The sequence below is a fragment of the Urtica dioica genome, chromosome 11, assembly GCF_054948205.1.
Source record: "Urtica dioica subsp. dioica isolate 48M chromosome 11, U.dioica_male_clone48M_v1_H2, whole genome shotgun sequence".
NCBI classification, from domain to species: Eukaryota; Viridiplantae; Streptophyta; class Magnoliopsida; order Rosales; family Urticaceae; genus Urtica; species Urtica dioica.
The window spans coordinates 14,701,935-14,762,882 of NC_142766.1; the positions used below are offsets into that span (position 1 = coordinate 14,701,935).

The 60,948-nt window shown below is 37.6% G+C and overlaps 6 protein-coding genes across 7 annotated transcripts; 3 read left to right on the forward strand and 3 right to left on the reverse strand.

The window, feature by feature from the left end:
- Positions 1-22,623: 22,623 nt before the first annotated feature.
- LOC149381517 (uncharacterized) lies at positions 22,624-23,517 on the reverse strand. The gene has a single exon (XM_089601374.1). It carries the CDS (start codon positions 23,515-23,517, stop codon positions 22,624-22,626), a length of 894 nt encoding a protein of 297 aa, XP_089457500.1.
- A 7,462-nt stretch (positions 23,518-30,979) lies between these two features.
- On the forward strand, positions 30,980-34,809 carry LOC149381518 (uncharacterized). Its single transcript, XM_089602040.1, has 7 exons — positions 30,980-31,500; positions 31,675-31,872; positions 32,035-32,160; positions 33,191-33,352; positions 33,754-33,918; positions 34,233-34,412; positions 34,495-34,809. The coding sequence occupies exons 1-7, from the start codon at positions 31,150-31,152 to the stop codon at positions 34,513-34,515; spliced, it is 1,203 nt and encodes a 400-aa protein (XP_089458166.1). The 5' UTR covers positions 30,980-31,149; the 3' UTR covers positions 34,516-34,809.
- A 1,817-nt stretch (positions 34,810-36,626) lies between these two features.
- On the forward strand, positions 36,627-39,287 carry COS1 (6,7-dimethyl-8-ribityllumazine synthase / DMRL synthase / lumazine synthase / riboflavin synthase). Of its 2 annotated transcripts, none has more exons than XM_089602043.1 (7): positions 36,627-36,751; positions 36,842-37,098; positions 37,190-37,285; positions 37,840-37,935; positions 38,023-38,101; positions 38,196-38,302; positions 38,885-39,287. In XM_089602043.1, the coding sequence occupies exons 2-7, from the start codon at positions 36,847-36,849 to the stop codon at positions 38,921-38,923; spliced, it is 669 nt and encodes a 222-aa protein (XP_089458169.1). In that variant the 5' UTR covers positions 36,627-36,751; positions 36,842-36,846; the 3' UTR covers positions 38,924-39,287. The 2 variants fall into 2 exon arrangements, with proteins under 2 accessions (XP_089458169.1, XP_089458170.1); XM_089602044.1 differs by having other exon boundaries at positions 36,845-37,098.
- Positions 39,288-39,573: 286 nt separating this feature from the next.
- LOC149381520 (uncharacterized) lies at positions 39,574-43,353 on the reverse strand. Its single transcript, XM_089602042.1, has 8 exons — positions 42,108-43,353; positions 41,950-42,026; positions 41,652-41,820; positions 41,185-41,273; positions 40,934-41,098; positions 40,745-40,822; positions 40,241-40,344; positions 39,574-40,162 (listed from the first exon to the last, which is right to left on the reverse strand). The coding sequence occupies exons 1-8, from the start codon at positions 42,628-42,630 to the stop codon at positions 40,057-40,059; spliced, it is 1,311 nt and encodes a 436-aa protein (XP_089458168.1). The 5' UTR covers positions 42,631-43,353; the 3' UTR covers positions 39,574-40,056.
- Positions 43,354-44,996: 1,643 nt separating this feature from the next.
- LOC149381521 (uncharacterized) lies at positions 44,997-50,060 on the reverse strand. Its single transcript, XM_089601375.1, has 16 exons — positions 50,028-50,060; positions 49,670-49,946; positions 49,305-49,589; positions 49,056-49,078; positions 48,341-48,410; positions 47,669-47,691; positions 47,486-47,575; positions 47,316-47,385; positions 47,033-47,176; positions 46,754-46,910; positions 46,605-46,679; positions 46,394-46,535; positions 46,240-46,309; positions 46,101-46,166; positions 45,510-45,599; positions 44,997-45,426 (listed from the first exon to the last, which is right to left on the reverse strand). The coding sequence occupies exons 1-16, from the start codon at positions 50,058-50,060 to the stop codon at positions 45,263-45,265; spliced, it is 1,779 nt and encodes a 592-aa protein (XP_089457501.1). The 3' UTR covers positions 44,997-45,262.
- Positions 50,061-56,023: 5,963 nt separating this feature from the next.
- Positions 56,024-57,239, forward strand: LOC149381522 (uncharacterized). Its single transcript, XM_089629812.1, has one exon. It carries the CDS (start codon positions 56,055-56,057, stop codon positions 56,985-56,987), a length of 933 nt encoding a protein of 310 aa, XP_089485938.1. The 5' UTR covers positions 56,024-56,054; the 3' UTR covers positions 56,988-57,239.
- Positions 57,240-60,948: the final 3,709 nt, after the last annotated feature.

Genomic DNA, 60,948 nt, shown 5'->3' on the forward strand with positions numbered 1-60,948 from the left:
CTTTATCTCTCTCTCTCTCCTCTCTCCTCTCTCTTTCTTACTTTTCTCCAATTTACTTCACTGTCTTTATTCCTCTTTCTCTCTCTCCCTGAAGTCTGTACTCATTTTTATTTTCTTTGGTATTTCGGGTTATGTAAAAGGTATGACCGTATGAGAATACAGGGCCTGAGGAGAGAGAGAGAGAGAGAGAGAGAGAAGATAAGGCCATTTTAACATCATGTCAAATCAAATAATAACCCATCTTAAACCACCAAAGTCTATTATTATTACGTCAAATATTACATTTTCATATACTTTTAATCTTAATTACTATAATCTTTATTTATGAATTATGATTATGTTTTCATCTATAAATAAATAATTTATATCCTAAAAAAAATAACTCGATACATTAATTTGAACTATAAATACAGTATTTCTTGAATAAATTATACAACAGACATATTATAATTTTGGAAAATATTTTAATTCAGCTAAACACATCAAATCAATTAAATGGGCAGATAAAAAATGATCTGTGATAATTGATAAACATCAGCTGCAGCTGATGTTTATCATTTTTGTAAAAAAAAAAAAAGATAGTTTTGGAGAAATAATGGATGATTTAAAATATATATGGACATTCTATATAAAAATCAGATTTCGTCGAAATGTTACATTTGGTTGTCTTTTTTGCGTGATAATTTGCAAAAATGTGTAGATACTATCATATTACACTCTATATTAGGAATGAGAATATAGTGTTAAAAGATTGATAAATATTGAATCGGTCACGCGATGGCTCCAATGGAATCTGGACTTTGGATACTAAACCACTTATAACTCACTCGACAAATCCAACGAAACTAATACCAATCAGCGGGGTTTGGATTCAAATTCATGCTGATCTTATTTATTTCCTAGTGGCTCTTTCTTTCAGCGCTGCTATACTTTCATTTGATTTTATTTATTTGCATTTGTATTTGTGTTGTTGCTTTATTTATTTGTGTAGTATGTTTCCAACTTTGATTAATATATGAGAAATTGTCTCGTTTGTTATCAATTTCATAACATTTTCTTATTTTCCACCAAAAGACTAATTTAGCTCAAAATATCACCATCTATGTCAACAATGTTGACATCTATTTTTGTCTTTCACTATTAGATGTCAATATTGTTCATAAATGATGACATTTTAGGCCAAATTAGTCTTTTGGTGGGAAGTGAGAAAATGTTATGAAATCGGTGACAAATGAGGCAATTTATCTTAATATATTGCAGAGATCTTTTCCCGAATTTCAGATAGACATAGGTTTGAAAGTTGGTCATATGGAACTCATGAAATGGGATACCCTGATCCCGTCCTATATTTTACGGAAAATGAGACTCTCGAAATCGTAAAAGATGATATCGAGAAATCTCATAACCATTTTCCACGGTATCGAAAATTCTCGGTATCATATTTCGCGGTTTCAGGATTCTCATATTTCCCATATTTATTTTTTTCATTTTATTTTAATCATGAATGCATTTAAAAAAATTCCTATATTTTCAATTAAAAAATACAATTTTAAAAATATGGTACTAAATGGTGCTATACGGGGATTCTAGTTCCGTCCCAATTTTCGGATGATTCTGGGACAAAAGTCTCGATAGCATATTTCATAATACGGTTTTTCTCATTTTTCTTATGGTACCGATAATACGAGAAATTGAGTCCCGTGAGATCTCATATGGCCAATTTTACGGTTTGATGCTATCTTTTGATGTATTTTTGTCTTAATTGATGGGGTTCGCTCGTCAACTTTAGATTTTTTTTTTCCTTTAAAAAATATGGTGGTGTGCTATATATTGACTGCATTGTGGCACTTTAGTATCGAAATCAAGCACACGTACACAATTAGAGCCCTTATATTTGACCATAAAAAAAAAATCAATTTCACGTGACAAAAATATTAAAATTAAGACATTCAAAGTATTTGTTATGGTTTCTTTTTAAAAAAAAAAAAGTATTAGCTATGGTTGAGTATTCTTGCATTTCTATTATTTAAAAAAAATCAATATCTCAATTTGCATATAGGGATGTAATCTAGGCATTCGGCCCAAAAAACGTTCATTTAGTTATGGTTGATCGCCGCTTTGGGTCCTAGATGGAAAGCTTATTCAAAACTAGATATTTTTTATTATCGGGAAAACAATAATTATGACTTGTACCTTTCCCAGCATCATCACCAGTGTTTCACCACCTATTGGCTGTTAGAAAAATAAATCTTGTCCGTTGGAGATAACTCCAATGACCGGTGGTCCATCATTCAACCGATTTCGGATTCACTACTATAAAAACAGGTTTTAAAAGCGATTTTTTCCGCTTCTAAAGGTCAAAAATGCGCTTATAAATAACTTTTAAGCACAAAGCCCGCTTCAAAAAGTAAGTCACTTCTAAAGTCGCTTTTAAACATTAGAAGCGACATTTTTAGAAATTACTTTCCGCTTTTAATGTCACTTTTAAGTAAAAAAACGTTGCACCAAATGAAATGACAAGAAACATTTAGAAGTGACATTAGAAGCAGAAAGTCGTTTTTAATAGTGCTTTTTTTTATTTTTTTTAACTTAAACATATTTTAAGATTCAATTAAAACTGAAAATGAATAATAAAACTATAAACTACAAAAATCACAAACTGAAAAAAGAAATATAACCTTATAAAAATTTTAATAATTAAAACTTTGAGATAAATACATAATACTTGTAATACTATGTGGGTAATACTACACTGTCAGTAACATGCAGAGTAAACATAATTAAACACACAAAGAGTCACAATGTGAGTAACATCCAGAGTAAACAAAGACTATGTCACAGGTCATTACTTCCTCCTTGTAATATTTTGTACAACTTGGACTCGTAGAGCAACTGAAGATGTTTTATTTTGACATTTTCCTGAGAAAAAGAACAATGCCGTTTATGTCAAAGATAACGATATCAATAAGATCAACATCAAATGGGGGCTTGATGAAAGACACAAAAAATGAAATGAAGGAAATTAGACTTTTAAGAATTAACCCCACACTAAAGCACATCCAGTATATTTATCTATAAGACAACAAAAGCATGAAATCAACTGTTCTAGCTGAAGCAGAGATTTGAATCCATTTACTAGATCGAAGCTCTTGCACAACACCAACCAACGCCTAAGCAATAAGCCAAAGGAATACTCGCGAGCTTAATCGCAACCTCCTCATTCGACTGAATGTTAGTACCTAAAATCAAACAAAAATAATCAATAAGGCAAAATCAAAACCAAAATAAAAAATATAAAAAGTAGTGATACGGAGAATTTGAGAACGAACCAAGGTAGATCTCCCTGAACGATCTGCTCGGAGTGTTGGTGTTCAGAGAGAGAGGACGATGTGGTTGTGTTGGTGGTGGTGGTCGGAGAGAAGAAAGGAGAGGAGGCTCGGTGGTGTAATGGTTGTGGTGGTGGCATGGACGAGCGTGGCGGAACTTCACCGGAGGCATGGTGGTCGGAGCTTCAAAGAAGAGAGAGAAATAGAGAAGGAAAGAGTCTCACCGGAGGCGTAGATGATGGGATGGAGCGAAATCGGTCGGAGATGGAGAGAAGAGACGAATTTGGTGTTTTTGGGCGAATTTGGTTATTCTGGGCGAAGAAGACCGAGTCACGTATTTAAAGTCAGAACTAGTCGCTTCTAATTTTTATGTCACTCTGAACAACGTCGTTTTAGTTTAAAAGTTAAATTTTTTTGCGGAGAAAACAAGGCGCCAAAAAATTTAGGGGCAATTAGAAGCGACAATTGATTGAACTAGTCATTTCTAATCTTACAATTTGGACTTTTTCAACACATAATGCTTATATTTTCGTTGACTAAGCTACAAGCGACTTGTCGCTTCTAATTGCAAAATATCGCTACTAAAAGCGAGCGTTGCTTCTAAAAGTCATTTTTGTAATAGTGATTGCACTGTCGCTTCAAGTCTTTGTATCAAACCAAAAATATTACTTTAAATTGACCTATCGGTTCAAAGTCAAACCCACCGATACATTAGTTTTGGTGGGGTCATTTATTGATTAGAAATAGAATCTCCGATCTTTTTCGATTATGACGTCTATGGTTGTTTATCCGCTATATGGTTTCAATTTATTATACGAGAGAATTAAGTGTTTATTACACTTTTTTTTTTATTTTTTCATTCGATCATATATTTCATATATTTGATTACATGAAACATTTAAGTTGACATTACATCGAAATTTTATAAAGATCAAATAATGTAGATAAATCGCTATTTAAGTGAATTAAACTCATATCTTCACGTAAGAGAATACTTCATAGGTACAAGCTAGAAACCTTGCATATTTTTACTTGATGATACATTACATTTAATATATGATGTCCTAATAATGTTTAAGAATTAATGTTTATTTTTTATTCTTGTCTAGAATTATTATTATTATTATTTATTTTATTTTTTTTCTTTTTGCGGTGGCTGTGCTCTACATCATTTTACTAATAGGAAAGAGCTGTAGGCTAGTATAAAAATGTAGTCTATCTCGTCATGTACATGAAACGTGTAAGTTTACAATCCACGACTGTTTCATATTATATTTTTGTGTACATGCTATGTAATATTCACTGGCCGACAATTTGGGATAACATTAATAACTCTAGTGCCAAAGCTAACATCATCCTCATGAAAACCTAATCGATAGCAAATATAATTCTCACGAGCCAATGTTTTAGGCCTATGTTATTAGTTTATTGATTGCCGGTCAATTTAATTATAAGCTACATAATATTCATAAATACATAACAAAAATATATTATATTCTATATTTTTAAATTCAGCCTTGTGTTTCTACATAATTCTTTAACTATAAGCATGTAGCCATCAATTTTTACCCCCCCCCCCCCCCCCCCCCCCCCCCTAAAATGAGGTTAGGTGCTAACTAAAGAAGAAAATTACATTTTCCACCTTATAGCCATCAAAAAGCTATATATATATACACAACATATATATATATATATATATATATATATATATATATATATATCCACCATCTTTCTTTTCCTAAGGTCGCTCCTGAGGCGATAATAGAGATATGTTTCTACCTAAAGAAATTTGATTATTTAAATATAAAAATGCAAGGTGTTGATTATCTACTAACGGAAACATCATATCAATATAGCAAACAAATAAATGTTTTGATGGGAACAAATAAAGACAATGACCAAGGAGAAATAGAGAAGCTTGACTAAGAAAAGGAGTTCGGTGATGCCTTTGAATGCGATTAAATTTTGGATGCGACATGTCGCATCCAAAATCTATCCACATCTAAAAGTCTATTTTGTAGTAGTAAGGGAGAATGAAAATAAAGGTTTAAGCTCGAATAAATTAATGTCATATTTGGTATTAAACGAAAGAGAGTTTGTTGTATTATCCCAATAAATAAAAGGCTCATCCTCAAAAATATTTATTATTTGTAAATATGAAAATTACTATTATGTAAATCAAAGAATAAAAATTAAGACGTATTAATTAATCATTCAAAACCAAATAGGTCGAATTAAAAATGCGAATGAGAATCGATAGTAAGTTTATAAGCACTTTATATTATTAGTGCTTAATATTTTTTTTGCAATGGTACCTTCCAATATTATATATATATATATATATATATATATATATATATATATATATATAGTCATATGAAACTTTAAATTTTGCCAAATGGTACCTTTGTAAGCTTTAAATAAATAGCCACGAGATGTTATTTACAAAGTCAAATTAAAGTAAATACCTTATAAACCTTCCTGCCTAATGTTTTCACAATTTTTAATTAAAAAATGTATTGACTTGCGCATCAAATGAGAATCACGTAAAATAAAAAGAGAAAATTATTATAAGCAATAACCGTCACTCCCATCTCTCTTGTCAAGCATTCGGAAAAAAAAAAACCAGAGAGAACCGAGAAAAAAAAAAAGCATTAGGAAACCTGATTTACAATGTCGACAAACATGTTAGTTTTTTAATCTTGACTATTGTTATTTGTTCTCCATGCATTAATACCGGGTGAATCTGATTTACAATGTCCCTATTTTTTCATTTCGCGAATTAGAAAACCTCCCAACACTTGTGTTTCGTAAGCGTCGGAGTCCACGGTGAGTCCACCAGAGCTTCCATTTCCTCCTCATCCATCGCTTTCTTCCCATTGTTCTTAGACGACACCAGCGAATCTTCCTCCTCCTCCGGCGCCAGGATTGGGGCATCAATAACGATCTTAAAAAGCTTTCTTGGAAGAAGAACGTTGTTGATCGTGAACACGCATTTGGTATATTAATATTGTAAATTTGTTTATTTGAAAAAATGTTTATAAGTGTAAATTATTGTAAAAATCTGTTAATGTTTATAATGTCAACTACGAAAACACAAAATAAGAAAAGTAACCGCTGCGTATATTTTGAGCACTGATATGATTTCAGCAATTCACGTAATTATGTAAAAATAACGGTTTGCTGTGTTTTTTGAAATAATATGGTACATTACACGATTGAGTAAACTTAATAGCTGATTTCAAAATTTAAACGCATAGCACGATTCAAATTGAAACGAATAACTGCCCAAAATATTTAAATAAAACATAAAAATAAATGGTCTATTAGGTATATAGCAATCTTTATAGTTTGACATTGCTAAATAGCCAATATTTCGTAAATCTTAGGTAAATTGTCACGTCCATGTATTTACACGTGTAAAATGACTTTAATACCCTATTAAAATTTCTACTGGAAAATTCTACAAATTTAAATATGTTGACTATTTACAATTATTAACGAATCGCGATGACTCATCCCAACGACCCCCAGGTCCCATCCCTAGGAATCTTCGCGTATATGGCGAGCTTAATCAAGCGAGGCTTGGACATTTTTATTTACAAACATCTATTTTGTTAATATTTGAATATGTTGACTATTTACTATATATTGATTTTTTTATTGCAATATGAACAAATATTTACACAATTATGTACAAATATTTACAACTTATTACAACTATTTACATAAATTTATAACTATTTACAGACGACACCAAACTCACGAATGGACGGGAAAATGAAATCTCATCAACGGCGACGATGAGATGAACCCACCAAAATTTACAACTATTTACAGACGATGCAAACTCACGAGCGGACGGGAAAATGAAATCTCACGAACAACAGCGAGGAGCACGTACCCACCAGATCTGGAAGATGCGAAGACTTGAAGCGCGTAGCACAGATCGGAGAAGAAGGCTGTCTCGTCGGGAAAATGGCTACCACGGGGCTGGTTCTTCACTCGAAAAAAGTGGCCGCCGAGTCCATCCTTCGCGTCGAGGAAGCCTCGTGCAAGAGAAGCAGCACTGGAGATCGTCACGACGGAACACCCACTCCGAAGAAAGAGACGCAGATCTGGAAGACTTGTTACGCATATCGGAGACAAAGGTTGGCTCGTCGGAAAAAATGGCTGCCACCGGACTGGTTCGTCGCTCGAAAAATCTGGCCGTTGAGTCTATCATTTGCGTCGAAGAAGCCTCGTGCAAGAGAGGGGGCGCTGGAGATCGTCATGATGGAGCACCTAGGTCCGAAGGAAGAGACGTGGATCTAGAAGACACGAAGACTTGCTGCGTAGATCGGAGAAATCTCGTCAGGAAAATGGTTGCCTTGAATCACGTAATTCCCTTGCGCTTGAAATTTAAAATGAATCAACGAGAAGCACCCTTATTATGCGATTGCAATTTAAAATGAATCAAACGCTTAAAATTTGGAATTGAACGAAATAAATATTCAAAAATTAAATGACAATTCCGAATATAAAAATATGGGCAAATCAGGAATGTATAATAAAAAAACCCCTGATTAGTCCATGTCATCTTTATGGCTATCTAAGATTTACGAAACGTTGGCTATATAACAATGTCAAACGTTTAAGTTAGCTATTTACCTAATTTTCTGTAAAGTAAATGTGTCAGTATCTATTAATATGTGCCAACATTTGCAAATATGTGTAAAAAATTGTAAATTGTTGTAAATATTTGTTAATATGTATAAATGTAAACTACGATCTTATGAGCACAAAATAAGAGAATTAATTGTTGTGCATATTTTGGGTACTGATATGATTTCAGCAATCCACGAAATATGTAGAAATAATTGATTGCTATATTTTTGTAAATAATATGACACTTAAAGATTGTCAACTGAATACTTGATTTCAAAATTTACATGCATAACAAAATTCAAATTCAAACGAAGAACTGCCTAATATATTAAAATAAAAATGAAAATATACAAAGGGAACTGCCTAATATATCAAAATAAAATAACAAGATTTTGACAAATTACAAAATAAACTATAAATATAAGTCATTTATATCAACATAATTCGAGAAAATAGAGCGAATGCGAAAAAGTAAAATAGCACGGGTATAGTTTTAAGGATAAATATAATTGAGTAAAAAAAAATTACAAGAAACAGAGAAAACGAATGCAAATTGCTAGCATGGATGCAATTTTGTCTCAATTAAGAAAATGTGTTAAGATTATAATGAGTGATAGGTGTGTTTTGTATATGTCCGAACTCAATTTGTGACGAGTTCTCGAGTGTTTTTTATAATCTTTTTGGTGGTTTATGTAAAATTACAGGTTTATGGAGTATTTTAGTGTCAAGGACGTTATTACCCTAGTTATTAGATCATCGGCGACGTTCCAGAGCAAACGGGTGTAAAAATAGGTCAAAATGGATTGTTCGGCAAGGAGAAACGGAATTTTTGAAGTCCGCGAGCAGTGCAAAATGACCGTGCTTCGCGCACCGTATAGTTAGCTCTAGATAACTTCCACGCTACGGTCTAGATCAGCTTATTATATCTTGCGATATTAGTTTATTTTGATCCCTCGGATCCCATATAAGGGCCCATATAGCTCCAAAAACACATTGGAAACCTACATATATGAAGTAGTCCCCAAAAAAACACATGTTTAGTTTAATTTAGGTTTTAGTTTTCTTGTTTTGCTATTTGGAAGAAAAGGAGAATCGGAGAATAAGACCTCATTCACCAACGTCATCGCCACCATCGATTAAACGTTTCTTCTTCTACTCTATTCTTTGGTACTCATGTTTATTATACTTTGTTATTTTGGTTTGCTTTTCATCAGACTTGTGCTTCATAAGAAAGATCCAAGTGAAACGAGAACATTCATCAACTAAAGTTAATAAAAACACCTATAGCCAAAATGTGATTCAATATGAAACAGAACAATATGTCACAATGAAAATGTTATCTACGCTGTTTTGCTAGAGGACAAATACATTAAGGAGTAGATTTATGACTAGACACAAAATGTAAAAGAGGTTTGAGGGGTTCTAATTGCTTGTAAGACAAATGCCCCAAGCGATCAAGCCAAACCTGAATAGAGACATTATTTACAACACTATGGATTGTCGTTTCTTGACTTGGACCGAACACGTAGAGATCATCTTGACGGCTACCCTTGCTAAACATCCTCATATTCATATTCTGAGTGTCCTCTACAATAAACTAGAATCGGTGAATGTAACTTTGACATTGGAATAGTTTGTCAAAGCACTAATTGATTAGAGTGAACTTGAAATCGGAGACAAACATAACATTTATGAGAGTGAGCAAAGAATTGATTCTAACATCACCATATTGATAAACACGAATAACATAGTGATTTGGCAAGGTTACAGTTGAATTTGCGAGAGGTTTTAAACTGCTAAACATAAATTTGTGAATGCAAATATGCTGTCAATGGTGCCCACAAGAAGATTTGTGATCCTTATATTGTACATTTGATGTAATAAAGTCTCATGAAGACTCTTGCTTGTAATTGCTTATTCATTAATAAAAAGTTGAAACGTTCATTCATTCTTCCTTGTCTGTTTGAAGCTTTATAATAAAACATTAGTCTTTAGTCCATAAAGAAACTTAACAACTTACGAAGAGACAAATGTAGATTTGCATGAACAAACTCTTCGTAGTTTGCTTAAAACGATATATTCGCAATCTAAGGGTCAAAGGACTATTGACCTCAGTACGATTGTTAGGAGAATCTAAGGGGCATTGAGAGTTGGAGACTCTATAGTTCTTCTAGGTATCTTCCGAAGGTACTGAATTGACCAGTGCACTTCTAGAGACAAGATAAGAACAAACCATTTAACCTCTTATGTCTCGAAGTCACTACGTATGAATTGCATCGTGCTTACCTTAATCCTGAAATGAGACATGCCATTTCACACCTTACGTATTCTCATTTGAGAAATTTAGAGTTCGGACTCACTATGTGATTCCGAACAAGGCCTATTGGTGAAGTACTAAGTTGTGAGAATGTCATGAGTAAGTTTGTGAAGTTCTCATAGATATGGAATTCATGTACAAGATTGCTGAAATGCAATGTATATCACTTCATGCTTTGTTCCTTATAGTGTGAATAAATGAACTGGCCAGTGTCCAAATTGAGTCCTGACTCTTTTGGATGAAACAATATGACTTGTTAGCTCCTCGTCAATACATTGTTTCTAACTTATTCACAAGCGACAAAGGAGTTGAGGAAATAACAGCTAGAAGGGTAAAATGGTAATTTTGTAATTCCCGACTAGCTGATGATATTCATGAAGGGTAAACATCGATAATATTATGTGGATCCACTCATTACAATTAGGTTGAATTCTTGAGTAGAAAATAAATTCATTTGAACCGAGAGATTTTCAGTGTCAACTCTTTAGTGGAGTTAGTTGACATTAAGCTAAACTTGGAAAAGGTTTTGTGAACTTTTGAGTCCAAGTGTTTAGCTCAAGCTTTGTTCATTTGGATCCATGAGGTCACTATCACGAATCACATCGAGTAGGAATAGTTAAACTGGAAGCTAAGTCAAAACAAGAACGAAAATTGTCAAAAGGGTATTTTTGTCTTTTAAGACATAGGATGAAATAAATGTCAATAAATTTTTTGACAAGGTCATTCGATGACTTAATGTCACTCGGCCAAATTAGATTAAATTGGGCCTTGTGGATTAATTTCATTTCATAAGAATTTTATTGAAAATTCTTAATGGGCCTTTCTCATGTTGTCATGAACAAATGAAGAAGCTTCTCGAAGCTCCTTCTAGAGAGCATGTTGGGCGCCTACTACCCAAGAGAAAGAGATAATATTTTGTGCATAAATGTATCAAGATACTTGCCAAAAGAAAAAGAGAAAACAAATTTGCATATGGATGCACTAAGGGAATCGGCCAAGTGAGAAAAAGGCAAGGCAAGGAACAAAAAAGGAAACAAATCCAAGCCTTCTAGAAGGCTGCCTTGGCCGCCCAAATGAAAGAGGTAATAAGGCTATATTGCTCATGAATATGTGATATTCTATAGAAGAGGAAATTACCTTATTGAAGGCAAAGCCTCTCCTATAAATAGGAGCCTCATTCTTCACATTTCATTCATCCAAGTTTAAGAGATTTGAGAGACTCTCACTCTAGAACTTGGCCGATCCCCTCTCTCTCTCTATTCAATTTCGTTTTTATTGTTTTGGCACCTAGGTCCTCATATTATCTAGTGTTTAGCTCTGCGACTTCAAGACTCGTTCTTAAGTCGTAGTGTTTAAAAGTGCCCACACACTAATTCCTTTTCTCTCGAGTGATTTAGTGATAGAAACTTTCGTGGTTGCTCGAGTTGCCGAGGTAGGAAGAGAGACTTGCTGCGAGGGGAGACGGACGTTGCAACCTTTTCCAAAAGCTTCTCAACGTTCAAGCTTCTAAAAAGGTTAGTGAAATTCTGATTAGTCGCAAAGACAAGATGTCGCACACAATGTGTTGACAATGTGTCCGACAACTTGCTTGAACACAGATTATGGATAAACAACAAAACAGTGCAGTAAACAAAGTACATACGATATTATTACCTAGTTCGGTGAAACACACCTACGTCTGGCCAGTGGAAAGGTTTTCACTATCTTGTAGTCAATAGTACACACAAGGTTTATATCTGATTACAATAAACAAATCAATAAAAACCTAGAGACTATTACCACCAGTGATCACCTAGTCAGGGACTCCCCCTGAATTTGAGCTCCGTCTCAATTCCACCCTTCGAGCAACCTCCTGGCTCGGATGACCTTTAGTCTTCAGCAGTACGTGAACCTTCAATCACGAGAACACAAAACCCAACTCTCGCAGACACTCAATATTTGTGGAATAGTGTTTGAGAGAATACACCGCTATCAACAAAACACACAGCCTCCCAGTCCGCCAGTCTTGCACGTCTAAGAGCTCTGAGTGTTTTATCAAAAGCGTCGAGGCTGCTAAGGGGGAACGCATGGCTTTTATAGCAGCTGAACAATCCTGGAAGGTATCTCGGGTTTCCTTACCCGGTCTCAAGCGAATATCACATAGTAAAGTCTCCAGCAAGGCGAATATCGTGCAATGAAGACAACAGCGAGAGATATCTTGCAATGAAGTCACCAGCGAGGCAGATATCTCGTAATGAAGACAGCAGCGAGGCAATAACTCAGCAATAAGTCACCAACGAAGCAATCTGTCAAAACTGGAAACTTGCCTGAAAAAGAGTCTGCACGCAGGAGGAAAGATGTCATACCAGAAGAGGAAACATAACGACCGACATCTTTCCACACATCTTGCACTAAAAAATAAAGCCAATAAATAACGTATCAACAATCTCCCCCTTTGGCTATTTTTTAGGCAAGCACTTCCAGGACCAGTTCTCATACAAGCGTCATGACCAGAGAAGAGAGTCAAAATAAATGACCTCATGACGCCTCTCCCCCTGATTGCCTCAAAATAATACCAAAGGCAAGGATCTACCAACACAGAGGGAGGAACAACAGACTGCAAAGGAATGAGAACTAGAACAACAGCATATCATTAAATAGCAAAAGTACGAGAAAGCTGTCTTACAAACCATCCGGAAAGAACACTCAGTCTGAAACACAAGAAACAGTAGCGAAAAACCAACAAAAAGATGTCTAAAAGGAAGTTAGATGTTACAGACCAGAACAAATTAACATCAACTAGATGGATTAGAAACATCGTTGGCAAGACCTTCAGGGCCCTGGGAATCGCTACTGATATTATCCTCTGTATCTTCATCATCAGGACATGCAGAATGACTCGGCTGAGAGGTAGATGCGCCTTCAGTGGTAGGGGGAGTCATGACAGAGATAAGGCGCTCACAAGCGGTCTTTCTTCGAGAAGAGATGTCGATGATTTCTTTGAGCGCAACAACTTCTTCCAACAGGCCTTTGAGGATATCGCTCTTGGAATTTTCCGAAAGGGGAGCAACTTTGATGGTACGACCAAGGGAGACAGAAGTTGGGACAGAAGGCATAATAAGATCTCTGGCATGTTTCCCTTCAAACAACTTAGGACTGAAGCAGAGTTCACTAGGAGGTTTACCAGCAATGTCATCAGCCCTTAGTAGATCTCTCTTCTGAGCCACCAACATACCAGACAAGAGAGAGGGGAAGCCAATAGGAAGCTTCACGGCATAAGACTTAGCATGCTTGGCCAGGTGGTTGAACACAAACTCCCCAAAATCGAAAGACGCCCGAGTACCAACCTGATAAATGAGGCATGCCAGGTCTGACTTGATGCTCGAACCGTGAGAGGAAGGAGCCCAATTTGCAATCCCAATTCTGTACAGAACAGAGTATTTCGCCGAGAGATCTGAGGAAGGCAGAGAACCCTTAGTAGGCCAAGTCTTCTTCTCATCGTTAGTGAGCTCTTTGGCAATCACATCCAAGGAAGGAAGCCGATCGGCAGTGACAATTATTCCTCTTCCTAGAAACTCGTTGATTGCAGTGGAGGTCTTCAAAGCAGTGGCTACAAACGTAGACTTTCCCAAACTCAGGGTGATGAGGCTGGTCAATTTCAGAGGATAAATTCACTACACACTCTTTCACCAGTTTTGGATAATAAGGCCCGACCCCAGAGACAGTTTTGACGAGTTGAGCATCGTACAGAAGTTCCATGATCACATCAATCTTCAGGGCTTCCTTAGACAGTTCCTTTTCCGGAAAAATAGTTCTGTGATAGACATACCTCCATTTTCTGATGCGATCTTCCTCATGAAAGGAGACATTATCCAGAGGAGCGGCGGGAACATCCTTAGGAAGCTTTTGGCCTCCAACAGATTTCCTGGAGATGTGGGACACGAACTCAGGACGGACATCTTCCTCTTCCTCCTCTATATCCTTCATAACATCCGGAATAGTCTCCTTATCAGATTTTCCCTTTAGCTTCTTCTTGTTCAAACTCATCTTCACCGGTTTCTTCATCTTCTTCTTAGCAAGGATGAGAGTGGCAGCATCACTTTCTTCCACCACCTTTCTTTTCTTCTTTCTCTTCAAAAGTGTGGCTATGCAGACGTCATCATCTTTCTGAACCTTCTCCTTCAGAGAAGCAAGAATGTCATCTCCAACATCCTGGACTTGATTAGTCGTTCTTTCTTGCCCCAGAGAAGATGTTGGCACATCTTTCGCGACTTCTTTACTCAAACCCAGAATGCCACCAATGGCATCAACATGAGTAGGCTCTTGAACATGGGGGAGCGAATCCTTATCCCTAGGATTATCAATAGGGGTGACAGAGGCTACAGGATTACCTTGTACAACCTTGTGAGGGCTTTCGATGGGAGATCCACCGGTGAGGGTTTCTTCTTCTGGAGCATCGTCATCTTTTCTTCCTTCCTCAGACGAACTGCTGGAGCTTACATCTCATGTAATGTCGGCGATCGAGAGAGCGGCTTTCTTGAGCATGGCGCTTCTGACGGCGGAGAGGGATGGATTCTCAGGAGGAACTGATGACCCAACAATTGCACCTCCGGCCTGACCATCGGCGCGTTCACTGGATCGCAGTCCCCGTACCCTAACACCGTGCATGTTGCTTTCAGGACCAGGTTTCTTTGTCGCGACATTTTTTCTTTTCATTGTGGCTTTCTCTTTCTCTGGGGGAATGGTTGTGTGATCAAATAACATCGGGATTCCAGTAGTAAAACCAAAAGAAGAAATTGCTATTGTTCTATCACACACAATCCTAAAGATGATCTGAGATTTTCAAACCGGTTAGCATCCAAAGCCTTAGTGAAAATATCTGCAAGCTGTTTTTCAATGTGAATATACTCGAGTTTGATCTTTTTATCTTCCACAAGATCCCGAATGAAATGATGTCTGATCTCAATATGCTTGGTCTTACTGTGTTGAACTGGATTCTTAGAGATGTTGATGGCGCTGATATTGTCGCAGAATAATGTCATGACATCTTGTCCAACATCGTATTCAGCAAACATATGTTTCATCCAGAGGAGTTGAGTGCAACTACTCCCCGCAACGATGTATTCAGCCTCAGCTGTGGACAAGGAGATGCAATTCTGCTTCTTGCTAAACCAGGAGATGAGATTGTTTCCAAGGTAGAAACATCCACCAGAGGTACTCTTTCTATCAACCGTGCTACCTGCCCAGTCAGCATCACAGTATCCCACAAGCGTAGAGGAAGTATCATAAGTATATAAGAGGCCAAAATTGGCAGTTCCTGAGATGTACCTTATGATTCGCTTGGCTTGAGCCAAATGACTAGCTTTGGGATTGGCTTGATATCGCGCACACACACCTACAGAGTAGGCTATGTCTGGTCGGCTGGCAGTGAGATAAAGAAGACTACCAATGATACTCATGTAGAGGCTTTGATCAACAGATTCTCCATGCTCATCCTTAGTGAGTTTGATGTGAGTAGCGGCAGAGGTCCGCTTGTGAGAGGATTTTTCCAGGCCAAACTTCTTCACTAAGTTTTTTGCATACTTAATTTGGGAGATAAAGATGCCATCTTCCATTTGCTTGATCTGGAAGCCCAGAAAATAGTTTAGCTCACCAACCATACTCATCTCAAACTCTGACTGCATTTGTCGAACAAAAATGTCCACCATCTTGTTTGACATATTCCTCCAAAGACGATGTCGTCAACATAGATCTGGGCTATCATGAGATTGCCATTCTCCTTTTTCACGAACAAGGTCTTGTCAACTCCACATCGGGTATAACCATTCTGCACAAGGAACTGGGTCAGTCTCTCATACCATGCACGAGGAGCCTGCTTAAGGCCGTAGAGAGCTTTTCTGAGTTTGTAGACATGCTGTGATGAGCTGGGATCTATAAACCCTTTTTGTTGTGCTACATAAACTTCTTCATTCAGGTACCCATTGAGAAAAGCACTCTTAACATCCATCTGGTAAAGCTTGAAGTCCAGGTGACATGAGATACCAAGCAAGAGTCTGATGGCTTCAAGTCTCGCCACAGGTGCAAAGGTTTCATCAAAGTCTATGCCATCTACCTGTGTATAACCCTGTGCCACAAGTCTAGCTTTGTTTCGAGTTATATTACCATGTTCATCAGATTTATTCTTAAAAATCCACTTAGTTCCAATGACATTCACATTGTCAGGTTTAGGAACTAGCTCCCAGACTTCATTTCTTTCAAACTGAACAATTTCCTCAATCATCTCTCGATAGTTTACAGGAGGTTTTGGACGAGTCCTTATTCCTTCACTGATTTCGCCAATCACCTCATGAGCAGGGTGATTTTTCTGGATTCTTCTGGAAGGAATTCTTTGTTTAGTCTCAGGAGGAGATCCTTTATCTGGAACAATGTCGCTCACTTTGTCATCAACATCAGTCCTGATATTTGGGTTTCCAGAAGAGATGTCGTCCAAAGAGTTTTCAGCATCTGTCCTGACATCTGTGTTACTAGGAAAAACTTCATCCTCATCATTAGTATTGTTAGTAACATCATGATCATCGTTTACCACCACATTTATGGATTCCATCATAGTCTTAGTGCGTTTGTTAAAAACACGATAGGCCCGACTATTTCTAGAATATCCAAGAAATATACCTTCATCACTTTAGGGTCAAATTTACGTCGAGGATCTCTGTCAGCAAGTATATAACAAACAGAACCAAAGACATGAAAGTATTTCACATTAGGCTTTCTCCCCATCCATATTTCATAATGAGTGATGGAAGTACCTGGACGAATAGTAACTCCATTGTGAATATGGCATGCAGTATTAAGAGCTTCAGCCTAGAAATGTAGTGGAATGTCTTTAGCCAACATCATTACTCTAGCCATCTCTTGGAGGGTTCGATTTTTCCTTTCAATAATTCCATTTTGTTGTGGTGTGATTGGAGCAGAGAATTCAAGGGCTATCCCTTCTTCGGTACAAAACTTAGCAAAGCTCATGTTCTCAAATTCCCTCTCATGATCACTCCGAATTCTGATCACTTTGCCTATGCTTTCTCTTTTTTTTCTCTGAACCTTCTTGCATAAGGCTTCAAAAACAGCAAAAGTGTCAGATTTCTCACGAATAAAATCAACCCAAGTATACCTGGAGTAGTCATCCACACACACAAACACGTATCTCTTCCCTCCAAGACTTTCGACCTGTATCGGTCCCATCAGATCAATGTGAAGAAGTTCCAGTACACGAGATGTGGTAAGATGTTGCACCATCTTGTGAGACTTCTTGACCTGTTTCCCAATCTGACATTCACCACAGATTTTTCCTTCAACAATCTTCAGATTTGGGACACCGATGATGGCTTTCTCAGAAACAATTTTCTGGATGCTTCTAAGATTCAGGTGACCAAGCTTTTGGTGCCATAGCTTGGTTTCGTCAACGTTGGTCAAGAGACAATTGTTGTTTGGTACGGGAGTCCACATGTAGCAGTTGTCACGAGATCTGGTTCCTCGCATAAGTTCATCCTGTTCCTCATTAACCACCACACACTTATCACGAGTAAAATTTACACGTAAATTCATATCACAAAGTTGACTAATACTGATAAGATTAGCAGTAAACCCTTCTACCAACAAAGCCTCAGTCAAGCAGGACATACCAGGATAGTTTAACTGACCTTTACCCACAATTTTGGCTTTTACTCCATCTCCAAAGGTAACATGACAGTTAGAGTAAGGTTTCACGTTGGTCAGGAATGTGTGATCACCTGTCATGTGGCGAGAGAAACCACTGTCGAAATACCAGTCACTCCCGGTGGATGCACTAAGAGATGTGTAGGCAATATTGGCATGATATGACGTATTTTTTACTCTTCATTCCAGCCGAGTAGAAGGTTGTTGGCGAGGTAGGGCATTCCTGTGAATGGACTTTTGTTGACGGACGTTTCTCCCGTATAACCGATAGCAAAAAGGTCGAATATGGCCCTTTCTACCACAATAATGGCATACCCAACGGGGTCTGTTGACTAGAGACCTGGTTGATCCAGAGGGATGTTGCCGAAGAAGATCATGGGATTTGTCATTACCAGATGGTTGAGGCATGTTTCGCGACATCTGGCTAGTCTGCTTTTTAGGAACAAAAGTAGTTTGGGATGATGAAGCACCATGGGTATATCCAAGCCCCTTCATGTTCTTCGCAGGTTTGCCAATGTTAAAGAAAAGTTTCAACAAAGAGTCCAGAAGAATGCTAATCCTCACAGGAATAGTAAAAGCGGTGAACGATCTGGCAAAGGCAAAGGCATTCAGTGCCACGAATATGAAGGTTTCGGACATATTCAAAAGGAGTGTCCCAACTTCCTCAAGAAACAGAAAAATGGATACAACACTACTCTTTCGGATGAAGAAGATGAAAATAGCGACTCCGATCAGATAAGTAACTTTGTGGCCTTTACTGCCTCTGTCCATACTCATGAGTCTACTAATGAATTTGGTGAATGCTCTCAGAAATTTTGTGGTACCCTCATAAGTAACAACAAGCATTTCTCAGGCCTCTTTGGCACTAGTGCACGTATTTATCAACCTGAAAACATTTTTATCGACTCTGTTAAAAATCGCATTAAGAGCACGAGAGTTACCAAGGGCCGCCTCATCTTCAGCGGGGGTCCAGTCCTTTTCGGGTTTTGAACCAGTAGCGGCTCCTTTGTCATAAACCTTAACAGGAGCTTCCCACCCGTGTATCACTGTTTTCCAGGTTCTGCTATCAAGGGGCTTCATGAAGGCGGTCATGCGTGCCTTCCAATAACCATAGTTGGTTCCGTCGAGTACTGGAGGGCGATTGACAGAACCTCCCTCTCGGGAACTATCCATATTAGGTAATCAGAAAAAAAATCCAGGAAACCACCAAAGAGATTAAGGTGCCTGCTCTGATACCAAATGAAATTCTGATTAGTCGCAAAGACAAGATGTCGCACACAATGTGTTGACAATGTGTCCGACAACTTGCTTGAACACAGATTATGGATAAACAACAAAACAGTGCAGTAAACAAAGTACACACGATATGGTTACCCAGTTCGGTGAAACACACCTACGTCTGGGGGCACGCTACCAGTGGAAAGGTTTTCACTATCTTGTAGTCAATAGTACACACAAGGTTTATATCTGATTACAATCAATAAAAACCTAGAGACTATTACCACCAGTGATCACCTAGTCAGGGACTCCCCTTGAATTTGAGCTCCGTCTCAATTCCACCCTTCGAGCAACCTCCTGGCTCGGATGACCTTTAGTCTTCAGCAGTACGTGAACCTTCAATCACGAGAACACAAAACCCAACTCTCACAGACACTCAATCTTTGTGGAATAGTGTTTGAGAGAATACACCGCTATCAACAAAACACACAGCCTCCCAGTCCGCCGGTCTTGCACGTCTAAGAGCTCTGAGTGTTTTATCAAAAGCGTCGAGGCTGCTAAGGGGGAGCGCATGACTTTTATGGCAGCTGAACAATCCTGGAAGGTATCTCGGGTTTCCTTACCCGGCCTCAAGCGAATATCACATAGTAAAGTCTCCAGCAAGGCGAATATCGTGCAATGAAGACATCAGCGAGAGATATCTTGCAATGAAGTCACCAGCGAGGCAGATATCTCGTAATGAAGACAGCAGCGAGGCAATAACTCAGCAATAAGTCACCAGCGAAGCAATCTGTCAAAACTAGAAACTTGCCTGAAAAAGAGTCTGCACACAGGAGGAAAAATGTCATACCAGAAGAGGAAACATAACGACCGACATCTTTCCACACATCTTGCACTAAAAAATAAAGCCAATAAATAACGTATCAACAGTTAGTAATCTTTTAAAGCTTATATTAGTTTTATTTACATGTGCTTGCTCTTGTCTAGGTTAGTAAAAACGTTTTACTTGTCAAAAGAAAATTTTTAAAATTCCGCCGCTCACCGAAGCGTTAAACTTTTTCTTAAACCCTAGATCGATTCCAACAAAATATGCCTAGAGGCTTCAAAATCCAAGATCCATTGACTATGCAAGAGAGATAAATCATCACGGTTTTTAATTGAATAGCAAGCGCCTAAGTCATATGAAGCAAGGTTGATCTCAGTCTTTGCTAATGCGCCTGAGCTTGATGACTTCGTGAGCTTGCTCAAAAGAAGATTGATCAATCGATGACACTATGCGTCGGAGAGACCATCAATTATCTCTGATTGATTATAATGAACCTGCTGTGCCACATTTGTTATGCCTTTGATTTTCTGATTATATCATGGTGGATAACTATGGATCTTAAAGCATCTGTCAATGGTATGCCCTATAGTTTTGCAATGGGTGCAGTAAGGCCTATCTTTCTTGACCGGCTTCTTCATCGTACTTTCAAGTCATCGTGGCCGGCCATGGCATTGGAGGTCTCTTGAGCTCCAATTTCTGCACCAACTGATCTTTGCTTTTCTTCTTGTAAAACAAGAACGTAGACCTTGTTGACTGGCGTTATCAGATCCATTAGAAGGACTTGTCCTCTCATCGTGGCGAATGACTCGTTTAGGTCCATCAAAATTCTATGACGTATTTTGATTGTAGAAAACTCATCATCGCCTTTGTTGCTCCACAAGGACAGCCCTCATAGGTGCAATTAGATCAAAAATCCCCCAATTCTTCCTAAACCGCCTTGAGTTTGGTGTAGTATGATGTGATCAACTTCTGATCTTGAGCTAGATTCGACGATTCTTGACGGAGCTGGAAGATGCTCGGTCTGTTGCTCTGCTGGAAATATTCTTCATGTTCTTTCCATATCTCACTCGCCGTGTTTCTTCCATAGACGATGCTTGAAGAATTTTCCTCTGTGACAGAGTTGAGGATATCCAAGATATAATAATATTGTTATTTATGTTCCAAGAATTGAGAAGAAAGCATATCAGATCCATCAGGTTTCTTTCTTGATCGATCTGTCAATAAAACCTAATATGTTCTTCACCGAGATCGCGATGAACGTCGATCTGCTCCACGGCGGGTAGTTGAGACACTAACACTGCACCTAGATTATCTAAATGATGCAAGAAATACGGGCTGACTGGATCGTCAATTGGAAATTTCTCCGATCTGATCTGAGAACCTATTTCTTGAGCAAATTTGAGAGCTTTTTCGTCCATTTCCTTGACGGTGGAAATCGTGAGAAATAGGAAGAGATTTTTGAACTACTGAAACTCGAAATAGATGAGATGAATTGCGAAAAAAAATTCAGTTCTGATACCATGTTACTTTCGAGATTCAAAGGAAGAAAGAAAGAAACGAAGAAAATGATTAAGAAATCTCGATCGAGAGAATGAAAACTTTCACTAAATGAAAAGAAATTCATACAATGAACACAACATGTACACCATTTATACGCTCAATAGTAACAGTCCACATGAGCAACTGACTAAGCTAAGAGAAAAGAAAACATAATAAACTAAAAAACGACAACTAAGAGAACAATAAAACAATTGTCGTATTAATAGCCTAACCTTCGACGGAATCGTGTGTGCGCTTGTCGTATTTTTAGGATTTGAGATTAAAAGATAAAATTTCAAATATCGACGTAGATTGTTAGATGCTCGAGAGATATTAACCGTTACGAAAACGTGAACGTGTTTAGTATATATAAGACTGGCTAAAAAAATCATTCATAATTCTAGGACTTGATTTAATTTTGACAAATTAAAAAATAATAAAGTATATACCCTCGATTTTTTCTAAAAAAAAAAACCAATTATATCAATGTGAATGATCCAATTGTGAATGATCCCAGTCATACGGAATACGGATAAACGACATATCGATATAGTTATCCACTCATATAATTTATCTTTTGGTTCAGAGATGGACTTGATTATCTGGCTACTTTATGTATAAATCCAAACTTGCTGGTCAATTTTGTAGGAAACCTAATCCAGGATTCGCTAACATAGTTCGTTCGTATATGGAACATGTTGTCTTAAATCTACGTAAAGCTCTCCAACACAATGTTTCAACTTTCTATTCGCGAAATAATTTATATTCATAACTTCCGAATTAAGTTTCCTATTTTATTTTAATTTATTTGGTTAATCATGTAAATCAGACGAATAATCTTCGTTGCCGTCAGAGCTACCACCGCTATGCCCTACACCCTCCAAATTTATTATTTTAAATCATCAATCTTATATAGATTTTAATATATATATATATATATATATATATAAATATATAATGTATGTGTGCATATGAATTTCTATTTAAACGTGTAATGCAAAAGTGCATGCAATAAACTCATCTTATTTTTTTTTTTTTTTTTGAGGGGAAAGTCACATGGATTAATTCATTAAAGGCTTATCAGCCACAATTGTGTCCCACAGAAGGGGAGGTACAGTGTTAGGCCACAAAATATAGGAACTGAAATTTAAAGCATATTTTGCCAGGAGGTGAGCAGCTTGATTACAAGATCTAGGGATGTAAATAATCTGGAAAGAATTGAAACAGGTAGCCGCGTCTTTGATGTCTTCCAGGAGTCGGCCTAACTCGGTCACCGGCAAGAGGCGGGAGCGGAGGAGCTTGGGCAGGATTTCACAGTTCGTCTGAACGATGAGGTCCGAGATGCCAAGGGAACGCGCTGAGGAGACGCCGCGTTTGATTGCTTGCGCTTCTGCCAAGGAGGGACTGAGGCTAGCATTGCCAGGCGCAATAAAGGAGCCGCTGATTAGTCCCTCTGCAGTCCGGAAGATTCCGCTGAGTCCGCATCGAGTCCCATCCGAGGAGAAGGCCGCATCGGTGGAGAGGGCCGTTATGTTCGGGGCTGGAGGAGGCCACTGGGAGGGTTTGGCCGGGCGTGGTGGCAGGAGGGCCGGGGCTGAGATCGAGTGCTCGCGGAAATCTTCCAGGAGATTGAGAGCATGATTGATGGAAGCTTCCAGCGGTCTGGCCCTGTCGTTGTGGATGGTGTCGTTCCTTCGGTTCCAAGCTGACCACGCGATCATGAGAAATAACTCGAAGTCATGGCTGTTGAGGAGCTCTTTGACCCGGATCAGAAAAGCTATCATGTCTCCGTGGTAATTCATCTTAATCATCGGCCACCATCCAGTGAGTTTCCATAGCGACTTGCTCTGTTTACACTCCCAGATCGCATGGAATGAGGACTCCGGGCCACAGGGGCAGCGTGGGCATCGGGGGTCTATGTTCATACCTCTCGACGCTATGGGCAATAAACTCATCTTATTATATTGGCACTTTTTTCCATAAGTACATTTTGTTGGAAAAATGGTAATAAAATATATTTAATAAATACTTAAAAGTTAATTTGTAACAATTGCTCGAGTGAAACTCAATGCACGGAAACAATCGAAATTAACCAGAAATAATAAATAAAAGCTGAGTGGAAGGTAGCAAAAAAATAGTCTCACAAAGGTGAGAGAACTTATTGTGGGATAAGTTTATAAGAAGATCAATTTGTGTTAAATGGTAAGTTGTTAGGAGTAGATGATCTCTAAACTAGGACCGAAACTGGATCGGTTTGATTTTAGTCCTTTTTTATATCCGAATCCGAATTTTCGATTTTAAATATTTGGTCTAATAACTGGTCCAGTTTAGTTCGAACAAAATTTGGTTATCAGAATATTAGATTATTCAGTTTCTTAAATCCAATATTCAATTTTAATATCCGATTTTCAAAATTCGGTTATCCGATTCTTTAAAATCCATAACCAGTTTTAAAATCGGTTTAAAGAAATCGGTTATTCAGTTCTTATAATCCCTAATCACTTTCAAAATAGTTTTTAAATCCATGTCCGGTTATAAAATTATTACAATGATCAAAGTACGAGTAAAAATGAATCATGCAATCCTAGCGTGATTATTTATTTTTTATTTTATTTTTTTCATAAAAAAATAATCGGTTAAATATATATATATATATATATATATATTTCCAAATCCGAATTTTGGTTATATGACGTGACACCGATTTTTTATTTTGCATCAATTCAGTTATCAGTTTTATCCGATTTTTAGTTCGGTTTTGAAACATAGGTTGGATTAGGCTCAATCTTTTGAACCAATGTTTGTCTAATTTTTTTTAACTACTTTGAGACGGGTTACCTTGTACTATTTTTTTAAATGTTTTGCTTGCTTGTTAAATGCATAAAACGTTTAAACAAATGAGATAGCTAAATTAAAGAGATAGTCTACTTGGTTTGTAAAAGGAAGATCTATTTCTCATTTTAGACATTATGAATAAAATTTCAGACACAATCTCTCAATCAGAATATACCGAAACCAAAAAAAATTTAAGCTCTCTCTCTTCCTCTTAAATTGTTTTGGTTTCTTTTTGTAGTCTGGTGATGGCAACTGTCGCATGTTGTGTTCGCTCGAGAAGTACTATTACTGTAAAGTTATTCTCATACGTTATTGTATCTTAGAAATATTTTCTTTCATCAACTCCAACGCTCGTGGGAGAGCGATAAAGGCTTTAAGAAAACTGTCGAACGTTCATCAATGTTCTCGAGTTCTTATTCTCCTTTATTTCCGGTTGAAAGTTTACATTGTATTATTTCTTAGTTTTATCTTCGGGTTTCGCTGTTTTTAATTCCCGGAGGTTTAAAAAACAAAAAATTAGAAAAATAGCCAATTTAAACGTCTGATATTGCTAAATAGTCAAAGTTTGGTAAATATTAGATAAATAGCCATAAATGATGACGTGACTTAATATGGCAGTGGTTATTTACTTAATATTTACGTTTGTAATTATATAAAATTGGTTATTTACCTAATATTTATCAAACCTTGGCTATTTAGCAATTCCCGACGTTTAAATTGTCTATTTTGCTAAATTACCCTTTAAAAAATAATAATAAATATAAACGTATTAATTTACTTTGTTTAAAGTATTTCCTTACAAACTTTCACATTTTTCCGCACTATAAATATTACATTGTGTAATATTTACTAACAATATAAATATATATATATTTATATATATATATATATATATATAATAATAATTTCCTCTCTCAGTATCCATTTGTATTTCCGTGCATATTTTAAAAATATTGGTAACACGTCTTCCTTTTCGGCTATGGAAAAGTTAAGTACATCCAACAACCTTATCAGCTCCTCTTACAATACAACAATCGCGCCGCTCAAATCTACCATTAGCTTTTAGACTTTTTTTTCCTTTAAAAATGGTTTTTTTTTTTTTTAACCTAGGGATTTTGCCAACTATCTTTGTTTATATATTCAATCCAGGTAATGTTTTTTACGACCAAAAATCAAGAAAAGAAAAGAAAAAAAAAAGGGAACGGAAATAAAGAGAAAAAAAAATATAGAGTAAATGTTTAGTCTAATACAACACAAAGTCAACAAGACGCTCTATTTTGATGATAACATTACAAGATGCAACAAAAGATACAAATATAGATATCCAAATCCAGTCCAACACTCTGACAAAATTTGGTCACTGTAGTTCTACAGTTATTGATTTGTTTTTTTGTAGCCTTTGGCATCTTTCTTCTTTCTCATTTCCCTTACCAAATTGTTTAAGAACTGTTATAACTTTCATGGCTCGTAGATCTGGTTAGCTATACTTTCTTTCTAGTATCATACTTCTCGTTCCATCCCAATAAATATTTACATATTAAGATTTAGGAGCGCTAGCCATAGCAATGGTAATATATATCTTAACAGTAAATAAAGGAAATTTGAATTTTGGACACTGTATATTGGATTTTTATGCCTTTGGACATTTCTTCCTTTTTTTTCTCTCTGCATGCCAGGGCGTATATATATATATATATATATATATAGAGAGAGAGAGAGAGAGAGAGAGAGAGAGAGAGAGATAGAGAGATGGCATGATAATTATGTTTTATATACACGCACTGCACACGGATGTATTATTTATATACGCATGCATATCTAGTGAAGGATCTAGTAAAGCTGGCAAATTTGGAAAACAAAAAATAGAGAGTTTAATTTGAAAAAAAAAAATCTCAAATGAGGCTAATTTATAAAAATTTGGGTAATTTTTTAAAAAAATTAAAAATAGACTCAAAATATAATATAAAAAAAATGGAGGGGATCATTGTACCCCATGTAAATCCGTCACTGCATGTCTGTACTGTACATATACGCGCTGTATAATGATTACAACTGAAGGATGGTTTTTAGTGATTTTTATCAATAGTTTGTATTGGCATTTTGCAGTCTACATATATAGAGAGATCTCGCAGAACTATTAGGAAATATATTGATTCTTAAGAAAAACACACAAAAAAACAAAAAACGTCTCTATCAGTTAGATAATATACATAAAACTGGATAATATGTTTTCATCAGATTTTTTGAGATATAGATCCCCATAATTTTTTGTTGTTGTTATTATGAATTTATGATACAATCTCTGGATCAATAATCTAATACAATTAACAATGGATATATTGGAATGAAAGACATGACAATTAATATTAGGACCTTTATAATATAATTTTTTCGGCATTATATTCTTGATTGAAAGAAGCTTTGTTTTCAAATATAATCAACGAGACACCCCTGAATTCAGATTACGTAGGGTCAAAAAAAATTTGAAGAATAGATAGTCTTTTTCCATCATCATTCTTCCAAATAAAAAGACCAGTTTATAAGCCGGAAAATGAGGACAACAAAGAAAGATTCTCCGGGGAGAAATTATTATTTGGAATCATTCCATATATTCCTTCTACAAAACTCTTACAAATAACTCGCCAAATCATTGCTGTATAGGAAATAAATTCATATATTTAAGCCACTTGAACTTTATGGGCTTTTTGCTTCAACTGGATTACTTACTGGAATAGTATCTAGAGACAAGAACCTTTGCAAAAAGAAACCAGAATTTATGGAATTGTAGATAGAAACAAGGTTTGACTTACCAGTAGGGTAATCGGTGCATTCCGAGCGGTACACCGCTTATCGCTAATCTCAGTAGCGAAACGTACAAAACCGTGAAATACCTGTAAAATTGGGATTTATTGCACCAGTACTGTTACGATTTTTACGCGCGCAAGTGCACGTGTCGCTCAAGTAATATAGTGAATTAAGTGCGAGTGTCGATCCCACGAGGAAAAAGCTTAATTAACAAACAAATCAACTAGCACAAATTAAACTTAAAGGGAAGATGAAAAGATGTCACAAATTGTTGACAAGTTCTAAAACAATGAAATAAAAAAACACTAAAATAACGGTTATAAGCAGAAAGAGAGGCTAAGGACCAAGGCTTCACGAGTTTATTCAAAGGTTTGGATACACGAGTTTCACGCAGAATCAATAATCAACTCACTAACTATTTGCTAATCATACTCACAAAATACTATTGCTAAATCTCTCTCGAGCATCTAACAACCTATGTCAAAATTAGGAAAATCTTCTCTCGATCTCAATCCCTAACAAAAACATGCATTGATATTAAGAGCATTCACACGATTTTATGACAACCTAGCGCTCTCTAGCTTAGGAATGCATCATAGTAATTCAAACCAAAACACTAACAACTTAATCTCTCTCAAGCATCAAGTTGAAGTAGAAAACCATGAACAAGGTAGCTAATCTCGATCAAGCATTAAAACGGATTTGAATTAAGCAAAGTAATAGAGATCGAAAATTGAACTTCAATATATTAAATCATATCCATCACCAAATCCTAAAACCGCTACGCCCCAGTCCTTGATGGAATTAGTTCATGGCGTAGCGAGAAAACAAAAAGAGAATAGGAGAAGAAGAAGAAGAAACCATAATTAGAAACTCAATTGTAGATTAAAATACGAGAGTTCAAGAGCAAAGGAGAAGAAGAAAACTGTAATTGACATGAATTGATGAAGAACGGCTCTCCTCTTTTTCTCTATCTCTCCCAAAGCTCTCCAAACATATCAACCCCCAAACCTAAAAAAGAAGAATCCCCTTTATTTAGGTTACAAAGGTTTTTTTTAAACTCTGAATGGTGTCTTTTTCGGAATCATTTGAGCCTTCCAATTAAATCCAAGGGTCAAAATCTTTAAAAAAAATGTCAATTTCCTATTCCAGCAATTCGGAGGCACGCGGCGCGCGGTAGTTGATGCGCGGGCCGTAGACCAAGCTTCAGCTTATGCGCGCTCTGCGCGTTAGACTCTGTAAGTTTTCTCGATTTGATTTTCCAATATGCACGCGCGCAAAGAAGCACGCGGCACGCAGTCTCGAAGTCTGCCCTCCCGCGGCGCGCGGAGTCGTAAACTTTCGACTATTGCTTTTTGACTCCATTTAGATCGTTTTGTCTCCAAATCACGTCCCTTTTTCCATGAAATTGACTGTAGACACTCTATTGCTCTTTTGAACCTGAAACTAATAAAAACATAATAAAAACTATCAAAACACCCAAGGACTCGTCGATTTTCAATCCGGGATATAGAAGTTTTATACGTGATTAACGCACCATCCCCCCAGACTTAAATCGTTACTTGTCCTCAAGTAACAAAAAATAAAAAGAATAAAAACATACCACACAAACTAACTAAACGAAACGGGTAAAACTATATTGTTCAAAATGCCTCAATGTGTTCATGTTTGCCTCAAACTCAAATCTATAGTCTTATAAAGACACGGAAACCCACGATTTTTAACATCAAGCTAACTACCAAATAAGATAGAGATCCTAAGAGTTCACGTTACCTTCGACCGTTTTGTTATGCTTACCTATCTCGGGAGCTTTTAGGCACCAAGTCTCGTATTCCGTCCAACCATCATCGAGAGGTCACAGCGATCGAAATAAGAATGAGAATTTGGATTCGATTCAGCACACCCATGTGCCCTCTCGTCTCTCTTGATCTCCACTAATGTGCACACATCTTTTCTAGCTCGTCAATAGGTCTTTTCGGCTTGAGGCTAGGGTCACGGTAGAATATTGAACTTTTAGTGACTTAAACTCAACCTAGCAGGGATCACGAATCACTTCTCACAAACACTCAACCTTACACTCTCGCTCTAGCAGCTAACATGGCGCTTCTTTGCGGGGCCGATGACTTATTCTTTTTTAATATTTCTAAAAATAAACACAACAATTTCAGCAGGTTATTTATGAGCCTCAAATATTGGCTGAAACGTCAAGCGAATTAGCTATTTCTCAAAACAGTTTTAAACGTTGCCTAATACGTAATTTCAACGTTTGAGGCTGGCTAGTCCGTGTAATTTTTCTTTAAAAAATATTATGCACTCCGTACACACTATCAACCCTATGATATTAAAGATTGAACAATATCTAAATAATTTTTGTTGTTGCTGAAAAATTGACAACGTCAAAGATTTCGGACGGTTTGACTCGAGGTCAAACCAAGTGGCCGTGCCTGAACCGAGTTTTTATAAATTCGAAAGTCACGAGTTCCCTCTCATAGCTCAAAAACGTTATTCATTCGTCACGGAGACATGAGAGTAAGAAGTAGAAGAAGAAGAAAATAAGCTTAGAGAGGCGCAAAGGTAGTGCCTCTGGCACGCGCTTCGACGCTCAACATTTAGTCTGATTTCTATGTGTGAGGTGGCGGTGCCGTTATTCTTTGAGAATATTTGAGAGAATCAGACTCTATCATAGAGAAATTATGTGTAGAGGGTCCTTAGCAGTGTTTCACGACTGTGGAATCGGGTGACTGTGTTGAGAGATAATTGTGTCTCTTTTTCCCTATGAGGAGATGGGTATTTATAGTGGTTGGGGAGATAAAAAAAAACTCCAAAAGTCGGATTGGGCGAAGGCTAGGCGCGCGCGGAAGGCTCATCGCGCGCGCCTCAAAATACAAGCGCGGGGCGCACGCATTCACACTGGCGCGGCGCGCCACGGGCTTTTTGGTCTCTTTTGATCTTTTTCTTCGTGGGCTTGTCTCGGATGGACTTTTTAGCTTTTGTGGGTCCGGATAAGACTTTTTAGTAGACCTCGCTTGAGCTTTGACGTAAAATATCTTGTAAGTCACAAAAAAAAAATTAATAATTTTCGAAAACGATCGACAACAATTTCATATATATTTAAGAACAAAACATCTTACCATGCTTAAAAACATATCTTACCACTATCGAAAAATCGGCATTTTATAATTGTGAAACTAACAGATATTTTGAATTAAAACAAAATGTAAATGGTACTTTACAAATTCAGGAATTAGCTCTGATGTGAGTTCAAATCTCATCAAATATTACATGTAAAAATCTTCATTATAGCTTATTTTTATAATTTGTGCTTAATACCCAAGTATTTTATTGTAAAAAAAGTTAATAGATTTTTCTGAACAAATTTTTCCATCTTTTAGCCTTGATATTCCATGCATTATATCCTTTTGATCTTTTTTGACGTGGAAACTGATTGCAAATATAGTGCGTTTAAAGTTGCGTAAACAATATTTTTCAAGTTATACGATGTTTATAATTTTTGTTTCTCGTTTGGGCTCCATTTAACTTATTATTGTTTATAGTTTCGTTTATTAAAAAAAAAAGGATTTAAAATAACTACTCCTTATTTGAAAAAACATTATTTTAAAACATCTATTCTTATTTTTTTTTTTTAAAACATCTATTATTATTTTGAGAATCTTACAAGGAAAACACTGTTATTGTAGAACAAAACAAAAGCCCATTGGGCTTCGGAGAAAATAGATTTCCAAAACGGGCCTTGAATGTGATATCTTTTCTGTAGAGAAAGAAGCTTCTTCTTCATCGTTGGAGCTGTGAAAGCAGACGAGCAGCTTAATTATACGACAAAAACCAGAGCGTTGACAATTAGAAGACCTACAAAGAACAAGAACGGAGAGGAAGAGAAATTCACGGAGTCTGTGTTGATTCTAGGGCTTTTACCTGAGCCAGCGAAAATGGCGTACAGAAGGAGGCAACAGGAGGGAATGGCGTATCCAAGGTCGGTCCTCGAAGAGGAAGACGATCCTCACAACGCCGGAGCTCAGCCGGCTTTCGATTTCTCCGAAGAATCTTCTCCGTCGTCTTCTTCTCTCGCGGCAAAAGCCATTAGAGCGTCCTCGGCTTACAGAGACTCGTCTCTCTCCTCTGCTTACGCTGGCCATAGAGCTGTGCCGCAATCGCCGACGACGGCGACGAATTCTTCGGCTTCAAGATATGCCGGTCTCAGCTTTAATACCAAATCCAATCTCAATTCGAATCCGAATCCAAATCCAACTCCGTCGTACTCTTCGCAGGGGTTTCCGAAAGTGAGTTTTCTTTTCTTACTCCTCCTGTTTCAAATCCTTCTATCGTATTTTGGAGTTAATTTGATTACCATCAAGATTTGAAATTCAATTCGAGCCAGCGGTTGTTAGTGCGTTTTGCTCTGTCCGACTAATGTTAACATTTCGAGTTCATTAATGTGCTTTTTCTTTTTTTAGGACGCCAAGACATATGAGTATTCGTCTATGAACAAATTGACTGAGCCTAAACAAGGATTTTGGGGTTCCCTTGCGAGAAAAGCCAAGTCGATTATCGACGATGATAACGATCCTGTACAGTCCCACACACCGCCGGGAAGAACAACGACGAAAGCGCAGATTCCCGACACGGAAACAAGGGGCACTGTAAGACATCAGGTTGATTCCTCGCATCGAGATATGTTCCCGTATAAGGAATGGTTTATGTTATATTTGAATATTCTTCATTGTCAAACCTTATAGTTCGGAATTGGTGTGGATTTTCTATAACTGTTTGCTGTAAAAAAAATCTGATTTATTAATTTAATGCCGATATTTCAGTACCCCGGTCCAGATAGGGCAGGGGAGAGCCATGGGAGAACAGAGAATCCGACATTGCATAGAGGATTCAATGCGCTCACATCTTCTATAAATTATATTGGTGGCACAATTGGAAATGCCTTGGAGGTAAGCTTTTGTGTATAGTTTTTTTTTTTTTTTTTTTTTTTTTTTTTTCTGTAGCTCTCATGCATTCTTTAGTTTAGTGTGTGTTGTATGAATTGCGATTACTTTCATTTAATTTTTTTTTTTGAACAATGAAGAAACTTTCATTAGCTTTAGATTGATCCTCGACTAACATAGAGATTGTCTCAGAAGGAGCAGAATTCTCCGTCAATTAATAATCTGACCACAAACAAGAAATGAGCCCCTTTAGTAGCTAATGAAAGATTGTTTAAAGAAGATTTCTTGTGAATATTACTGTTCAAGAAGATTGCATGAAACATTGTCTAAAGAAGATTGCATGTGAATAAATATTACTGTTCAACACCTGAACTGCGACTAAACTGCTGGTCTAGGGTTCAACTTGCCGCCAATTTCTGTAAATTTATGCGCTCCAGTCTTCCTTGATACCAGTGATTTCAGCTACCGCTGCCGCCACTCTCCCAATCTCGAGTTCAGTTTTTACTTCCAACCTATCCCCTTAAAGTCACGAGCTAACACCCAAATCCATGGGAAATCTCACATTCACATGCAGCCCCATCAACATTAGCATTGATTTCCTTGTGGCCTCCTCCGATGCTCTGCACCATCATACAAGTTATTTTCACAGACTAAAGATGCTGCAAACTCTAGTTGATCAATACACTTCTCAACTAATGTCACCACTATCTACACAGCTCTATCTCCTCAACTCTAACTCTCAAGTATATCACCAAAAAAATTATTGTTGTGGTCAGCGCCAAATTTCAAATTTAATGTCACATTTTTAGTTTTAATTTCCTCTAAAAGTCCGAGTTTGCGTCACAAGAAATCATATCCTTTGCTAATACACATAATATGAATTTAGATACATGAACACTATTTGAATTTATTTATTTAGCTTATGACTTTTCTATCTCAGCTAGTATGTAATTACAAGTTCCATGCATTTTTATTTTATTTTATTAACGATTTCCTTACATTTTTATCGGTGCACTTCTTTCTTTTGTTCTGACAGGAGGGGATTTCCATTGTGGAGAATCGTACATCAGACATCATTCAAGAAACTCGTAAGCATATAAAGAAAAGGACAGTCAGTTCTGAAGCACAAAAACAGGTGCATAATTCCCAACCCCCGATGCAAGCCGACCTAGAACTCCAACTGAAGGCATCACGCGACGTAAGGTCCGCAACTGTGTGTCACTAATACATGTTGTAGAAAATATTATGGGTTTTGTGATAATATGCCTAAGAAATTAGATTTAGTTTTACACACGTCACGCTAACAAGGAAAGTAAATTTTTTTCTATAGATATGTCTCTCGTGAGTAAATCTTGAGAGCTTGATTGGATGCAGTATTTAGCTCACTCTCAAAAGTTTTGGAAAGGCCCCTGTATTTTAATAATAGAACAACGTTCCTATATGTTAGCTTTGTTGATTTTGTACCATCAGCTATCAAAAGTGAGCTACGGGGAAAGAGATTTATGAGACCTAGGATTAAGATGGTTAAGTCGTTACTGCTAAATAGCACATCCTATATGATAACGAGACAGAGATTTTACCATGTGGATAACACCACAGGTTGCAATGGCAATGGCAGCAAAGGCAAAGCTCTTACTTCGGGAGCTGAAGACTGTAAAAGCAGACCTTGCATTTGCGAAGGAGAGATGTGCTCAATTAGAGGATGAAAATAAAGTCCTTCGTGAGAATCGTGAAAGAGGAGATAACCCAGAAGACGATGATTTGGTATTTTCCTTTCCTCCTCTTTTTAAGCTTGCACGTTGCTTACCTGCCAAGAAAAGTACATTATGGTTAGTTTCAGATCTAATGCGGTGTAGCTAGCCACTAGATAATCCTCTCCAGACCAAGTTAGTGTAATTGACGAACTGACTTATTTAGCGTTAAGATGGTAGCAGATTAGGAGGATAGGAATGCTGGTGATCAGTTTCATTTTGTGGTCATGTTCATCACATCATTAGTTTTGGTTTATTAAGCTTTTGTAAATTCGTTAGGAATTTCCAAGTTTTTATTTTTATTTAACTGTAATGCTTCCATCTCAGATACGGCTCCAACTCGAAACACTTTTAGCAGAGAAGTCACGGCTGGCACATGAGAACTCGGTTTATGCACGAGAAAATCGTTTTCTGAGGGAAGTTGTGGAGTACCACCAACTCACGATGCAAGATGTCGTGTATCTGGATGAGGGTTCTGAGGAAGTTACCGAAGTTTACCCCACCAAGGTAAAACCAGCATTTGCCTTTTTCCCGTGCGGTTTTCCGAGACTGGATTTTGACTTAATTCTTTAAATCTTACCAAACACAGGTCATGGGTACTAATCCGTAGCCTCCGCCGGAGGTTGGAGGGGTCTCTGAAGGTGCTACAACTGCTATGGTGGCAGTGGCAGACGATTGAAAGGGAAACTCAAGATGAGTCTGTTTGAATGGCAATTCATTCCCATATATTTTATGATTTTGAGTGAAGGTTGAACTGAAGCCATATTTCAATTTGTTGTTTCACATATTTTTCAACTGTTGTCTGCCATCCTCATCCCCTTAATGTATATTATGAACCTTCTACTGTTGATTATCATGTGTAACTTGTGAAGTTAATCGATATGGCGTTCGGGGAATTCGTTCATGTGCTCTTCGAGCTTTTTTAATTTCTTTATGTTTATTCCAAATAGAAGGTCAGAATTCACTCTCTATGAACGAGAACATCTCCAAATTTCTCTCCTTGGCCACGGCTCTATACCCAGACTTCACCGTCGTATCCGAGTCTCAAATCATCAAGTCTTCCAAGGGGTTAAGACTCAATAGGATACTTTTGATCACGTGTTCATCCACCGGCCAAAAATTTTCTCGAATTTTTTCCACTTTCCATGTTCTGGTGCCCTCGTCGATTAAATCGGCCACCATAATATTCCAGTTTTCATCAAGGGGTCGAGTCAACACTTGAAAAGAGAGAGCTCATGGGATCTAGCGATGCTCAAAAACCTTATGAGATCTTCCACTGCCCAGTATCCATCGCCAGCCTTGCTCGAGGATCTTTCTACCCCATGTAAAAGCCCTCTACATTGTCGAAGTCGAGGAAGAAACCCGTGCGTCAAAGAACGAGCATCGAGGAAAATACTTAGCTCTTAATACTCGGGCCACCAATGATTATGAAATTCAAGATCGATTACGAAATATGGTGTGCGATAAGATCCGCTCTCGCTCTCGATCAAGATCGATTATAAAATTGTTTGACATCATGACTGATTTTTTACGAAATTTATCTGTCACAAAAATGCTAGATGCGTCATGAAATTGTTAAATTTTGTGATTGATTTGTCACAAATTCTAGTAGTTTCGTGACCTATTTTATTAAGAGTATAATAGTTTTTTTACAACACATTTATTAATAGATTCATAAAAATTTGATTTATGATTAGTTTCGATAAAATAGAAATATTTTGTGTAAATTTCCCAACATGAAAATGAAGATGTGTATGTAGGAAAGAAAAAAAAATTGCACATCTAATTTGTGAAATTATAGATTTCTCCAAAAAAACAAAAGTGAAATTCTAGAACGTCCAAAGGAAGTATTGACTTACCGCAGAAACCGATCGGAAACCGGCCAAAAATCACCTTACCGGAGAGTCCGGTACTGGTTCATTAGTTACCGTTTTCGTTCCAATTTGCCGGCACTTTCCGGTTGTTTCCGATGCTTTCCCATGGTTTTCGATGGTTTCCGGTGGTTTTTCGTTCGTCGCAGCCTTTTTTGTAACTTTCCTTAGTTTTCGGTAGGTAAATTTTTGGGGTTTCTCATTTTTTTTATAATTTTTACTTTAATCCATGATTTCAAGGGTTTGAGTAATGAATATGAGTTTACTGGTTGTTATGAATATGAGTTTACTGGTTGTTATGAATATGAGTTTATTGATTGTTTTGAATGGTTTTCTATGTATTTTTAAGTTTAATCCGAATTAAAATGTTGATTTTTAATCCGAATATGAGTTTTTTTTATGTTGTAGATGATGATTTGATGATGAATATGATGTTCTTGAGTGGATGTTCTTGAAATGAATATGATGCGTATGATGTTTAATTATGATGAATGATGTTCTTGACTTGAATATGATGATGAGATGATGAATATGATGATTTGTGATGATGAATTGATATAATGTATTCGTCGTATGAAATATGAAGTTTGAACTATGAAAAATATGCTTATTTTTACAAAATATTTGTCTGAATATCACTCGGTTTTCTACAATTTTTTTATCTACAATTTTTTTGTCGATTTTCTCTACGGTAAACAGTTTTCAGTCGGTACCGATTTTTTTATTTTTTTTAATACCCATCGATTTCTCATATACCTCTAAAATTGAAGTCCGATACGGTTACGTTAACGCGAACTTTGGTCCAACAAAGTGTAAAATCCTGGGGTTTACTCAAAAAAAAAAAAAGTGTAAAATCCTGGGAACAAAGAACAACTTCATTCCTGCCTCATTTCCAACAAACATAAAATCCCCAAAACAAGCAGTCATTCATTCAACTCTCCGCCACACTCTCTTCCCAACCCGTTCGTATCTCAGGTCTGCTCTGCTCTCTTTTCCATTCTTTATTGCAGCCACGCCTTTGCGTTGACTTCTCTACTGATATTCGATTGCTTATTGTTCATAAAGTAGCCATGGCCATGGTAACCGCACCTGCAAAAGCAACCATCGGAACAGGAATTCCCGGCGCTCGCCGTAGCGCTCGCGGCTTGAATTTGACTCACAGTCACAGTTCATTGCCATTCCCATCTTCCTGTTCTCACAAAAGCCTCTCCTTTTCGCTGAGTTCGTCTTCTTCGCCGGAGATCGCTCCCCTCTCCCGCGCCTCCGCCGTCCGACACCTCGCCGGCTCCGTCACCTCCGCCCACGGCCTCCGCTTCGCCATCGTCAGTGGCTCTTTCCCCCAATCCAACGCGCTTCGCGTCTGAATTAATTAATGAATGGACTGATTGATTGTCGTCGGAAATGGCATGGCAGGTCGTAGCGAGATTCAACGAGATAATAACGAGGCCGCTTCTCGACGGAGCTTTGGCCACTTTCAAGACTTACTCTGTCGCCGACGAAGATATCGATGTATGTACTTCTCTTTTCATTTCATTTCAAATATCCCTGGGATGCGTAACACATGAGATTATGAACCTTTGTTAAGTCTGCTCATTGTGAGATTCTTAACATAAGAGTACTAGAACCAATGATATTGGCATAAACATAACTCAAACTAACAAAGCCGATTTACTCATCTTATAGGGTATGTTTGGAACCTGTAAAATCTGGGGGGAAAAAGTAAAAAATTGTTTGGATTTAGGAAAAATTGAGGGAATTTTTGTACTAAGAGTGCGATTTTATTTCCCTAAAATGTGTCTCTTCTCACTCTTCCCCTTCTCTTTTTGTTAAAAAAATGTTGACTTCCGATCACGACAGAGAATTTTGGTATTCCTTCCCATATTTCTTCAAATTTTCATTTTCCATTGTAAAGTATGGATTCTAACATAGCCATAAGGTGGTGGAAGAATTTTTTATGTCAAAATCTCCAGCCAATGTTGCAATATATCGGATATTAGGAGACCCGATATTGCGAAACTACATGGCTCTGATTTATAACCTAGGATATTGAGCTTAATTCACAGGTCGTGTGGGTTCCGGGTAGCTTCGAGATCGGTGTGGTAGCAACCAAGCTCGGAAAGTCTGGCAAATACAATGCTGTGCTCTGCATCGGGGCCGTGGTACGGTATTCCTTTTCCTCTCTTTGCTTTCATAATTCTATTTGTGCTCAGACTTTGAGTGGTGGTGTGTGTTGATCGATTGAGTAGGTGAGAGGTGACACGACACACTACGACTCGGTGGCCAATTCTGCTGCCTCTGGAGTGCTCTCAGCCGGCCTCAGTTCAGGTCCGTATGTATGATCATTCCTCGTACTTACTCTCGATAATAGTTGATTCTGACGATGATGATAATGATTAAATGGCTGTGTTTGTTTTTATAGGAGTTCCTTGCATATTTGGTGTCCTGACATGTGAAAACATGGATCAGGCTCTGAACAGAGCTGGTGGCAAATCCGGAAATAAGGGTTCTGAGACCGCTCTCACTGCGGTATGTTCTGAAACTTATTATTCGAGTGTAAGCAAGTCATTTTGTGTTAACTGAAAAAAATGGAATTCTTAGAGCATCTTCAAATTTTTCTCCAAAATGCATATTTGGAACTCATATTTGCATCGCTGATATCTCCAATCCTTCTCTATTTTACATATCTTTTCTCACTATTTTTTTTTAGAATTTTAGTTGCAACCCTTTACTATTTTTATATTCTACAAATTTGCCTGACATATGAGTTGTATTTGAATGAATGTTTTTAGAATATACTAATTTTAAAATAAACAATATATAAAAAATTGTAACACAAATAAAAATGTATAAAAATTAGAAGAAGAAAAAAAAAAAAAAATATATATATATATATATAATACACATTAGGTATAAAATTTTAACTATAAATTAAAATTGGGGTCAATTTTACAATTGTAAAAAACCTGAGGATTATGAAAAATTTAATGCATTTAGATCACCACAATTCATTACAAAAATGGATATGCACATGCATTTTGGAGATGGTCTTAGGATCTTTTGTGTTGAATATACGTTTTAATTTCGTCTCAAGGATTTCTTATCTTACAGATTGAGATGGCGACGCTGTTCGAGCACCACTTGAAGTAGTTGTGGTGATGTGTACTCCATTGCACTCATTCTTGTGTTCTTCTTTGCTTGAATTTTCTGTGTCCATTTCACGCCTTCAGAACTTTTTTTTTTTTCTTGCGGGAATTGTACACGATCACTTACAGCTCAGGAACTTTCAATCAACATTTTTTTAATAAAATAAAGAGGGCAACAAAAGGCTAGATGTGGTAGGAATACTTACATACACATGGTTTTTTTTTCTTTCTTTTTCCCGGCAATTGTTTTAGAAGGATGAATGTGAGTGAACTTGATTGTCATCCATGTGTTCGTATGATCAAATTATTTAACTCTCCTCGTATACGATAGTGACCATACTGTATTATTATTGTTGTTGTTTTTACAATTTTTATTGTTCCATACTGTATTATTATTATTGGCCGAGGGATTAAGCACGTTTTGTGGAAACAGTCTGTAACTGAGTGAGCGAGCGTGAAAGGAGACATAGGTGCATTTTTATATATTTTATTTTTAGATATTGGTGTATTCTATATATTTTTATCATTTATTTCTCTTCAACAATAAAAGAACTTTCTTGTTGAAACATTAATGAGAACATAAATTTGGGATATTTGTACAGAAGAATCAAAGCGAGTTGGCCTTCAATGCGAGCTCCGAAGTAGTCATGGTGGTCGTGAAACTCACAAGTGCTTCTTTGATTTCGAGCAAAAAAAAGTGCTTCTTTGATCGATCATTCATTCAGTCGTTATATATAAATATGCATTAAACATAGTTCGACAAAATATCCCATAATTTTATGGTTATGGGATGGAAGGTCACTACCCTGATTTACAAAGTAGTTGTCCCTTTCCCATCTCCTGTCTATGTTACTATAATTATACATGCACGTGTTTATATAAATCATCTGGCAAGTTGTTGCATTGCGTGTTTAAATACAATTATATATATATATATATATATTAGGACGACCTCTTTACTCCATATAGTTTACATTATACAGCGATATACTAAACTATAAACAGCTGTTTTCACGAATTAGTCACTCGCTCAACAAGTTTTTTTTTTTTTTTTTTGGTGCCGCCAGTGAAAAATCTCAGCAGCTTTGTCGGAAGGGATTTGAGTTCCAACAGAGGATTGTTGCTTCGGCTCGGTCATTAAAACAACTGAAAGTACAAGCTAGTTGATCCATCGCTATATGATTTGATACTCGCCGGCTTCACCAAGGCTCTGCACAACGGGCATGTCCTTTCTCGCTCAAACCTGAAAACACACATGTTATTACCGGTGAGAAAACGACTCTGAAATGGGATCGCTATCTTTAGAGGGAAAAAAAATGACCATTCGGAGACACAATCCTCGCAGAATATGTGTTTGCAGCGAAGAAGAATCGGAGCGTGCATCTTCTCCTGGCAAATCGCGCACAAATCTCCCGCTGCGTTTACCTATAACTTCAAGAACATCAGTTAATGGAACTTCAACACAATCATTCGGTATGACTTGGAGCGGTAGAGAAGTTAATAACAACATTGCTTTCACTATGGTTGGTGTTCTAGGTCCCATCTTTATTGCACGTTGGAATGGTAGACTTCTCTTTCTAAAAGCTAGAGCCAATATAGTAATAAATTGGAACTCACCCAATCACAAGACATACCTGGAAGATGGGTCTTTCTGTGTAATGTCTCTAGATAAGTAGGTAAATTTAGAATTTGAAAAATAAATCACATTTGCGTTCTACACTATGCCACATAACGATCCTTTTAGGGTAGCCATTGACGGAAGCGTTCATCTGCTTTTGTGTGTGCGTGTGTCTGAGAGAGAGAGAGAGAGAATACGAGCACTGACCTGTTCAGACGTGGCATAAGACCCGTAGTGCACTTCCTTACGAGATAGGGCTCTCAGCGCGACAAAAAAACACTGAACCTGAGATTCCCAATCAACAAACAGTTTGGTGTTCAGTCACAACTACACTGATACATAGAAAGGACTTGATCTCTTTGCTCTTATTGTAAACTGAAGTCAAGTATAAACTACCTTCTCAACAACGGATGTGAGCTTGAAGGTTAAATACAAGCCAGTGGTCAAGGAAGAAAAAAAGCTTCCGTACTCTTTGTTGAGGAAAAAGCGGTACCACACTGGTGTGGGCAACAATGCCCTATACAGTAACAACAGATACTCCACAAGAGTAAGCATTTGACCCTGAAAGAAAAAAAAACGACAACAAGAATAAAATATGAGCCATCAAAAACAAAGCAAAGACCTAAAAGTTAGTAGTTCCAAGAAACCTGCTTAAGGTAGTCTCGTCCCCGACTGTCTTTGAAACACACCAAAAGCATGCTCTTTAAAGCCATTGCAGCTTGCCTTACCATGATATCTGTCATTTGTGAAATAGAAGATGAATTCTTTTTTTATTATTATTATTATAGTAGTTGGGATATAGAGCTCATTTTCTATGGTGGCAAGTAGATCCACCATGTATCAATTATTTTATTATTATAGTAACAGAAAAAAATCAACCTCACGCAGATAGAAGATCTGTGTCAAAATATTACTTTTTTATTGGGGGTTAAATATTATCTGTATCATAGGCAAATGAGCCATTCCATCTCACCGCATAACTTGAAAGGTTCATCCGAAATGGAATATCAAGAGAAAAAACAATTTGCTGAAAACCTCGGAATTTCGACTGAATTATCATAGCAGATGGATGGCACACAGACATTACGTTGAAAGAAGAACAGATAAGCTTTACCATTGATCATGATGATGAAAATGGCATGCCAAAAAGGAGGGACTGATTTGGGAGGAACCAGAGCCAAAGGATAAAGAAGATCGTCTTTTCGGTACCACCAATAAAAGCATATAACATGAAGCATGAACACTGAACTAATACCCACGAGCACCGCAACTTTTCTCTCGCCCTATCATCACAAAACAATCCACCAGATAATATAAATAATTAAATTAGAAAAAAAAATTCGGAGAAGAAATCAACCACCAAATAACCAATTACACTTGAAAGGCAACGAAACGAGAATCTTCATCGTTACCTTCAGAGCCGTCTGTTTTCTCACAATGTCGTTCGATTTGAACATCACCGCGGCGATCCAAATCGCAACTGAAAAGCCTGAGCAAGCCGATTGGAGTCAAATCACCGAATTTAAGGTCATCCAAATTGCGTCGAAGAGAAGTTTAGAAGAAACCTGACCTTGGTAATGTTGTCGAATAAACACCAGAAGAAGAAGCAGAGTAAAAGGCAGAATCTGCTCAAACCACCGCGCAAAATGTTGGATATCGTATCTCTGGTACGAAGACTCCCTCGCTCCGCCGCCGCCGGAATCTCCGGCAACTCCGTCGCTGGCGCCACCGTCACTCGTTCCAGAATTTCCGGTCCGGTTCCCGGCGATATCTCCGTCGTGCTCCGACGCGCCGATGATCCTGATCGAGACCTCCTCTTCCTCCTCGTCGCCGTCTCCGATTCCCTCGCCGTCGGTTTCGTCGCCGTCTTCGGGGCCGAGGAACGATCGGCGCGTGGAAGCACGCGCCATCCCCGCCGCCGCGGGAAGGCGGTCCTCCGACTCTCCGGCGGAGGCTCCGCCGAAGATTCCGGTGTGCTCGAGAAGCGCCGCCAGAGGAGCGCGAAGGAAGTTCGAGTCCGGAAACTGGATTCCGAATCTCCGGGAATTGCTATTCCGTCCGTACACCTCGTCACCACTCGCCGACGAGTCCATTCCCAAACAGACCCTAAACCCTCTGGAATTCCCGATCTCAAAACTCCGAAACTCGGATATTTATTTGCTTTCCACAGAGAGTAAAATTAGAAAGAAACGAAAGAAGAAGAAGAAAGAGGAAACTTTAGTTGAGGCTTCTTCTCGGCTTGGGCTTTTGGGCACAGAGAAACAAGTAGGCTTGGTTTTCATTCATTTCAAGGCCAAACAAAAGAATACAAGTCCCATACTCCCATATATTGGCACGATATATGTACTATATAAGTAGTGTGTGTATACGCTGTTTTAAGAGTGTAGAGATTTACTTTTCCGTGTCTAGTTATATGTCGTCATGGTTTATAAATATAAGTATGTATATCTCATCTCTCAAGATCACAATTCACAACTTTGTAATTAATGGTGTTGGAGAGAAGGGGAGAGAGAAAAGAATGGTGAGTGGAGGTGGGTCTCATTCCACCTCCAGTAGTACTATTGTATATTGTACTAGTAGTAGTAGTAGATGATAGTGTTACATTATTTTAATATTTTTGCTTCACCCACAAATTCATAGGCTAGTAATTATTTAGTGGGTTATAATAATATATCCATTTAATATTTCTATTTTCTAATGTGCTTTTTTGTAATTTGTTGTCGAGGGTGGGTCCCAGTGGTAGGAGTGCAAGTCTCTCTGTGTCTTTGTCGATTTTAGCCTTTAGCAAGCGTGTGTCTGTTATTATTATTATTTTTTTTCTGGCTTTAGTTATGCTGTGTGTGTCTAAAAAGATGATGGAATCAACGACGCAATTAGGGATGACAACGGGTACGGGTAAAGCCGGGTACACCTATTCCGTTACTCGTACCCGTTTTAATATTTTCCATACATATTGTTAGCAATATTATAACTAATATTGATAGGAAATACAAGACGCATGCAAGGAAAATAAAATAGAACATAAACCGGAAATGGAAAAACAGGAAATTGGCTAGGAAAGGTCGAAGCCCGTTTGACGGTTTCCTTGAAGCTTTTATCGCCCTCCAACGGGTGCTGGATTTCGTGAGCGAAAGCCTCCCAGGATACAACGACTACTAAGACGAGCAATGCACCACAAGACTCGGCTTCGGTGAACTAGAACCCGAGCGTCAGAAGCTATCACCGGACTACAAAACAAAAACAATTTCAAAGAGAGGGAGAGAGGAGTGTTGTTCCGTGTATCCAGAATGAGAGAATCGAAGGCCTTTAATAGCTGAGCAAGCAGAGTAAGTTTCGAAATTTGAACCATCTAAAACGTTCAGCCATAAACTCCAATTAATACATTAATCCTCACTAATGCTCACTAACTCTGCAGGTTATGAACGTGAGCAGCCTCGCTCAAACGTCTCATTACGTCTCCTTTACTCCAGAATAAAGGCACGTCGTAATGCATTAAACCCATGCAGACATTTACTCCCAAATAAATTAATTCCCAACATAACACAAAAGTTATTTTATGGAATTAAAACGTAAGTGAATTTTGCAATAAAAAGTTAAGGATAAGCCCAAAGAGCCCGAGACCGAGACATTCCCGAAACCCGGGTCCGGGTCGGGCTCGGCTCGGCGGCGACGCGCGTGTGTGCGCGCGCGTGAGGGGTTAAGAGATAACCCACACACACTCTCCTCTCTTGCACTTGCTTGACCACTAAAGAGAGAGGATGGTATATAAACACCACAACAATACACGTACCCAACCCATGTGGGACTCTTGCAATTCACTCTATTTACACATGACTAATGTGTTCTTTTAAGCATACTTTGAACATCAATTTCTCATTCATTATAGTAATGATTTTGGCAAATAAATAATCAATCTTATACCTGACGCAACGAGGAATAAGAATACGCAAGAATTAACAAATTCCGATGAGTGGACCACACTCAAATATTAGCCACAAATCATCCATATACTTGTAAATAATAACCATTATTTACAATTCTTCCAACACATATCTAGAATTTCATCCAAGATACCTTCATTTCAAAAACAATTTCTTTGAAGCCTCGATGCAAACTTAGAATGAGATATAACTTCCTTTGCTTTTAAAAAACAAAGCCTTTCTTACTTATTTATTTTCTTCTACTATTATAAAAAGACGAACAAACACACACACACACACACACACACACACACACACACACACACACATATATACTAGTCTGGAACACGTGCTTCGCACGTGATGTTTGTAATTGTAATCAGTAAATAATTAAAATACATATGATTTAATTTACGATGTTTTTCTTCAAAGCATGAAGTTAGAAATGAATATAAAGATATCAAATATATTTTCACCATACATAATACTTAATCAGCTTAATTTTTGAGAGACTATCATAATAATTGCAAACATTTAAATGCAATATATAGTCAATAACATAATTTTTTAAAAGAAAATTTGACGTAAGTAAATTAAAAGCGAAAAGTTAGGTGTCTTGATAGAGAAATAGAAGGAAGGAAAATTTAGAAACCAAAAAGTTTAAAAGTAATGTAAGAACACATGTTCTAGTCAAATTTTTTGTTTTTTGTTAGACGATGTTGTTGGGGAGTGATCTTCTTTTGTGTTTTGGACTGTGTGTTGTTGGTCTTGATGATCGCCACTTGGTGGTTCTTTGTTTTCCAGCTCATGGTTGAAAGAATGAAGGTCGCTCAACTTGTAAACTTGATTGACAAAGAGCTGTCGTTCCATTCCCATTGAATTGTATTTTCTTGTGTATTGGACCAGAAAGGCTTTTGTGATAGCTTCTTCGGCATTGAATATTGGTTTCAAAGAAGCACTTTGTGAACCCTGTATAGCAATATATGGAGAACCATTAATTTTTTAATTAATTATTTAGATAAGAAATACACGGGCATATATTATTGATTTACCTGGTTCAGAATGTTGTATATCTGTTTCCCATAAATCCAGCAATAATACCAAATATTGTAAAATATAAAACTTCACGAAGGAATCGACCGCTACATTTTTCATCAGGCTCTTCGTTAAAGAAAAGAAGAGATAGATATGATTGAAATAGAAAGATGTAAATGAAAATGGATTATAATGACAAAAAGTCAAAACTTAGCTGATTTAACTTAACAAGAAAAGCTGCAATGCTAAACAAAGATGTGAGTTCAATTTCTATTAAACTATGTAGATTTAAGCTTCTGACCTCTGTGATTAGTCATAGGAACAGATAGATGATGTACATAAAGTTTTGTTTATATTATGTAGCGGCATAACTATATTCTTGTTGGGCATGGCTCAATAAAACTTGCCAAAAGCACAATCAAGAAAACCGGGTAGGGTTTTTGTCTCTCGAGCCAACGTAATTTTTTGGATAAACTTCAAAGACACTCCAAAATTACCTTCGAATAAGAACATCGTGGATCCATATTTTTAATCACAAAAAAGGAAAACAAAATTAAGACACTCCAAATTTTTCACTTGTCAATACTTGAACAAAATTTTCTTATTACCTTTCTGGCTGATCTGAATCGAGTAGAATGAGTAGATTTTTGGGACCGTGAAAGCGTAGAAGAACCCTGTTTCACAACAACTCACAATCGTAACCACCACCGTAGACACTAATTACAAGTTGACTTTCAGAAATGTTACCAATTGCGCAGAGCCTCCAGAGCGTTATGACGTGTCCGTATTCCGACCCCAAAAGGAGCAGCGGAGCTACCTGTAACCACACAAACTATTAAGTTACTCCGTTGAATTTGACAAATCCAGCAAAGCAACACGATTTGACGATGGCGATTCTCACTTTGAGGGTCCTGGAAGGGTCTCCCGAGAAAACCCCTCGGGTCTTCGACATCGCAACATTTGCAAAAGGGAGTACAAGTCTGGTGATTCGCAACAAGTCCTCCTCTTTCACACCATATTCCCTCTTACATTCAACCCCATTCCTGTCATTTCTCAATCCGATCAGTCGAACATTGCAAACAAACAACAACGTAAGTTTAACGCTATTTCACCTTTGACGCATTGAATTTGAGAAGAAAGACATGCCCAGAAACATTAACCCGATCTTGGAAATCACCGAAAAAGTGCTGAAATAACACGGAATCAGACGTCACAACGTAAAGACAGCCCGAGAACTTGAGGGGAAAGAAAAAGAAAGTACCTAAAATGGACTCCGTGGGTGAAGCAAGAAGAGAAGAATAAGAGAGAGCCGAGACCGAACCAAAGGCTTGACCTGGAAACATCTGTCCACATCACAAGGTCTTCTATCCCCTGACATATTCGGTCCAAACTAACCTGAATCTCCTCCTCCTTCATTTCTGAAATAAATAATAATAATAATAATAATAATAAAACCCATCATTCTCAATAGGATTCACAAGACGAAGACGAAGAAGAAGAAGAAGAAGAAGAAGAAGGAAGGAAGGAAGGAAGGGCTTACTTGGAGAAGGAGAGGAAAATGGGATCAAGGCAAGCTTGTCCTTGTTAGACCTCGCAACGCTGTGTCGCCTCTTTCGGGCCTTGGAAACCACTGCCGCCAAATCGTCAGCCGGGGAGTCCTTTACGTCGGCCTTGGTGCGCCGCCCTTATAAAAAAAATTATTAAAAAAAAACCCTACACTTGTAGGAAACAATTCTAACTCTCAGGTTCATAGATTGAGACAATAATCTCAGCATCCTTAGTTGTGGAACAGGGTTCTAAAAATTAAAAATATACTAACTTACCAGCATATGCAACAGTAAGGCCTGAGACTACTCGCCCCAAAGCTGACAGCGCGTAGAGAAAAAAGATAACCTGAAATATAGAAACAAAGTGCAGAAAAAAGAAGATAAAATTTGGTTCAGACTATATTATCATCACCAGTGCCGACACAAATACGTATGATCGTCCTTACTGTGTTACTTGATTTTCGATGAAGACCTGAGCGACGCCGAGGTGGTAAGGGAAGAGAATTCCGGCGGCGGAGAAGCTGAACCCCGGCGAACTAACCACCTGCCTCCGTAGCTCCGCCTCAACATCCTTTTTCCTCAGCTCCCACGCCACTATAGATTTCACAATTAAACCACAACTTGAGTACATGATCAATCTTTCCAAGCATTACTGTGTGACAATTGGTTCACAGCAGCAGACCGAAATAATATCAAGCAAAAAATTCAATGAACATAATACCATACCTTACTGTGTTACTTGATTTTCGATGAAGAGCTGAGCGACGCCGAGGTGGTAAGGGAAGAGAATAAGTTAATCCTCATATGTTTCAATGGTTTATGATACAGCTACCAATTTTTCTAGAAAACAAAGCCTACAAAGTTAATTTCATACGGTACAAACTTCGCTCTGCCACGAAAAATAAGGAAAGTGCTAAGACTATGGGCAATGAAGTAGGAGCTACGAATTTAAGGAAATAAAAAACTTGCAGTAACACATTCCTCTATGGATGGGTATGCATAACATAAAAGAATATGGTGAGGATTTAACACCACCTACCATAACTTTGTTATGGTATCTAAGAGCATGATTCCATCAATACTTCAACAAAATCGATACATTATAACCATGCTTTGGTTTTGAGGGTAGTAAACATAGGAAATCCAGCTAAACAGTAAACACCTAATAAAAAAAATAATAATAAAAAAACCCTACACTTGTAGAAAACAATTCTAACTCTCAGGTTTATAGATTGAGACAATAATCTCAGCATCCTTAGTTGTGGAACATGGTTCTAAAAATTAAAAATATACTAACTTACCAGCATATGCAACAGTAAGGCCTGAGACTACTCGCCCCAAAGCTGACAGCACATAGAGAAAAAAGATAACCTGAAATATAGAAACAAAGGGCATAAAAAAGAAGATAAAATTTGGTTCAGACTATATTATCATCACCAGTGCCGACACAAATACGTATGATCGTGGAATCTAAAATACAAGAAATAAATCAAATCAAGATCACAACAAGCATTCAAGAGACTTGGACTGTCCTGAGTTGTCATACCAATACCATCATTCTATTTATAAACATATGATCACCTCTCTAATCTTTTAGCAACCACCAATTCTTACACCTTAACACATTAATACAGAGGAATAAAGCACAAAAGTGCAAAATGGAGGATTAGAGGAACGAGATCGTATGCTAGCCTGCTGAAAAAAAGAGAAAAATGTACAATATTTATTTTCGTACAACCAATAAACATTTCGTTGCTCAAAATATAATGTTTTAAAAGGCGTTTCAATATCCTATCTCCGACTGGAGCTCGGTGGCGACGGTGAACGATTTCAAAGGATATGCAAGATGCAATCTGAAAACCTAATTGTAAGCCTAAATGTTTTTATTTTCAAATTGTGGGTGAAGCAAGAAGAGAAGAAGAAGAGAGAGCCGAGACCGAACCAAAGGCTTGACCTGGAAACATCTGTCCACATCACAAGGTCTTCTATCCCCTGACATATTCGGTCCAAACTAACCTGAATCTCCTCCTCCTTCATTTCTGAAATAAATAATAATAATAATAATAATAATAATAATAATAATAATAATAAAACCCATCATTCTCAATAGGATTCACAAGACGAAGAAGAAGAAGAAGAAGGAAGGAAGGGCTTACTTGGAGAAGGAGAGGAAAATGGGATCAAGGCAAGCTTGTCCTTGTTAGACCTCGCAACGGTGTGTCGCCTCTTTCGGGCCTTGGAAACCACTGCCGCCAAATCGTCAGCCGGGGAGTCCTTTACGTCGGCCTTGGTGTGCCGCCGCGATCTCCTGACGTTCCTGGGAGAGGGACTGGCCTTGAGGTGGCGGCGAGACGAAGCTCCGATGGCGGCAACCGTTGGCGGATCGCCGGAGGGGAGAAAAGGGCAGCTGGAGGAGATCCTGCAGAGCCATCGGAGAAGCGCGTGACTTCGCTCGGCGATTGTACGGCGGCGAAGTTGATGGTGTGGCGGGTTTGAAATAGTCGCGAAGGACACCACAGCGGAGCCGTAGGGAGAGATAAAATCCTCGACCTAAACCCTAGAAAACTAAAAAAGATGAAATCGAACAAAACCCCCAAAATCAACAAATATCCATAACATTAAACACTAACCTTCGGAAGACGGGGAATGGTGAGGAATCGCGGTAGGCGAGGAAGATAGTAAGAGACTCACAATAAAAACGGAAGAGAGAGAGAGAGAGGAAGCTGAGGAGCGACGAAGAAGAATGGAGGTATTAAGAGACTCACAATAAAAATGGAAGAGAGAGAGAGGAAGATGAGGAGCGGCGAAGAGGAAGGGAAGTAATAAGAGAGAATATAAACGGAGGAATAAAGAGGAATATAGTAAGTGACGTGGCGAAATACGATTGGTTAAAACAACATGAATAGTCTATGAATAGTGAAGTTAGCATTCTGACTTATTATATTATATAGATAGATATATATATATATATATATCACAATACTTTACCTTTTGCAATACCACATACAGTGATAATGGCATCACATGTTAGACTAAACAATTCGCTCCAGCTGAAGTTTCATCTGAGGTCAACTTTAATAAATTTATTTAATTTGGCAAACTACAAGCTGTTTTAAATTGGTATAGAAATAGCAACGACTTTAAACTGAAATGATTTAATCAACTCAACTTAATTAACAAGCCCAACCTATAACGAATCTAGATATGATTATGAATGGTTCGGTTTATTAACTAAATACAGAATATAGATATGATTTACATATAAAAACTATAAATAAATAATATAAAAAAACGAAAATATACGTTTTGATGTATAACGATGAAATTATATCAAGGTACAACATGTGATAACGCACGTAGTACAAAGTACAACATAGTATTAATCAAAGCAAACTGACGCACAACATTCTCTAATCATTTGAGTTCAGTTGAGTTGACAAGCTTAATGAGACAAATATGCACTTAAAATGTAACAAATCATTAATAAAGGAGTTTACCACTTTACCTGGTGTTTCTTTCCCATGTAATCAAATTGTTATTTCGTCTACTCAATTTATACATTTCCACACATGTTTATGTGCCAAACTATTGAAAAATGGCGCTCTAGCTAATTGCCTAAATCAAAATATAAATTAACAAAATAGCCATTTTTTAAATAGAATTTACAAATAGTCATAAATCTTTACAACGAGTCTTAAAAGGACATAAATACCATACTATTACTACCATTAATTAATTAATTATTTCCGAATATAAACTAATAAATAAAAATAATTAAATGAAAAAGGACAAAAGCGTAAATCTTCATATTTGGGAGTTCAAAATCCTTAAAACAACAAGACTACTTAGTTATTAGTAAACATGTAATTGACTACTTATTTAAAACAACAGCCAATATCAGTAAACATGTAATTGACTACTTATTTAAAACAACAAGACTAGTTTCTAGTGATTTATATCTTACTAGTAATAAAAACTGGTTTATAGTTATTAGTTAATATCAAACAACTAAACACCATTCAATCGGCTCCCATAACGAATTCGGAGCACTGTAGGACGTTGGAGGACTAGGTCGGATGGCAGGAGAAGGCGAGATCGGAGACCGAGATGGTGGTTAAGGCTTAGATGCCAACAAGGGAGAATAAAATGAGAGAGAATCCTGTGAACGTTTGGGCAATATGGGGGAAGAGCGACGAGGTAAAGAAATTTGAACGACGAAATATAAATTTGAACCACGGGGCGTGGAATAAGGCAGGGTGGCGACAAAATTTGTTAGAGAGAGCAATGTAAAAATAAAATATGTATCAACAAAAATTCAAAAAAGGAATGTAAAAAAAGTTAGTTATAGCTATTTACTTAAAAAGCGTGAAATATTAGTTTTTATGTAATTATATTGTTTTATATAGCTTATTACGTGTGATTTTTCTTGAAAAAACGTTAAGATGGACATTTTAGTGACCATGGGTGATGGGAAGGCACTATTTTTTTAGAGTGGGAAGGTGCTATCTTGATTTATCATAAAAAGCGTTATTTTTTTTTTTGCTAATCAAAATTCGTCAAATATCTTGCAAAAACATAAATTTATTGCAAAATCTAACATATATGGGGAATCGTATAAGCTATTAAACTATATATATATATATATATATATATATATATATATATATATATTATAAAATGAAAATGAAGTTTTATTGTTCATAACAACAACCAATAAGATTCTATCTCAGTGCATGTGTGCCTTATTTTATGTAAGCCATGTGACATCATATCAGCTAATTAATACCACCACCTCCTATCACAAAAATTGGTCGTATGCACGTGACCCCATTTTTCATATTATTGATACCATATGAAAAATGAAAAGAAAAAAAAAAACCATATGATGAAATGTGATACCAGGATTTTTTTTTCTCAGAATCATCCGGGTGATGAAACGGAACTGGAGTCCCCGTTTAGCACCATTTAGTATCATTTTTTTAAGTTGTATTTTTTGAAATTTTAAATAGGGATTTTTTTTTTCAATTGCATTCATGATTAAAGTAAAAGATATGGGAAATATGGGTATCCAGAACCGTAAAATATGGTACCGGAAATTTCCGGTACCGTGAAAAATGGTTTATTGAATTCTCGGTATCTTTTTTTACGGTTCTGGGAGTCTCATTTCCCGCAAAATGTGGGACGGGATCAGGGGATCCCATTTTTCGGGTTCTACATTGCCAACTTTACCTACTACTTAATCTCATAGAAAGAGTTTGTGAGATTACAATTAAAAATTTTCTTTATAGGTGTACTTATCACCCTCTTTAACTTACATCTATAAGTTGTTATGCCGTTATTTTCACGAGGTGCAAATTGTTGATGTCGGATTCGGTTCCTCAATAATCACAAAACTATATGTTTTATTTAGAGAATAGTATGTATTTATCAGGCCCGGCTATATCATGAGGGTTCTAAAGCAACAGCTTTAGGCCCATGAGGAGAGAAGGCCCACAATTTTGATACGTTAATTTATTAATATTTTTGCTGAATCTAACAGAACTAAATCTATTAAAAGAAAAAAAAAAGTGTTTAAGAGGCCCATTAAAACGCATGAAATACCTCAGTAGTACATGTAACTCAATAAACTGCCCAAAATCAAAGTAGATTTTTCTATATCTGACAAGAAATTAAAAAGACAAAGTATCCTGTCAAACTATTCATCTGACAAACTTTTTTATCTGAACTAAAAAAAATAGTATTTTTTTGGTCTCATTTTATTTGTTTTTTTTCCTTCCGATTTCTTAAGGTAGGCACTGCATCATCACCGCCTCCACATTCACATTCCTTATTTACATATATATATATATATATATATATATATATATATATATATATATATATACACGTACGTACGTACATACATATATACATATTTATATATATATAGGCCTATGTTCAAAATTTTGCTTTAGGCCTCCAGATAGGTTACGCCGGGCCTGATATTTATATTAAGTGGATCTCAAGAATTTGTCGTATAAGAATCAAAATGAAGCTAATTTATCGAAAATAAATGATAGAAAGTAAAGATGAAACGAAATAAAGAATTGTATTCCAAGCTGATCGGACTGACTACAACTGAGGTCGAGCTCGATCACGAACTGAGAAGTGACAAGCTTAACAATATTATGAATGAGAAAAAAAACAATAATTAAGAGAAAAATTGTGATGAATCACGTGTAGCGAAAAGTCTCGATCTTCATTTATTTATAGCTGAGGTTGATATTGCTCTACCATCGATATGGAAGACACGTGATCGGTCTGGAGAGTTCTGTGGTGCCACGTGAGTGCTGGTTTGAAGCGGAATGGCGAGAAGACAGGTGGAAGACCGTTTCTTTCGGGCTGACCGCTTGGTAGGATTGACTTGGTCTTAACATAAAGCTGAGAAGTTATTGGACGAACTGGGCTTGGGCTAGTGATGAAGTGGACGAGTTGAACTTTCAAATTAGATTGATTTTACTATTCGATCTCAAATTCGTGGGCTTGGGCCCAGTTGAAGAAATTATGTAGTGAGGTCGATTCTTACACCCACAACACCCTGAGAGCAAAAATGATGCCTTAATTGAAAAAACAACGTCGCAAGGCAAATCGATAACTCAGTCAAATGGGCCGAGAATCTGGTTGACCAAAATCGAGGGTCCGTAATCGTCATTGCAAACCCATTTTATGATGGCATGGCACATGCGTCGTGCGCCATGCGTCACACACCATGCGCTTTACACCATGCTCTATGCGTCATGCACCATGCGTCATGCGTCATGCATCAAGCATTGGCACACACGTCATGCATCAAGCGTCATGACTCATACAACATGCCTCATGCATCATGGCTCATACGCATCGTCACAAAGCTTTCAAGATTAATATAACATAAATACTCATTCACACAAATCAAAAGGTAAGTCTCATTTGAGCTTTGAACTCTCGGAAGTCTCTCAACTCTCAATTTTTTCTCTCAACTATAAAATAGATGTCAAACTAAAAAACTCAGTGAAATATACAAAATACTTTCTTTCACTCATCACTTCTTTGCTCTACAATCTAGAATCGAGATGAGATCCCCCACCTCACTTAGTTTTCCGGACTAATGTTGAGCGTCAGAGCGCGCGTCGGAGAAAATCTCTCCACGCCTTCTTAGCTCACTTTCTTGTCTATCTCACGTGACGGAGACTCAAAAACCGATTTTTTAGTGAAGAGAACGTCAAGACGGAAAAATCGTCTTTTCAATGAAGAGAATATAAAACTGTCATTATTCTTATTATTAAGGTTCTTTAGAGGTCGTAGCATATCGAGTTCGTCCTTTCATAGTCACTGTCATCCGACGGAGAAATGATATTACAATATCACCAACCCCTCATTTTTATTGACTTTCCTAAAACTCTTTAGAGGTCGTGGCATGGTACACCTAATGAGTTTCTTATCATCTCTCTGAGTTTCGGTGTACATGAAAATGGTGCTATTTTAACACGACAAAATAATAAAAGAGATAAACATAGTTCAGCAGAGACTTCCAGATCAGTTGATCAAAAACACAATCTCGATCATTACAGCTAGTAAATGTGAGGCAAACAAAGTGAAGCGAAAAAATAAGGCCTCTCGTGATTACAAACCGATGATTAAAATGACGATGTTCAATGATTAACAGAAAATCTTATAGTGTCGATTTTTCATGGGATTTCTCTAGTCCATGAAAGTCAGCAAGGAGAAATATTTTATTTCGTTGGATTTTGCTGATTTACTCCGGAATTTTGACGAAAACCAACAACGAAGAGGAATTTAGTGGCTTTCGGCTATCAATATCCACCAAAAAATTGATTTTTCGTAAATACTTTCTACGGAACAAATCTACGCATCGCAGGTTTTTTTTACCACTGTTGCTAAATGCGGAGCTCTTATAGAGTATAGAATCTTTAGATAAGGATACAAAAATGTGCAGTAGAATTTTCAGTGTCATAGGAACGTCAAAGAAATTATGATATTTTGCTCGTACAATATTGACATCTAACTTCTACGCCCTCTCTTACTGGTTTTTTTAATAAAAAAATCCAAAAATATCTCGATTATAATTCATCAAATTCTGGTAATGGAGCCACCAACAACGGCACAACCACAACAAGTATTTCGCTTTCTTGAGAGCTTCTGTAAACATAGAAACCCTCTCATCTCTGGCTGCAAGTCACGATCTTGCTTAAGTTCCTGAGTCTACTCAGCAAAAACAATTAAAAAAAGTAAATAAACCAATGAAAAAATCTCAAAACAGAAAAGAAAGAGAGAGAGAGAGAGAGAGAGAGAGAGAGATGGCTATGACAAGTGATGAATTAATGCATGTTCATGTTGGCCCCCCATCTTTAATATTTATTTATATTGAGAGAAGACAGAGAGATGCTTTCAGTCAACAAAGCATTTGAAAGTTGATTGATTAAAATTCATTAAACAATGAGATTATTAACCTAAATTAGAACACTCGCTTCAGATCAGAGCATCTCTGTCATGTCATGCGTTGCCATGTCCTTATTTCTTAGCCAATTTGTCTGTTTGCCTTGTTCTGAATTCTCACCATTAATGCCACTTTGCCTGTTTTATTTTTATTTATCTCTTTCATTTTTCCTCCGAAAGGACCAAAGCGTGAGTAATTTTGAGTTTCATACCCCTACTGGAAACTCGTGAATACACCGAAGGACTAATAGAGAAGCTACACATACCAAAAAAATTCAAACTCAACTGAGAGAGAGAGTGAGTGTTATATTTCATCCTATAGCTGTTCTAGGATTATGTTTTTCATTTTTATTTATTTATATACTTTTCTCTCAAAGTAATTGATATAAGTTGTATAATAAACAGAAATACGCAATCTTCGCGGGCCGATTTCACAGCGATCTCCAAAAAAGTCCCTTTTTCTAAAAAAAAAAAAAAATGACTTTTTAACTTACCGAGAGAGAGATCCACTAAAAATTCTCTAAACGAAAAGAAAAAGAAATGAAAATCTCAGTCTTCGTTTTCTCTCTCCTCTTCTCTATCGCCGTCGTCGCAGCAGCCGACTCTCACTCACAGTCCAACCCTCTCTCGGCGCGTTCCCTCGACGCGCTTTTCCAAGCCCGCGCGTTCGAAGCCCTCTCGCGGCGGCGCGTCAAGACCGGCGTCGTAATCCCCGCCATTGTCCCGGACTCTCTCGCCGGGATCTCCATTGCCGCTGTGAGGCTCCGGAGCGGAAGCCTCCGATCCAGAGGAGTCGAGAGCTACGGCGAGTTTCGAATCCCGCCGGGCGTGACGGAGCAACCGTACGCGAAGCGCGTGGGACTGGTGTACCAGAACCTCGGAAACCTCTCGTCCGAATTCTATCCCCTCCCTGGCTTCGACTACCTCTCTCCGGTTCTCGGTCTCATCGCCTACGACGCCGTGAACCTAACAGCCGCGGATTCGCCGGAGCTCGACCTAATCGCCTCCGCCGAGCCGATCTCCGCTCGATTCGGAAGCCGCGCCGCGCCGCTTCCTCGCTCCGCACTGTGCGTGTTCTTCGATCTCCACGGCTCGGTCCAATTCGACCGGCCGGTGAGGAGAAACCGGTGCGAGCTCGTCCGGCAGGGACACCTGGCAGTGGCGATCGAGTCCGCGGCTCCTTCTCCGGCGCCGTCGAGTCTCCGGCGGAAATCCGGTGGATCTCGGAGAGGTGAGGCAGGGAAGATTGTGGCGGGGTGTTTGGCTGGGGCTTTTGCGGTGGTTGTGGTTTTGGCTGTGATAATATGGGTGATGGTGGTGAGAGGGAAAAGGAAAGCGGCGGCGAAGGAAAAGGAAAGCGGCGGCGATAGAAGCGGAGATTCGCTGGATTTGACGTCGTTCGGAGGGATCAGAGCTCCGTTCGCCAGAGTCACTAGAACTCAGCCGGTTTTGGAGGACCGTTACGTGCCTTAGCTGTTAGATATTTATATTCTTTATTATTTGTTTGTTGCTTCGACCGTACGCACTGAAATTAGTGTATTGGTTTGGTAGTTTTTTTAGGACTTCGTTAGAAAGAAAAGAATTAGGAGAGTTTGAAAAAAAAAAGAGGACGGCGTCGTTTCTTTTTCTTTTTCTTTTTCAATTTTTTTTTAATTCTTGCCTTTTTTTATAAGGCGTATATATTTTATTTGATTTTTGCTAGCTTTATACTAAATGCAACATAAGAAGAGGATTTGTTATTGTTATGCCATTATTTTAATAAGCTAAAAATAACATTCCGAGAGCAAAAAAATAACGCATCGAGCCCGTGGTCAAGGTTCAAGTCCACAAACAAAATATTCGGGACAAACCTTACGTCAACTCGGAAACAAACTCTCGAGCAAGAACTACCCCAACCTGACAGTTGCTTTCAACAAAGGTCTTGCCTTCAACCTAATCCTTACCTTCAACTCATTTTGACCACCAAAAATGTCTTGCCACCAACCTATATTGGTCACAAAACATATCTTGCCCCCAACTCATTTAGGCAATAAAATAAGCATTCCTTCAACTCATTTTGGCAACCAAATGAACCTTGCTGCCAACTTATTTTGTCCACGAAATGAGCTTTGCCTTCAACTCATCTGGGCCACCAAATATGTCTTGTCGCCAATCCATTTTGGCCACAAAACAAGTCTTGCCTTCAACTCATTTTGGCACAAAATGAGTCTTGCCGCCAACCTAAGCTGACGCCAACCTGAGATGCTTCCAACATGATGGTGTTGCTAACCTGAAGAAGCTTGTCGACAACCTCCTCTCGAGAGCCTTGGCACCAACCTTCCAAAGAACCCTCATCTTTGCCGCCAACTCCTTTAAAGCTCCTTGGAACCCTCTTGTAGTTGCCAACCCCCTCATCCTTGCAGCCAACTGGTTTAAGGCTCCTTGGAAGCCTCTTGTAGTTGCCAACTTGGCATGTCACCAACTCCACATACCCTAACATACGTGCGGTTTTAGGGTCCGGCCCTATATCAAATCACCGACGTTTCTAAGTGTAAACCCAAAATCGCGATTAACAGTTATTTTTCAGGCTTTTGAATAAGTTTTAGCTTGGAAATCTGGTGATGTTTAATGTGTGTATATATATATATATATATATATATATATATATATATATATATATATACATGCTAAACTTAGCATATACATTACGCCCGCCTTTTTTTAAATTTTTATTTAACCAGTTAACCAAGTCAATACTCGGAAAACGAAAATAATATAGTAATAACTATTTTTTCTTGAACATTGGACGAGACTTTCTATTAAAATATCCATAAGCAAAGTGGACACAAATTGAAGCTAGAAAGAGTTAAAAATATTTTTTTTTCTTAAATCTAAAAGTGTGTTAGCAGATCCATTTTTAAGTTAATTAGATATATAAATAAGCTATTTAAATTTAAAAAAAAATATAATCCGAGGGACTAGATATTAATTTTACCATGTAAATAAGAATGTTAAAGGGACTAAAATATAAAGTTGAAAAATAGGGGTAGCCAAGCCCCTACCTTGCTATGCCCTACACTAGTCCATGTTGTAAGTCGCAATGAATCTAACACTACGTACAGGTCTTCGTTAATTTTATGCATATATATCTCTGTCAAAATGAAAGATATAGAGCACATTAAATTTTGAGCACTTATTTGGCTCTTTCGATAAATCCACAATAGTTGATGGAGAGATCCAAGAAATCGTGGTCTAATGACCATGAAGAAAATAATTTTTCATCTTGCATAGACAAAAATCTAACAGAAAATCTAAAACGGGATAGTGAAAAACAGCTAATCAATCTCTAATCATATACAAAACAAATGAACACACGGAAAAAAAAATATCAAGATCCAACATCTAAATCATGAAATTAAAAAAAAATCTATAGCTAGAAAATCAAAACCATATATTAAACTAATTTAATCTCCCTTATACCAAAAAAACGGAAACACTAATTTCCACCATTAATTTCTTCAAACACTAATTCACCCTCGTCGTTGGTAGGTTCCTCGTTAAGTGTTTGTTCTGTCTCATGCCTTTGACCTCCCAAGCGGGCATTTCGCGGGCGTCTCTCTATCGCTTGGGAGTGTAATGTCATGGCCCTCTCTTCTCGCTCCCTCGTGAACTCGCTTGCCAGCAGGAAAACATTGTTCTCGAGGAGCTCCATGCGATCGTCTCGTTCAATGAAGACGGAGTTAGGTGCGGCGGGATTCGCCAGGCCGGTGGGATTCGGGTACAATGATGGCACGGTGCTTGCTGCTGGGACGATGCTTGGTGGCGATGTTTCTTGGACTTGGCTATGTCTAGCTTGAGTCTGAGCTCGCGTATGAAGCGCTACGCTTTCTGCCCGTTGAGGGGCGTTGCTTCCAGAAGCGGTAGCGCGGTTGGTCATCTTGCGGAGATCCCTTGCGTCGCCTCTTGAGTTAGGATTCTCAGGTGGATGTGAGCTTTCCTTCGAATGAGAAAAGAATTGCCGGCGGGAATGTCGTGGTTGTTCTCGAGATCCCCTCCTTCTAGCGCCAAAATGTTAATGCGATTTCTCGGATAACATTTATTATACACGTGTAGGGGTGCGAGCTTGCGACGTGTCTTGATCATGTGTTGTTGGGGTCGTGCTTCTTGAATTCTTGAGAGGGTGGTGAAAACTCTTCATTCTCTTGAGAGCTTTTGAGATTGGTAGATGCCTTCTGGTTGTCTTCTTTTCGTGCTATCTAATGGTAGCGTTCCTCTCCAAGATAGGAGCGGCTGAAGTTTTTAAAGAAAACTAAGGTTATTTTTCTATTATTGAGAGAGGCCTGAAGAGGGTGAATTGCTACCATTATGATTTTTTTTTTTAAAATAGAAAAACGTAAGAAACTCGAACAATAAAAATAAATGAAGAATAGCCAAATTCCCTTTTCTATAGATACAATCTCATTTTCACAAAAAAAATCTTTTTATTCTCACTCAAATCTCTCAATTTTTTCTCTTCTTATTTTACTTAACAACTCAACAAATATTTTCTTGATTATTTATGTCATGTAATTTTCACCACCTAAATTTTCAGCTGAACAATGGCTTACCAATGTGACTCTTAAGCTCAAATGTTTGATAGATCATGGTGTTGGAATTGATCTAGGGTTTAAGAAAAAGTTTAACGCTTCGTTAAGCGGCGGAATTTTAAAAATTTTCTTTTTCAAGTAAAACGGTTTTTACTAACCTAGACAAAGAGCAAGCACATGTAAATAAAAACTATTATGAGCATAGAAGTTTACTAACCTTTCTTGAAGCTTGAACGTTGATGAGCCTTCGGAAGGTTGAAAACGTTCGTCTCCTCGCAGCACGTCTCTCTTTCTTTCCTCGGCACCTCGAGCAACCACGAAAGTTTCTATCACTAAATCACTCAAAATAAAAGGAATTAGTGAGTTGGCACTTTTAAACACTACGACTTAAGAACGAGTCTTGAAGTCGCAGAGCTAAACTCTAGGTCAAATAAGGACCTAGGTGCTAAAACAATACAACGAAATTGACTAGAGAGAGAGGAGAGGGGCGGCCACAAGTTCTAGAGAGAGAGAGGCTCTCAATCTCTAACTTATGTGGAATGAATAAAATGAGAGGAATGAGGGCTCTATTTATAGGAGAGGTTTTACCTTCAAAAGGTAGTTTCCTCTTCTCTATTGAATATCACATATTCATGAGCAAATCCCTTGTTTCCCTTTTCATTTTGGGCGTGTAACATATTCCTCATGCCACATGGATTTGTTTCCTCACTTGTTCTCTCTTGCTTGGTGGTCGAAATTAGCTTTCATTCTAAAGGAAATTTGTTTCCTCTTTTTCTTTTGGCAAGTATCTTCATACATCAATGCACAAAATAATTTCCTCTTTCTCTCTATGGTATGCACGAAATCTTGAGCCTAGAACATGCTTCTAG

Coding starts and splice junctions, on each gene's coding strand:
- LOC149381518 (XM_089602040.1), top strand. CDS start 31,150: ATGGCGTACAGAAGGAGGCAACAGGAGGGAATGGCGTATCCAAGGTCG. Junction 33,353..33,753: donor AACTGAAGGCATCACGCGAC/GTAAGGTCCGCA, acceptor ATAACACCACAG/GTTGCAATGGCAATGGCAGC. Junction 34,413..34,494: donor CCGAAGTTTACCCCACCAAG/GTAAAACCAGCA, acceptor TACCAAACACAG/GTCATGGGTACTAATCCGTA.
- COS1 (XM_089602043.1), top strand. CDS start 36,847: ATGGCCATGGTAACCGCACCTGCAAAAGCAACCATCGGAACAGGAATT. Junction 37,936..38,022: donor TGCTCTGCATCGGGGCCGTG/GTACGGTATTCC, acceptor TCGATTGAGTAG/GTGAGAGGTGACACGACACA. Junction 38,303..38,884: donor CTGAGACCGCTCTCACTGCG/GTATGTTCTGAA, acceptor CTTATCTTACAG/ATTGAGATGGCGACGCTGTT.
- LOC149381520 (XM_089602042.1), bottom strand. CDS start 42,630: ATGGACTCGTCGGCGAGTGGTGACGAGGTGTACGGACGGAATAGCAAT. Junction 41,099..41,184: donor GACGAGACTACCTTAAGCAG/GTTTCTTGGAAC, acceptor TTTTTCTTTCAG/GGTCAAATGCTTACTCTTGT. Junction 40,823..40,933: donor TCACATCCGTTGTTGAGAAG/GTAGTTTATACT, acceptor TGGGAATCTCAG/GTTCAGTGTTTTTTTGTCGC.
- LOC149381521 (XM_089601375.1), bottom strand. CDS start 50,060: ATGCCATTATCACTGTATGTGGTATTGCAAAAG. Junction 47,177..47,315: donor CCTTACTGTTGCATATGCTG/GTAAGTTAGTAT, acceptor TTTTTTTATAAG/GGCGGCGCACCAAGGCCGAC. Junction 45,600..46,100: donor GATTCAGATCAGCCAGAAAG/GTAATAAGAAAA, acceptor TGAAAAATGTAG/CGGTCGATTCCTTCGTGAAG.
- LOC149381522 (XM_089629812.1), top strand. CDS start 56,055: ATGAAAATCTCAGTCTTCGTTTTCTCTCTCCTCTTCTCTATCGCCGTC.
- LOC149381517 (XM_089601374.1), bottom strand. CDS start 23,517: ATGAGTTTATTGCCCATAGCGTCGAGAGGTATGAACATAGACCCCCGA.